The 72,089-nt window shown below is 48.4% G+C and overlaps 2 protein-coding genes across 3 annotated transcripts in view; both read left to right on the top strand.

Annotated features, from left to right (window-relative positions):
• Positions 1–22,831: 22,831 nt before the first annotated feature.
• Positions 22,832–61,001, top strand: d2hgdh (D-2-hydroxyglutarate dehydrogenase). 2 transcript variants are annotated; one of them, XM_070883229.1, is made up of 10 exons: positions 22,832–22,890; positions 25,634–26,033; positions 31,778–31,835; positions 33,308–33,447; positions 34,099–34,292; positions 37,278–37,446; positions 38,685–38,828; positions 48,557–48,699; positions 53,785–53,950; positions 56,446–61,001. In XM_070883229.1, the coding sequence occupies exons 2-10, from the start codon at positions 25,640–25,642 to the stop codon at positions 56,706–56,708; spliced, it is 1,671 nt and encodes a 556-aa protein (XP_070739330.1). In that variant the 5' UTR covers positions 22,832–22,890; positions 25,634–25,639; the 3' UTR covers positions 56,709–61,001. The 2 variants fall into 2 exon arrangements, with proteins under 2 accessions (XP_070739330.1, XP_070739329.1); XM_070883228.1 differs by lacking the exon at positions 22,832–22,890 and adding an exon at positions 24,728–24,928.
• An 8,384-nt stretch (positions 61,002–69,385) lies between these two features.
• Positions 69,386–72,089, top strand: part of fbxo45 (F-box protein 45) — a 9,588-nt gene continuing 6,884 nt past the window's right edge. Inside the window, exon 1 of the mRNA XM_070883227.1 lies at positions 69,386–69,971. Within this exon, the coding sequence (XP_070739328.1) occupies positions 69,396–69,971 (576 nt within the window). The 5' untranslated portion in view covers positions 69,386–69,395. The remainder of the gene's footprint in view (positions 69,972–72,089) is intronic.

Genomic DNA, 72,089 nt, shown 5'->3' with positions numbered 1-72,089 from the left:
GGAACTGAGGTGTGAGAGGTTTGTGAGTGATTGGTAGGTGGGGGAGAGAGAGACTGTGGTGGGAGGGGGGAGAGAGACTGTGATGGGAGGGGGGGGAGAGATGTTGTGGGAAGGGGGAGATAAACTGTGGTGGGAGGGATGTAATCGGGGGTGGGGGAGAGACACTGTGGTGGGAGGGGGGGTAGAGACTGTAGTGGGATGGAGGGAGACGGGGGAGGTGAGAGACTGTGTTGGAAGGGGGTGGGAGAGATTGTGGTGGGACGGGGTGGAAGAGACTGTGGTGGGAAGGAGGAGGAGACAGACTGTGGCAAGAGGGGGGGAGAGAGACTGTGATGGGAAGGGAGGATAGAGACTTTGGTGGGGGTGGTGAGAAGACTGTTGTGGGTTGGAAGGAGACTGTGGTGAAAGGTGTGTAATATATATAGCTCCACCCAGCGGACTACTGTGGCACTGCAACCATTCTCCCATCTTTGTATAGTCCGCAAACTTGGCTATGTTCCACTCGGTCCCTTCATCCAAGTTGTTAATATAGCTTGCAAATAGTTGGGTTCCCAGCACTGATCCCTACTAGTTACTGATTGCCAACTCGAGAATGAACCATTTATCCCGACTCTCTGTTTTTTGTTAGTTAGCCAATCCTCTATCTATGCTAATATATTACCCCCGGGAGCCCAGGAGAGGCATGAGTTCGGGCCCAGGGGCAGCATGGACCAGCCCACACTGCGATATGTGTGCGCACTAGGCCCGTGCAGCAGAGCAGGTCTCCAATCGTCTTGGTTAATCCTTGCCACTGGACCAAGACCTAGCTCTGTCAAGCCCGTGTGGTGGCTGGTGTGCACACGTTAAAAAAATCCATGCACAGACATCTTTCACCCTTCAGGATGTAGTTCGAGATCTGGAATATTAGGTCCTTCATTGAAACACCTGTGAACTCATCCCTTTTTGGCGTGGAAGCAAGTCATCCTCATTTTGAGGGACTACCTTTGATGATGATGATGATTGCTATTTACAACAATAAACATTTCAGGTCACCTGACAGGGCTTCCTGAAGTTATCAGCCAGCTTACAGCCTGTGTGTTTGTGATATCATACTGAAAACATAACAATGGCGATGAGAATGGGATAATCGAATAACAAAGCTGAAATTTTTGTTAGTGGAGGATTCAGCCATCTGGCAGAGAGACTTTGAGGGCTTCTCTGTTTTGATTAACAGCTAGTAATCTAAGGTAAATTACAAGCACACTTGTCTGAATTGCCAGAGTCCAGCTGGCCGCGCCTATGGGAATAATAGGGCGTTTGAGGGAGTTTCAACGTGACTGTGAAAGTTTCGGAACGAATGTGGAGTGGCGAGAAATGTTTTTCACGCAAATAATATCATCGAAGTCTCCAATGATGAAAACCATAACCGGGTGGTGTTGGAAAGACAATGGGCTATTTTCTTAACTGAAGTAGGGCCCGAGGTGTATGGAACCCTGAAAAATTTGCTTGTGCCCATCAAGCCAAAGGACACATCACTTAAGCAGATTAGAACAGCACTACAGTCCTGAGCCCCTGGAAATTACTGAAAGTTAACGTTTCGGAATACGAGATCAGTTAACCAACGAAAGTATCAGTGAGTACATCGTAGCATTAAAGAAGCTATCCATTCACGGTCATTTCGGAAACTTTCAGGACCGAGTATTGCGTGACCGCTTTGTTTGTGGGATGAAAAATGATGCGATCAGAAGAAAGTTATTGACAACTTTTGATTTAGCTTGTCAGGCAGCTATGTCAATGAGCATAGCCGACCAGTATTCCCGAGAATTTTGTACCATTTCCAGTCATCAGACAACCGAGGTAAATTGCCTGCAGGTTAAAAGTAAAAGGCAGTTGAGCCTCAAGGTCTCAGCAACTGGCCATGGTAACAGAGCATTGAAGTCATGCTATTGGTGCCTGGACAACACATTGCTCAAAGGTGTCCATATGTGAAGACAGAATATTTCTTCTGGAGGAAAACTGGGCATCCTGCGAAGGCATGCCGACTGAAGAGTAAACAACTTTCAAAGCTATAAGTAGAAATCCCAAGAGACTACATAGCATGGAAGAAAAACAACAGGACGAGGAGGTTTTAGAGTGACACATCATTAGGAGCATGAGGGAATCTAATGGCGATTCGAAAAGTATCATCATCTACGTAGATGCTGCAGGAACCAAGATACCCATGGAACTCGACACTGGTGCATCCATGAGTGTAGTACCGGAATCGCTATACCTCGACAAATTGCATGATTTCCCATTGGAGAAATCCAAGATAGAGCTGCGAGGCTACTCGGGAGAGAACATTCCTGTGGTAGGTCTTATCACCGTACCAGTGAAATACAAGGATCAATTTCAGAGCTTGCCTCTAATAGTAGTGGCAGTAGACACGCCTGCCTTACTAGGAAGAAATTGGTTGGGATCACTGAAGCTGGATTGAAGTGAGATTTTTCGTGTTGAAACGAGATTTGCATCAAAGGATGATGTCATCAAGAATTATCTGAAGGTCATCTGCGAAACAGGCAGTCCGATCTAAGGCTTCAAGGCGAGTGTCAGGGTACAGAAGGACACTAGATCGGAAGCCAGGTCCCGTATCATATGCACCCAAGGAGAAAGTTGAGCAAGAACTCAAAAGACTAGAGACTGAGATCATTATCTCTAAGATAGATCTATTTAATTGGGCTACACCCATTGTTGTACCTAAGTCCGATGGTAAAGTAAGGTTGTGTGGTGATTATAAAGTAACCGTAAATCAGGTTCTAGTGGATAATCTCCCCAATACATTGCCAAATGTAGGAGATTTGTTCACAACACTGACAGGTGATCAGATCTTCTCAAAGTTGGATCTTACGAAAGCCTACTTACAACTTGAACTATATGAGGAGTCCAAGTCATGCTTGACTATAAATACTCATCTAGGCCTAAATCAATTTAATAGGCTACCGTTTGGAGTGTCTTCCGCCCCTACCATATTCCAAGGGGTGATGAACCAGATTTTGCAAGGTATTGAAGGGGTAGTATGTTATTTAGATGGCATACTAATTTCAGCACCAATCAGACAAATTCATAATAACATATTGAGCCAGACTTTCCACTTTTGTGCAGATTGCCCAAAAATGGGTGTTATTTCCAGCGTTGGCGGTTAATATGGGTTTTGAGATCGCCGGATTATCGCCCATTTTCAAAACCCCAACTTTCCATTTTATAAAATTGGCATTACCGCGAGCGATCTGAAATGGGCGTTAGTGTTACATTTTTTGACCTTCTGCCGTAAACTGTCGGCATCCATAGTAACACCATGGCAATGGTCGTTTCCCACGTTTCAGGAGGTCAGGGGTCATCAATACATGTGCAGAAGAAGAGAGCAAGAGAGAGGGAGCAGAGAGGAACTGAAAGCGTGTGCGGGTGTGTTGTGTGCTTGTTTGGCTGTTGTGGGAGGTAGGAGGGAGATTTACCAGTAGCAAAAAGACTTGTGAGCACAAATAACGTTGTTCCCATGGAGTTTTTAGGGAAAAAAATATAGTTAAAATGGAAGGGATGGAGGAGGCGACACAGCACGCTGTGGAGACTGAGGACGCTGGCGAAAGCAGTGAGGTGGGAGAGGAACTGTTGGGAGGACGAAAATGAGCTTGGAGATTCTCCGATGAAGCAAATGCCTCCCTCCTGCAGGAGGTGGAGTCACGCTGGGGTCAATTGACCCGGGGTGTGCATGGGAAGCCCACCCCAAAGGTTTACCAGAAGATATAGGCCGACATAGCTGAGGTGGTCTTGTCGGCAACAAACGAGGTGCGTGAAGGCAACGAGTGCTGCAAGCGCTGGAACGACCTTGTCGGATCCGCCAGAGTAAGTATTACATTTATTTACATTTGCTTATATATTTAGATCATTTCAATTGTAAGTGTAATGAGTGCTTAAAATCAGATGGGATGTCTTGCACTTATACTGGGAATGTTTTACTCAAAGCCTGCATTGACGGTTACGTCTTTTGGTAAATAATGATAATTTTCATCATAATCATGATTAAATCTGTCGGTTATGTGTTGTATCAGTTTCTGTGACAGTACCTAGCAATGATCTCACACAATGATCTCATACATGTCGTGCTGGTGTTACCTTTTACAGAAGAAGCTTTCGAAGAATGGCCGAGCAGAGACGAACGGGTGGCGGGCCATCAGTCATCATCGAGCTCACCAACATCGAGAGGCGGGTGCTGGCATGAATGGGGAGCCACCCCCAGTCGGCCACGCAAGCAGCAGCAGGACCTGATGTGATGCCACATGAGTAAAGTATACACCATTGCGTGATGTTAAGTCAATTAATGCCACACCCACTCATAGCCGACCAATAATATATGATCGATGATTTATAAAAGTGTTATATAAATAATGATGGCCTCATGAGAATCATTGCAATTCAGAATGTATTGATGGTCATGAAATATGATGTCTGTGATGATCTTGATAGCGGTGGTGTTTTTGTCATGAATATGCTGTGTGTAGCGCTGGAATCAGCTTGTCACCCTAGCACCTTCTTCTCCTCGAATAACCTCATTTATATTTTGTAGCTCAGCCAGCAGTGCGGCCCCATGCAAGACCACCAAGCCCAGAAGCTGGTGGTCTGGGGCCGGAGTCGCCCGATGATCGTGCATCTGGTGATGAGGAGTCCCAATTATCGCCCGTAGAGAAGCAGGGTGCCTTCTCCATGGATGACAGTGCCGACTTCAAGGAGCGTGCATCGCCAAGCTCCATAATGCATTTGACACCGATGACATCTAGTGCTCCTGCGGCCATTTCCACCTCCACCTTGCCGCAGGGCTCCCCAGGTGTCTCCATGACAGCGCCGACCACGCAGAGGTTGGTTTGACGCAGCAGGTCTGCTCCACGAGCAGCAGATCTGAGCGGGGACATGGTACACTTATCACTCATCCAGGAGGAGTGTTGACATAGGTCAGCAGATCCTACAAACAATGGGGGGCATATCCCAACAGATGGCCAGCATGTCCGCCACCATGACCAAGTACGTGCTGCGGATGGCGGAAGCGATAGCCAGGAACACTGGTGGCAGAGGGCTCCCAGTGGTCCTCGAGTGCGGCACTGCACCCCAAGGTGCCGCACCCCCATAGCCAACGACACATGAGAGCCAGGAGGAAGATCTTGCTTCTGGCTCGGAGGACGTTCCCACCTCAGGTCCGTCTTCTCCCATATCCGGCCAACCAGCGGTTCTGCCGTCATCCCCCCCAATGGAGCAACGCCTGAGGAGCTCCTCGGCAAGGCGGCTTGGAGTCAGGAGGGGAAGGGGTAGAGGTGGGGAGGAGAAGCAGGGGTGGAAAGGAAAGTGAGGTGCATGGCCGCAGGTGTTGTCTTGGTCACAGTATTTTTATGTTGTTGGTGCTATTTTGTTGGGAGGTTTGGGGGAAGGACGGGGGGGGGGGTACCTTGTTTTTTGCATTTGTGCTCTTTGATTATGAAGTTTTGTTTTAAATGTGAAGACTTTTATGAATTATATAAATGTCATCAATTTTTTTCTGGGGTGGAGTGGGGTGTTTTAATTATAATGATGATTTATACAAATGTTCTCATTAAATGTGTTTTATTTCACATAACCTTGTTGCGCATTGTCTCAAATAAGACCGCTTCTCCCTGTAAGTGCGTGGGGTGTAAGTTCTTGTCCTCCTCCTCTGTCTGCCACCTCTTTGATTGGGTACATAATGCTCCTCAATATACCTTCTGCCATCTCTAGTCTTCAGCATGTGCGTAGTCATCAAGACAGGCTGAGAAATTACAGGCCCCATTACAATCACAATCAGTATTATACCTATTGTTCACAAACAATAAATTTACCTACTAAAACACCTCAAATAAATTCATATCATCCACAGTATGATAAGATGTTTGTTTAGAGATTCAAATGATGCACAGTACATCAAAACTCCCCAGAACTTGAAGCAGCCTTTTATATGAACTGACCTCCGATGTACAACATGCCGCTCATACTGCTGGGTTTAGTTCAGGTGAGAGCAACTTTTTCTCAGCGGATTTTTCGGTGAGCGATATTTTCGGTGATATGTGGCCGAGGTGCCGAAAGTAACGCTCGGCGATATTATGTGCGTTAGTTTCGTCCATTCTGATCTTTACGGCAAAAAAAGGTGGGTGAACGGTATTATTAATTCTCAGCATTAGCTACATGCCAAAAATAACGCTGGGCGATAAGTGAGCGATACATGGGCGTTAGTTTCCATTTTGTTGCTAAATGGGCGATATCTGGGCGTTATACCTCGTCTCAGTGTTGAAATGGACATTAAGTGGGCGGTATCGATGCAAAAAAAGTGGAAAGTCTAGGCCATTGAATTAAGTGCTCAAACGGCTAGAGAAGCACAGAATACAAGTGACTGCTCGCAAGTGTGAGTTATTTCAAAAGTCAGTGGAGTACTTAGGGTACAAAGTAGACAAAGATGGTTTACATCCAACCAAGGGAAAGCTTGATGCAATCAGAAATGCACCCACTTCCAAGAATGTCACTGAACGTTGATCATTTTTGTCTTTTGAACTATTATGGGAAGTTCCTACCAAATTTAGCTACAGTGTAACATCCACTGAATGAACGAACTATTGAAAAAGCAGGTTCATTGGAAGTGATCAGAAGAATGCGACACAGCATTCAAAGGGTGTAAAAGCAAATTGGTAGAGAGCACCATGTTAGTTCACATCCATGAGACAAAGGTCCTCCACCAACCTGTCCCTGCCACACAGCACTACCCCCCAGTCATCAAGATCCACGGCGCAGCTCCGGACAACATGGACCACTTTCCATACCTCGGGAGCCTGTTATCAACAAGGGCCGACATCGACGACGAGATTCAACACCGCCTCCAGTGCACTAGTGCAGCCTTCGAAAAAGAGTGTTCGAAGATCAGGCCCTCAAATCCACCACCAAGCTCATGGTTTACAGGGCTGTTGTGATACACTCCCTCATGTATGGCTCAGAGATGTGGACCATATACCGTAGACACCTCAAATCGCTGGAGAAATACCACCAATGATGTCTCCGCAAAATCCTGCAAATCCTGTGGGAGGACAGATGCACCAACGTTAGTGTCCTCGATCAGGCCAACATCCCCAGCATCGAAGCACTGACCACACTCGACCAGCTCCGCTGGACGAGCCAAATTGTTTGCATGCCTGACACAAGACTCCCAAAGCAAGCGCTCTACTCGAAACTCCTACACGGCAGGCAAGCCCAAGGTGGGCAAAGGTAACATAAAAACATAAGAAATAGGAACAGGAGTAGGCCATACGGCCCCTCGAGCCTGCTCCACCATTCAATAAGATCATGGCTGATCTGATCATGGACTCAGCTCCACTTCCCCGCCCACTCCCCATAACCCCTTATCCCCTTATCATTTAAGAAACTGTCTATTTCTGTCAAATTTATTCAATGTACCTGCTTCCACAGCTCTCTAAGGCAGCGAATTCCACAGATTTACAACCCTCTGAGAGAAGAAATTTCTCCTTATCTTTGTTTTAAATGGGCGGCCCCTTATTCTAAGATCATGCCCTCTAGTTCTAGTCTCCCCCATCAGTGGAAATATCCTCTCTGCATCCACCTTGTCAAGCCCCCTCATAATCTTATACGTTTTGATTAGATCACCTCTTATTCTTTTGAATTCCAATGAGTAGAGGCCCAACCTACTTAATCTTTCCTCATAAGTCAACCCCCTCATCTCCAGAATCAACCTAGTAAACCTTCTCTGAACTGCCTCCAGAGCAAGTATATCCTTTCGTAAATATGGAAGCCAAAACTGCACACAGTATTCCAGGTGTGGCCTCACCAATACCTTATATAACTGTAGCAAGACTTCCCTGCTTTTGTACTCCATCCCCTTTGCAATAAAGGCCAACATACCATTGGCCTTCCTGATCACCTGCTGTACCTGCATACTATCCTTTTGTGTTTCATGCACAAGTACCCCTAGGTCCCGCTGTACTGCAGCACTTTGCAATCTTTCTCCATTTAAATAATAACTTGCTCTTTAATTTTTTTCTGCCAAAGTGCATGACCTCACACTTTCCAACATTATACTCCATCTGCCAAATTTTTGCCCGCTCACTTAGCCTGTCTATGTCCTTTTGCAGGTTTTTTTTGTCCTCAAGGTTTCATCAACGTTTCAAGGACACCCTCAAAGCCTCCTTGATAAAGTGCAACATCCCCACCAACATCTGGGAGTCCCTTGCCAAAGACCGCCCTAGGTGGATGTCATGTATGTATATTTGGATTTACTAGCTACCAGGTGGCGCCACTGTTGAAGGTCATTGGGCTGTGTGCACGTGTGTACGGCCCAGGTATAAAAGGCCAGCCATCTTGTAATGTAATCACTTTGGGCCCTAATAAAGTAGAGGCAGGTTTGTACCTGTTCTGAGTTTACAGTATTCACTCTATTGAGTTATTACATACACAACATTTGGCGACGAGGTAACAAGAATCTTCGCATGCAAAAATGAGCACAATTGGAATTCTGGAGCGATTCGTGGAGGGAGAAGATTGAGCAGACTTTGTAGCCCGCTTGAACCAGTACTTCGTGGCCAACAAAATGGAGGAAGAGGCAGACGCAGTTTGCCGTCGGGTGGTCCTCCTCACGGTTTGCGGTCCGAAAATCTATGGACTCATAAAGAATCTCCTCTCGCCCTTAAGTCCAACGGACAAGGACTATGAAACATTGTGTGCTCTGATACTTGACCATCTCAAACCAGATGAAAGCATCATCATCTCAAGATATCGATTATATACGTTCGTTCTGAGGGCCAGGATGTATTGGAATTTGTTGCTGACCTAAGACACCTAGCTAGACCATGTAAGTTCAAAACTGCGTTAGCAGACATGCTGCGGGACTTCTTTGTAACCGGCATCAACCTCGAAGTGATCCTGCGTAAGCTACTGACGGCGGAGTCGCTGTATTTGAGCAAAGCCATCACGATTGCCCAATCATGCATGACGATGGGCAAAAGCTTAAAGCAGATATCATTGAAAAATCGGAACTTGGAAAGTACTGTAAACGAGATAGTATTGTCGTTTGGCAGAGCTGCATATGGCAGGGCCTACCCGACTGCTTACGTGAAACCTGTGGCTGTTCAAAGTCCGCCAACGGGAATGAATCCGATATCACCATATTGGCGTTGTGGGGGAAATCATTGGCATTATCAGTGTCAGTTTAAACAGTATATTTGTAAAGGTTGTTCGAGAGTGGGGCATCTCCGGCGCACGTGTCCGCAACTGCGCAAGCGTGCTGTGACACATCACATGGAGGATGATGACCAGTCTAGCGCAGATCCGGACATGCAATCCAAGATACCAGAGGAGGAAGTGTATGGACTGTATTTGTTCCTAACAAAGAGCCAACCGATAATGATTAATGTAAAACTTAATGGTGTGCCCGTATCGATGGAATTGGATACGGGTGTGAATCAATCAATAATGAGCCAGAGGACATTCGACAGGCTGTGGGATACTAAGGCTATGAGGCCTAAGCTGAGTCCAGTCAATGCCAAGTTGCGTATGTACACTAAAGAACTCATTACGGTGATTGGCAGTGCAGTAATCAAGGTGTCGTATGATGATGCAGTTCACGATTTATCATTATGGATTGTTCCAGGTAATGGTCCAATGCTGTTCGGCAGGAACTGGTTAGAAAAAAATCAAATGGAACTGGAACGAGATCAAAGCATTGTTGTTGGAGGAGGATACTCCATGTGCTCAAATGCTGAGCAAGTTCCCTTCGCTGTTTGAACCAGGCATCGGCAATTTCAAAGAAGCCAAGGTGCAGATCCACGTGGACTCGGATGCAAGACCTGTCCATCATAAAGCTCGGGCAGTTCCGTACATGATAAGGGAGAAGGTCGAAATTCAACTGGATACACTTCAGCGTGAAGGGATCATATCCCCGGTCGAATTTAACGAATGGGCCAGCCCCATTGTTTCCATGTTGAAAAGTGATGGCACTGTCAGGATTTGTGGAGACTACAAGGTTACGATCAACCGAGTTTCGAAACAGGATCAATATCCGTTACCGAAGACTGATGACCTGTTTGCAACGCTAGCCGGGGGAAGTCGTTCACAAAACTGGATCTGACATCAGCCTACACGACACAGGAGCTGGTCGACATGTCGAAGAAACTTCCGTGCATCAGCACTCATAAAGGACTGTTTATCTACAACAGGTGCCCCTTTGGAATTCGCTCGGCTGCAGCCATATTTCAGAGGAACATGGAGAGTCTACTGAAGTCCATCCGCAGAACCGTTGTGTTCCAAGATGACATCCTGGTCACAGGTCGGACTCCGCCGAACATCTCAACAACCTGGAAGAGATTCTACATCGTCTGGACAAAGTGCGACTCAGACTGAAACACTCAAAGTGGGTCTTCATGGCACCGGAAGTCGAATTCCTGGGGAGGAAAATTGCTGCTGATGGTATCAGGCCTACGGACTCAAAAGCAAGGCCATCAAAAATGCACCCAAGCCTCAGAATGTGACGGAGCTGCGTTCATTCCTTGGTCTACTCAACTACTTTGGTAATTTCTTATCTAGATTGAGCACCTTATTACAGCTGTTATATATCTATACTATAGCTATACTCTCTGTGTAGTCACTGTATAGTTGCATAAGCTGGAGACTTGTTTACTGGAGGTACCATCAACAAGGTTTGCACTGTATACACTATGCTGGCACCACCAGAGGGTGCAATTGGTGGAGACCCGGGGTTACCTGTACACCACAGGTACCCAGGTATAAAAGGCAGTCCACCATGTGGTATCCTCACTCTGGAGTTATATTAAATGGACTAAGGTCACTATAGTTCAAGTGCAATACTTTGCCTCATGGAGTCATTATCAGAGCATCTAAAGACATAACAATTGGTGACAAGATTATGGACTTGGCTATGGCTAACCTTGGTACGTTGCAGCAGTTCGCCGATGGGGATGATTGGGACACCTTTGTGGAGAGGCTCGACTATTTCTTCACAGCAAATGACCTGGCAGGCGATGATCCAGTTGTGGGCCCACCGTCTATAGCCTCGTCAGGGACTTCCTGGCACCAGCGAAGACAACGACCAAGACGTACGAGGAGCCTGTAACGCTGATCCAAGAACAACTCAAGGCCAAAGAGAGCATCCTCGCAGCCATTCACCGGTTTTACACTCACCAACGGCCTGAAGGCCAGGAAATCGCAAAATATGCTGCAGACCTCAGGAGGCTGGCGGCACTGTGTGATTTTGGCGAGCACCTCACGAAAGCACTGCGGGATATCTTTGTCATCGGAATCAGCCACGAGGGCCTTCTTCACAGGCAACTATCTGTGGATACCACAGTCACACTGCAGAAGGCCTTCACCATGAGCCAGGCATTCATGACTTCGACCTACAGCTCTAGCCGGATGACATCCTCAGGACTCAAACCCGGCAAGTACTGTACACAGACTGGCGCCTTTTAGAGGCAGGACTTTAGAATGTGAATCTCCTCAGGGGAGAGAGAACAGGCCCTTGAGTCCCTTAACTCTGAGTCCGCTGAGGGGGGCTAATCAGTTAGCACCATGCTGGTGTCACGGGGGAAATCACCGGGCTCACCAGTGCTGTTTTAAGGACTATGTGTGTAAAGGGTGCAGCACAAAGGGCCACCTCCAGCCATTGTGTAAAAGAAATATGACTCACCATGTTGATGAAGAGTCTGCAGATGGCCATGAATCCAGCGCGAATTATGAAGAGATGGTCAGAGAGACAGCTCAGTCCCACGATGAGGTGCACCACAGTATGTCCCCCGTTGAGGATGGAAGTCGAGATAAACGGCGTTCCAGTCTTCATGGAAGTGGACACGGTGGCGAGCCAGTCAGTAATGAATCAAGAATCCTTTGAGAGGCTATGGGACAATAAAACTGAACAACCCAAGTTGGTCCCGGTTCAAGCAAAGCTGCTCACCTACACCAATGAACTTATCCCAGTCATTGGTAGTGCGGATGTAAAGGTACTCCATGATGGCACAGTGCACAAGTTACCTCTGTGGATTGTTGCAGGTGATGAACCAACGCTACTTGGAAGAAGGTGGATGGAGAAGATCCATTGGAGCTGGGAAGATTTCATCCCTCCAGCGATCGACGTCCCCCGCGCTCAGAGGCAAAGCAAGCCCCCACCTGAGGTTGGATCCTGCACCAGAGAGCAGACAGCACAGCACCCGAGGCACAGGCCGCTCAGCACGACTGCGTGGAGATGATCCAGCTGAGACGACCCGAACGTACCTTCCAGGCTCCAATGGCAGGACTTTGGAGGAAGAAAATTGGATCCAAAGGCGACTTCCCAGCTTCGATGGCAAAACCTGGGGAGAAGAGGATCATAGCAGTCGACATCGTGGATGGAAGAAAGATGGCGCCCAAACCACGAGGTGAAGCACTGAAGGAAAAGATGGCGGCGGCCAGACCACGAGGTGCAGTGCTGATGGAGCAACACGTGGCACCAAGCAAAGAAGAGGATTGGAGTAAAGATAGAAAGGCTCTGTTAAAGGAGGCCACACTTAAAGGGACAGTCCCACATTCTCACTCAATGAAATAAAACTGTGAGCTAAATATAAAGCTTGTAATTGATGATCAGAGTTTTATACATGTAATAAGCAAAGAAAAAGTCGGACAATTGCGATCGAAGCTACAGTTTATCTACAATAAGCAATGAAACATTGTGCGATGCAGGATTTCAACTGTATTCTGATAATGTAGCGAGCAAATACCCATCGCAAGCACACAGGTCCAGCGGGCTTCCCGATGCTGTAGCCTGCGCCCCTGGGACCAGAGTGATGCACCACGGAGTGTGGCCACAAGCAGCTAAAATAGACAAGCTGCAGAGCAAGTGATCTCAGGAGGGCAACGGCACCGGTATCGATACCTGACCCCTGATTGGCTCCACATCTCAGGCACCCGATGGCACCAACCTCCACGAGCCTGAAAGAGCAAACTGTGTAAGGCGCAGCCCCCAGACCCCATCGCCACGAAGGCTACACCTGGGAACAAAGAGTCACCCGCAACAGTTCTCCCAATTGGGACTGGGACCAGTCAGGATCCCAAACCAAATAATGCCCAGGTAAGCGAGTTAGCAGTTCCCTGTGCACTGCTAGACTGCTCCGCTGGGAGCAGCAGTGACCCGGGGCGCAAGGAGAGGACAGGGAGGTCACAGGCATCTGTGAACCTGCCCGACGCTAGGAGCAATGGCAAAGGCTCCAAGAGCAGGCAACTCGAGCCAACAGGGTTCCCACTGCCAACACTGTGCAATGCGCCGCCACCAGGCTGCCTGGACATCATCCAGCAGCTCTGGACCTAGCTTGTCCTCACGCACTGGTGCTGACCTCAGCACTGATCCTAAAGATGTATCTCACCAGTCAAATGTACTTGCCTCACAACTGTACCACAAATGCAATGATGTAAATGCAAATTTCCTTTCCTGGACTTGAATGTATATGAATGTATATGAATGTGATGAGCCACCGACATGATGTACATGTGGGGGGGGGGAAATGGATGTATGTAGCCATGGACACGCACATGGATCACACCCAGAACCCACTGAAGCTCCACCGCATCATCAAACCATCCCAACTGGTAACCACTACCCAAAGTTGTGGCAATAAGGACTTGGGGGTTAACAGGGAGCGAGCCAAGCCAAAGCACAGCCAAGGTGCAAGGGCTATTGGCACTTAAGTCTTGGGAGAGCTAAGCTAGAGCACAAGGTGCAAAGGTATTGGCACAAAAGACTTGGGGAGAGTGATGTTATATATGTATACTATAGCTATACTCTCTGTGTAGTCACTGTATAGTTGCATAAGATGGAGACTTGTTTACCGGAGGTACCATCAACAAGGTTCACACTGTATACACTATGCTGGCACCACAAGAGGGTGCAACTGGTGGAGGCCCAGGGGTCACCTGTACACCACAAGTACCCAGGTATAAAAGGGAGTCCACCATGTGGTATCCTCACTCTGGAGTTATATTAAATGGACTAAGGTCACTAGAGTTCAAGTACAATACTTTGCCTCATGGAGTCATTATCAGAGCATCTAAAGACATAACAAAAGCCACTGCACATGCTGCTAAGAAAAGGTGACAACTGTGTTTGGGGTGTGTCTCAAGATAGAACTTTTGAGAAAGCTTTGCTCTAACAAGCTGCTGGTACATTATGATCCGTGTAAGCGTCTGGTATGTTTGCTTCATCATGCTTCATCATATGGAGTTGGTTGCATGCTCCAACAAGCTATTGAGTCGGGCAAATTATAACCTATTGCATATGCTTCAAAAAGTTTGTCAAAGGCAGAAAGAGCCTACAATATGGCAGAGAAAGAAGCACTAGCCTGTGTGTATGGGGTTAAAAAGATCCATCAGTACCTGTTTGGTCTTCGGTTTAAACTGGAAACAGATCACAAGCCACTTATTTCATTGTTTTCGGAAAATAAAGGTATCAATATCAATGCATCGTCCCGCATCCAAACGTGGGCACTGACATTATCTGCTTATGATGATTATATCATTCGCCATAGACCTGGCACTGAGAATTGTGCCGATGCATTGAGCCATTTGCCGTTGCACACACCGGAGGTGGAAATGCCACAACTGACAGACCTACTGTTAGTTATGGATGCTTTTGAAAGTGAAGGAACCCAACAAGTTAAGACCTGGATCAGCGAGGACCTGATATTTATCAGTTGTGAAACATTGTATCCTTAGTGGTGATTGATCTGCCATACCCAAGCAAATGTGTGAGGAGACCAAACCTTACATCCATCGCAAAGACCAACTATCCATTCAATCAGATTGTATACTGTGAGGTAATCATGTTGTTATGCCCAAGAAAAATAGAGAGAAATTTGTACATGATCCACATAGCACTCATCCGGCTATTGTCATGATGAAAGCCATTACCAGGTCTCATGTATGGTGGCCTGGAATTGACTGATCTGGAATCATGTGTGCATCAGTGCAACACTTGCATGCAGCTTAGTAAAGCACCAGTGAAATCACCGCTGAGTCTGTGGTCGTGGCCATCTAAACCATGGTCCAGGATCCACATCGACTTTACAGGTCCCTTCATGGGAAAGATGTTCTTAGTTGTGGTAATTGCTTATTCCAAGCGGATAGAGTGGATAATCATGTCATCCAGTATATCCACAGCTACCACTGAGAGCCTTTATGTCATGTTTGCTACGCATGGTCTGCCTGACATCGTTATAAGCGACAACGGATCTTGCTTCACCAGTATGGAGTTTCAAGGGTTCATGAAACTCAATGGTATCAAACATGCGAGGTCAGCACCATTCAAACCCGCATCTAATGGACAAACAGAGCGTGCGGTGCAAACCATCAAGCAAAGTATGAAACGTGTATCTCAAGGTTTACTGCAAACTCGCTTGTCACGCATATTGCTTAGTTACAGGACAAGATCCCATAAGCTTACCGGGGTCTCCCCTGCTGAACTATTGATGAAGAGAGGTCTCAAGGCAGGTTCTCTCTTGTCCATCCTGACTTGAATAATCGAATACAGACGTCAAAGTCAGCAGTGGTATCATGATCGCGCTACTGTGTCACACGGCATTTCTATCAATGATCCTGTGTATGTACTGAATTATGGTCAAGGTCCCAAATGGATCACTGGTACAGCCAAGGAGGGTAACAGAGTGTTTATCGTTAAGCTCAAGAATGGGCAGACATGCAGGAAACATGTCGATCAGATAAAGCTGTGGCACACGGATGAAACGGAACAGTCTGAAGAAGACACAATCAGTGACCAACCAACCTACCCTCAGTCATCAGAGGACTCCGCTGTCATCAATGCATCTGGACTTTCAATCCCTGACATGGTCATTGCCACTCCCATCAGATCGGCTACCCAGCCCTCAGTCATAACAGACTCAGAACACTTTCCCAAGGCTGGAGTTGCACTGAGACTTTTAACTCGGGAGCGGAAAGCCCCAGATCGTCTCAATTTGTAAAAAGACTGTAACTAATATCTTAAAGGGGGATATTGTCTTGTATGTATGCTTGGGTTTACTAGCCACCAGGTGGCGCCACTGTCAGAGGTCATTGGGCTGTGTGCACGTGTGTGCGGCCCAGGTATAAAAGGCCAGCCATCATGTAATATAATCACTTAGGGCCCTAATAAAGTAGAGCCAGGTTTGTACCTGTTCGGAGTATTCAGTCTATTGACTTATTACGTACACAACAGTGGAGGAGGTGCATCCAGGAAGGTGCTGAGCACCTCAAGTCTCGTCGCCGAGAGCATGCAGAAACCAGGCGCAGGCAGCGGAAAGAGCATGTGGCAAACCTGTCCCACCCACTCTGTCTGTTGCACTTGTGATCGAGACTGTAATTCCCATATTGGACTGTTCAGTCCCGTAAGAACTCATTTTTAGAGTGGAAGCAAGCCTTCCTCGATTTCGAGGGACTGCCTATGATGATGGAGTTCACTATGATGCATCTAAGGAGACCAAGCTAGCATGTGATGCCTTTCCGTATGGAGTTGGGGCAGTGATCTCTCATGTACTACATAGTGGGGAGGAGGGTCCGATTGCTTTTGCCTCACGCACTCTCAGTGCCAGTGAGCGTAATTATGCTCAAATCGAAAAGGAAACTTTGGTAATAATTTTTGGGGTCAAGAAGTTCCTTGTATGGACCATAAGCCCCTGACAGCAATCCTCCATCCAAAGTCCCCAGTTCCAACATTAGCTGCAGCCCGAATGCAGAGATGGGCTTTGATTTTGTCAACATATACATATGATATTGAATACAGACGATCAGCTGACAGTAATGATGGTGCTATGTTTAGATTACCTTCCCTATCATAAGTTATACCCGATAGGGAAGAAGTGTTCTATTTTTCATACATTGATGAACTGCCAGTCACAGCTGAAGAGGTTAGTAGAGCAACCAAACGTGACCCAGTTATGTCAAAGGTATATGATTCATAGGCAGTCCCTCAGGATCGAGGATGACTTGCTTCTACTCTTAGCATGAGTTCTTAGGTGGCTGAACAGTCCAATACGAGAACTACAGTTTCTGTCACAGGTGGGACAGGTAATCGTTGAGGGAAAGGTGGTCAGGGAGCCTGGTTTTCCGCACGCTCCTTCCGCTGCATGTGCTTGATTTCTGCATGCTCTCGGCGCTGATACTCGAAGAGCTCAGCACCCTCCAGAATGCACTTCCTCCACTTAGGGCGGTCTTTGGCCAGGGACTCCCAGGTGTCAGTGGGGATGTCACACTTTATCAGGGAGGCTTTGAGGGTGTCCTTGTAACGTTTCCTCTGCTAGCCTTTGGCTCGTTTGCCGTGGATGAGTTCCGAGTAGAGCGCTTGCTTTGGGATTCTCGTGTCTGGCATGCGAACTATGCGGCCTGCCAGCGGAGCTGATCAAATGTGGTCAGTGCTTCAATGCTGGGGATGTTGGCCTGGGGAGAACGCTAATGTTTGTGCGTCTGTCCTCCCAGGGGATTTGCAGGATCTTGTGGAGACATCGCTGGTGGTATTTCTCCAGTGACTTAGGGTGTCTACTGTACATGGTCCATGTCTCTGAGCCATACAGGAGGGCGGGTATTACTACAGCCCTGTAGACCATGAGCTTGGTGACAGTTTTGAGGGACTGATCTTCAAACACTCTTTTCCTCAGGTGGCCGAAGGCTCCACTGGCGCACTGGAGGCGGTGTTGGATCTCGTTGTCAATGTCTGCTCTTGTTGATAGGAGGCTCCAGAGATATGGGAAGTGGTCCATGTTGTCCAGGGCCACGTCGTGGATCTTGATGTTTGGGGGGCAGTGCTGTGCGGCGAGGACAGGCTGGTGTAGGATCTTTGTCTTACTAATGTTTAGCGTAAGGCATATGCTTTCATACGCCTCGGTAAATACGTCGACTATGTCCTGGCGTTCAGCCTGTGTGTGTGCACAAACGCAGGCATCGTCCGCGTACTGTAGCTCGACGACAGAGGTTGGAGTGGGCTTGGACCTGGCCTGGAGACAGCGAAGGTTGAACAGCTTCCCACTGGTTCTGTAGTTTAGCTCCACTCCAGTGGGGAGCTTATCAACTGTGAGGTGGAGCATGACAGCGAGGAAGATTGAGAAGAGGGTTGGGGCGATGACGCAGCCCTGCTTAACCCCGGTCTGGACATGAATTGGGTCTGTGATGGATCCATTGGTAAAGATCACGGCTTGCATGTCCTCGTGGAGCAGGTGGAGTATGGTGACGTACTTTTGGGGGCATCCGAAACAGAGGAGGACGCTCCATAGACCCTCGCGGTTGACAGTGTCAAAAGGCCTTTGTAAGGTCGAAGAAGGCCATGTATAAGGGCTGGCGCTGTTCCCTGCATTTTTCCTGCAGCTGTCGCGCTGCAAAAATCATGTCCATTGTGCCCCGGAGGGGGACGAGATCTGCACTGCGACTCTGATTTCCATCGCAAATGGATGGCCAAACCAGGTAACAGACAAAGATATTCATCCATTCTTCATTCGTTGGAATGAACTATCAGTGGATAAAGATTGTATCATGTGGGGTGCAAGAGTGGTTATACCAAATAATTAGGAAATCTTCATGACCAGCACCTGGGAATGTGCTTGACCAAGAGTTTTGCACGCAGTTACTTATGGTGGCCAGGTCTAGATAAAGATATAGAGTACATCATGAGTCAGTGTACGACATGTCAATCGGTAAGCAAGTAACCACCATCAGTACCATTGCAGCCATGGAAATGGCCTCCCAGGGTGAGGGAAAGGCTACATATCGATTTTGCTGAGCTAGAAGGACAACAATTGTTCATTGTGATTGATAGCCATTCGAAGTGGGTCGAGGTGTTTCCAATGTGGAAAATAACAAGTTAAACATTCGACATTCTTCAAAAATTATTTTCTTCATTTGGCCTCCCAGAAGAAATTGTTTCTGATAATGGACCATAATTTTGTTCAGAAGAATTTGCACAGTTCACGAGCAAAAATGGTGTGAGACATACCAAGGTTCCATTGTACCACCCTGCTCCAAATGGTGCAGCAGAGCACATAGTACAAATTGTAAAATGTGCCCTCAACAAATAGATGTTGGATCCAAATCCAAAGAAACGACAGTTGTCATTGGACCATAAATTGGCTAATTTTCTAATTATGTATCGTAACACTCCTCATATAACTACTGGTAGAACACCAGCAGAGTTGTTTCTCAAACGACAGCCACGAACCAGATTCTCGTTGTTAAAACCAAACTTGGCACAATTCGTAGAAGAGAAACAATTAAGGCAGAAAGAGAATCATGATAGAGGTAGAGTAAAAGAGAGAAGATTGATATTAAATCAGAAGGTGAGAGTGAAGAACAATCATCATAAATGGTTAAAGTGGTTACCAGGAAGAGTGGTGAAGATATGTGGTCCTCGCACATATTTGGTCAAGATGATTGATCATGGAAAGGTTAGGTTTGTTCACATTGAACAAAGATGGGAGGAAAAGCAATGTGTGAGGAGGACACAAAAAATCTGCAAAAGGACATCGACAGGCTAAGTGAGTGGGCAAAAATTTGCCAGATGAAGTATAATGTTGGAAAGTGTGAGGTCATGAACTTTGGCAGAAAAAATCGAAGAGCAAGTTATTATTTAAATGGAAAAAGATTGCAAAGTGCTGCAGTACAGCAGGACCTGGGGGTACTTGTGCATGAAACACAAAAGGTTAGTATGCAGGTACAGCAAGTGATCAGGAAAGCCAATAGTATCTTGGACTTTATTACAAAGGGGATGGAGTATAAAAGCAGGGAAGTCTTGCTACAGCTAAACTGCGTGCAGTTTTGGTTTCCATATTTACAAAAGGATATACTTGCTTTGGAGCCAGTTCAGAGAAGGTTCACTAGGTTGATTCCGGGGATGAGGGGGTTGACTTATGAGGAAAGGTTGAGTATGTTGGGCCTCTACTCATTGGAATTCAGAAGAATGAGAGGTGATCTTATCGAAACATAAACGATTATGAGGGGGCTTGACAGGGTGGATGCAGAGAGGATGTTTCCACTGATGGGGGAGACTAGAACTAGAGGGCATGATCTTAGAGTAAGGGACCACCCATTTAAAACAGAGATGAGGAGAAATTTCTTCTCTGAGTGTTGTAAATCTGTGGAATTCGCTGCCTCAGAGAGCTGTGGAAGCTGGGTCATTGAATAAATTTAAGACAGAAATAGACAGTTTCTTAAATGATAAAGGGTTATGGGGAGTGGGCAGGGAAGTGGAGCTGAGTCCATGATCAGATCAGCCATGATCTTATTGAATGGCAGAGCAGGCTCGAGGGGCAGTATGGCCTACTCCTGTTCCTATTGCTTATGATCTTATGTTGTGATGATCATATTTTACCTACAGACGTGGAAGGAGTTGAAGGTTGGAGTGATTCGATTATTTCAGACTCATCAGATAGTTTTGATACAAATAAAATACCAGTCGCATATCCTACATCAAATGTACCAGAAACAAGTCCAAGAGAAAGTCAGAATTTAAGTCCAAGTCTGAGTCAGGCAGACAAACAGTCTGAAGTTATTGGGAGTTCAAATGTAAATCAAGGGCTTCCTTTGGAGGAAAACTTTCTTCAGGTTCACCCTCGAATGAGTCTAAGTTCAACACGATAAATCCCCAGGGCCTGATGGACTGCATCCCAGAGTACTTAAGGAGGTGGCCTTGGAAATAGCGGATGCATTGACAGTCATTTTCCAACATTCTATTGACTCTGGATCAGTTCCTATCGAGTGGAGGGTAGCCAATGTAACCCCACTTTTTAAAAAAGGAGGGAGAGAGAAAGCAAGGAATTATAGACCGGTCAGCCTGACCTCAGTAGTGGGTAAAATGATGGAATCAATTATTAAGGATGTCATAGCAGCGCATTTGGAAAATGGTGACATGATAGGTCCAAGTCAGCATGGATTTGTGAAAGGGAGATCATGCTTGACAAATCTTCTGGAATTTTTTGAGGATGTTTCCAATAAAGTGGACAAAGGAGTACCAGTTGATGTGGTATATTTGGACTTTCAGAAGGCTTTCGACAAGGTCCCACACAGGAGATTAATGTGCAAAGTTAAAGCACATGGGATTGGGGGTAGTGTGCTGACGTGGATTGAGAACTGGTTGTCAGACAGGAAGCAAAGAGTAGGAGTAAATGGGTACTTTTCGGAATGGCAGGCAGTGACTAGTGGGGTACCGCAGGGTTCTGTGCTGGGGCCCCAGCTGTTTACATTGTACATTAATGATTTAGACGAGGGGATTAAATGTAGTATCTCCAAATTTGCGGATGACACTAAGTTGGGTGGCAGTGTGAGCTGCGAGGAGGATGCAATGAGGCTACAGAGTGACTTGGATAGGTTAGGTGAGTGGGCAAATGCGTGGCAGATGAAGTATAATGTGGATAAATGTGAGGTTATCCACTTTGGTGGTAAAAACAGAGAGACAGACTATTATCTGAATGGTGACAGATTAGGAAAAGGGAAGGTGCAACGAGACCTGGGTGTCATGGTACATCAGTCATTGAAGGTTGGCATGCAGGTACAGCAGGCGGTTAAGAAAGCAAATGGCATGTTGGCCTTCATAGCGAGGGGATTTGAGTACAGGGGCAGGGAGGTGTTGCTACAGTTGTACAGGGCCTTGGTGAGGCCACACCTGGAGTATTGTGTACAGTTTTGGTCTCCTAACTTGAGGAAGGACATTCTTGCTATTGAGGGAGTGCAGCGAAGATTTACCAGACTGATTCCCGGGATGGTGGGACTGACCTATCAAGAAAGACTGGATCAACTGGGCTTGTATTCACTGGAGTTCAGAAGAGTGAGAGGGGACCTCATAGAAACGTTTAAAATTCTAACGGGTTTGGACAGGTTGGATGCAGGAAGAATGTTCCCAATGTTGGGGAAGTCCAGAACCAGGGGTCACAGTCTAAGGATAAGGGGTAAGCCATTTAGGACCGAGATAAGGAGAAACTTCTTCACCCAGAGAGTGGTGAACCTGTGGAATTCTCTACCACAGGAAGTAGTTGAGGCCAATTCACTAAATATATTCAAAAGGGAGTTAGATGAAGTCCTTACTACTCGGGGGATCAAGGGGTATGGCGTGAAAGCAGGAAGTGGGTACTGAAGTTGCATGTTCAGCCATGAACTCATTGAATGGCGGTGCAGGCTAGAAGGGCTCAATGGCCTGCTCCTGCACCAGTTTCTATGTTTCTATGTTACCATGTTTGGAAAGTTCTGTATGAGAGCAAAAGTATCCTCTCAAAACAGAAAACCAGTGGTTAAGCTTGATTTGTAAATATGGCAAAAAAAGTCCATATCTTTTGTTATGTATAACCATGCAAGTTGTAGTATATAGTACAACTATAATGCAAGTATAATTACAAGCAAGTATAACCAACAAGCTCCCCGCTGGAGTGGAACTAAACTACAGAACCAGTGGGAACCTCTTCAACCTTTGTCGCCTCCAGGCCAGATCCAAGACCGTCCCAATCTCTGTCATCGAGCTGCAGTACGTGGACGACGCATGCATCTGCGCACATACAGAGACTGTCTGTCACACCTGTGACAGAGACTGTAATTCCCGGAACGGACTGTTCAGTCACCTAAGAACTCATTTTAGAGTGGAAGCAAGTCTACCTCGATTTCAAGGGACTGCCTTTGATGTATGATGATTGTTTGCTATAATCACTTCTTAATTAAGGAGGAGAAGTGTAATACATATAGCTCCACCTAGTAACTACTCTGGCACTTCAGCTATTGCTGTTTACAACAATAAACAGTTCAGGTCACCTGACAGGGCATCTTAAAATTATCAGCCATCTTACAGCCTGTGTGTTTGTGATGTCGTGCTGAAAACATAACAAGGTGGGTGAGAGAGACTGTGGGGTGGGGAGAGAGACTGTGGTGGGGGGGGGGGGGGAAAGAGAGACTGTGGTGGTGGGGGCGGGGGGGGGAAGAGAGACTGTAGTTGGGGGGGTGGGGGAGAGAGACTGTAGTGGGGGGGGGGAAGAGAGACTGTGGGGGGGGGAAGAGAGACTGTGTGGGGGGGGGGAAGAGAGACTGTGTGGGGGGAGTGCGGGGAGGGAGACTGTGTTGGGGGGACGGGGAGAGAGACTTTGGGGGGGGTTCGGGGAGGGAGACTGTGTTGGGGGGGCGGGGAGAGAGTGGTGGTTGGGGGGGAAAGAGAGACTGTGGGGTGGGGGGAAAGAGAGACTGTGGGGGGCGGGGGAAGAGACTGTGGGGGGGGGGAAGAGACTGTGTGAGGGCGGGGGGAGAGACTGTGGGTGGGGGAAGAGACTGTGGGGGGGGAAGAGACTGTGGGGGAGGGGAGAGACTGTGGGGGGGGGGAGAGACTTTGCGGGGGGGGAGAGACTGGGGGGGGAAAGAGACTGTGGGGGGGGGGGAGAGATTGTGGGTGGGGGGGAGAGACTGTGGGGGGGGGGGAGAGACTGTGGGGGGGGGGGGGGAAGAGACTCTGTGGGTGGGGGGGAAGAGACTGTGTGGGGTGGGGAAGAGACTTTGCGGGGGGGGGAGGAAGAGACTGTGGGGGGGGGGAAGAGACTGGGGAGCGAAGAGAGATGTGTCGGGGGGGGGGAAGAGACTGTGTGGGGGGGGGAAGAGACTGTGTGGGGGGGGGAAGAGAGATGTGTCGGGGGGAAGAGACTGTGTGGGGGGGGGGGAAGAGACTGTGGGGGGGGGAAGAGACTGGGGGGGGGGAAGAGACTGTTGGGGGGGGGGAAAAGAGACTGTTGGGGGGGGAAAGAGACTGTGGGGGGGGGGAGAGAGACTCTGTGGGGGGGGGAAGAGACTGTGTGGGGGGGGGGAAGAGACTGTGTGGGGGGGGGAAGAGACTGTGTGGGGGGGGGGAAGAGACTTTGCGGGGGGGGAGGAAGAGACTGTGGGGGGGGGGAAGAGAGATGTGTCGGGGGAGTGGGGTGGGAAAGAGATTGTGTGAGGGGGGGGGAAGAGACTGTGTGGGGGGGGGGAAGAGACTGTGTGGGGGGGGGGGGAAGAGACTGTGTGGGGGGGGAAGAGAGATGTGTCGGGGGGGGGGAAGAGACTGTGTGGGGGGGGGGGGGAAGAGACTGTGTGGGGGGGGTTGAGAGACTGTGTGGGGGGGGGGGGAAGAGACTGTGTGGGGGGGGAAGAGACTGTGTGGGGGGGAGAGACTGTGTGGGGGGGGGAGAGCGATGTGTCGGGGGGGGGGGGGAAGAGACTGTGTGTGGGGGGGGGAAGAAACTGTGTGTGGGGGGGGGAAGAGACTGTGTGGGGGGGGGGGGAAGAGACTGTGTGGGGGGGGGGGAGAGACTGTGGGGGTGGGGGGGGAGAGACTTTGCGGGGGGGGGGAAGAGACTGTGTGGGGGGGGGGAAGAGACTGTGTGGGGGGGGGGAGAGACTGTGGGGGGGAAGAGACTGTGTGGGGGGGGAAGAGACTGTGTGGGGGGGGGAGAGAGATGTGTCGGGGGGGGGGGAAGAGACTGTATGTGGGGGGGGGGGAAGAGACTGTGTGGGGGGGGGTTGAGAGACTGTGTGGGGGGGGGGGAGAGACTGTGGGGGTGGGGGGGGGAGAGACTTTGCGGGGGGGGGGAGACTGTGTGGTGGGGGGGGAGAGACTGTGTGGGGGGGGGGGAAGAGACTGTGGGGGGGAGGGGGGAAGGGAAGACTGTGGGGGAGGAGAGACTGTGTGGGGGGAGGGGGGGAGACTATAGGGAAGGTGTGTAATAGAAAGGCTGAGCTGCGGCGGGCAGCGGTGTGAAGCTCTCCCGGGGACGAGAGGCCGCGCCCGGGAGCTCCGCCCTGGGGAATTGCCGGGCAGCTGGCGCCTTGCTCGGGGGCTGGGGACCGGGTAGCGGCAGCACGCCACTGGCGGCGCGGATCCAGCGGCCAGGCGGTGGGCCGGCGGGTGAGTCCACTCGAGCTGCAGGCGGCGGGCGGGCCTTCGGGCTGGGCCCGGCGGGGGAGCAGACGGCCGAAGCCCGGGGTTCCAAGCCCGAGTCCCCGGCTCCGGGCCCGCCATCAGTGGCGGTGGGAGGGCAATATCCGGCCGGGTGACCGCCTGCCTCTGGTTTATGTAAATACGGCAAAGTGCCAGGCTGTGATGTTGGATACGGTCCGTAAATCCAGGCTGATAACTCCCGGTGCAGTGCTGAGGGAGTGCTGCACTGTCGGAGTGCTGTCTTTCGGATGACACGTTAGACCGAGGTCTGCTCTCTCAGGTGGATGTAAAAGATCCCATGGCATTATTTTGAAGAAGAGCAGGGGAGTTATCCCTGGTGTCCTGGCCAATATTTATCCCTCAACCAACATAACAAAAAACAGATTATCTGGTCATTATCACATTGTTGTTTGTGGGAGCTTGCTGTGCGCAAATCGGCTGCCGCGTTCCCCACACTACAACAGTGACTACACTCCAAAAGTACTTCATTGGCTGTAAAGCGCTTTGGGACGTCCGGTGGTTGTGAAAAGTGCTATATAAATGCAAGTCTTTCTTCCCTGTCATCAGGATCCCATGGCCTGTCCCTCTGTCCTCCTGTCAGGACCCCATGACCTGCTCCTCTATCCTGTCATCAGGATCTAATGGCCTGTTTTTTTCTGTCCTGTGCAATAGGTTCTCATGGCTTCCCCACCTGTCCTGTGCTGTGCAATGCAGTGCCATAGAGCTCTGTTCAAACATTGGCTCCTTCGGTCTGACAGAGAAACTGTGGCATCTTTATGGACGCGCGGACGATCAGGGCAGGACTCACAAGGCCAGCTCCCCATGCCAGCCGTGCTCCGCAAACGCAGTGACCAGCCGCAGGCGAGGAGGAGGAGGCAGTTCCACTGGACCGCCAGTTGCAGGGGCCAAGAGGTGGAGTTCACAAGTGTACAGTACGATGTCCAGCGGCGAGCCTTTGCGGCTGTCACGAGGGAAGACTTGCTGTTCTTTGACAGTCTGATGCCTGGCCGGGTAGTGACTGACCCCAGTGTTCTGGAAGCGAGCAATGTAGACTGGCTGCGGACATTGCGAGGTAGGACTGCATTTGCTGTTGGGCCCAGGCAAGATATGGGCATCCCAGAGTGTGAGGGAATGGGATAATCTTATAATTTGCCCGTGGTGAAATTCTCTCAGTCTTATAGTCATGTAAAGCATGGATGAGTAAGGAGTGGTGGAAAGCAGGCACTTATCTATATAAAGAGGGGAGTTGGCCTTGGCTATTCATGTGCACTTAGTAAGTAAGTCTTCCACTTGACCTTTCAGACGATAATGGTGCGTTGCGTGGGAATTTAAGCAAGGGGTTGAGTTGTTTATATACATGATCATATAAATGATGCCCAAGACTGAATTACAGGCTGTTATCTGAGCAAAGCATCTACTGCATAATGGATATCTGGGTCTGAGTTCTAGCTGGAGTCTAATTGAGGGGGTGACATTGCTTATTACACTCACCAATCAATTGTTCTCGAGGCCTTGTGGACTGGGTCTTTAACATTGACTGAACCCGAATACAGCTCCTACTCGAAGCAATTCCAACCACTGCATATTGTGAGTGGGAATTCTCACCAGGATGGGAATTCCCCACTGAAACCAACGGCCAGAATCACTTCAAGTAGCAGCAAGACTGGAATGAGGGGGGAGGGAAGTGAAGGGGAAGGGAGTGGAAGAGGCATCGGGAACTGCAACCTGTATTTATATCGTGCCTTGAACATTAAAAAAGTTGCTTTGCAATGAAGGTGAGGGAATGGACACTGAGCCGGGAGATCAGAAATGGGAACTTGGCCATAAAAGGAGTGGCGAGCGGCGGTCATGGGCAGCGTGGAGGCCCCGACCTGCAAGAGACCATCAGCGGCAGGTTGGGGCCATAAAAGGAGCAGCAAGCGGCGGCCATGGGCAGCATGGAGGCCACTGCAAGGTACAGCGCGAGCTGGTGCAGGAGGACAATGGCAGTGAAGAGTGACGTCAGCAAGGTCCAGGTTGGTGATTGGAACGTGGGCAGGTACAGCAGGAGCGGCGAGGTCGGGGCGAAGGAGCTGTGAGAGATTGTAGAGGGATGTGAGTTTGGGGCCAGGGGCCCAGGGGAGGCTTGAGTTCTGGGCCAGGGGGCCAGGGGCCCAGGGGCAGCACGGGCCAGCCCACACTGCGATATGTGTGCGCACTAGGTCCGTGCAACAGAGCTGGTCTCCAGTCGTCTTGGGTACTCCTTGACACTGGACCAAGATCTAGCTCTGTCAAGCCCGTGTGCAACGACTACCACACGTTAAAAAAAATCCACGCACAGGCATCTTCCACCCTTCAACATGTAGTTCGAGTTCTTCATTCGAAACACCTGTGAACTCATTCTTTTTTTTGGCGCGACAGCAAGTCATCCTCGTTTCGAGGGACTGCCTATGATTAGTCTATTTTTATAGGGGGAGAGAGGAGAGGGAAAGGGGTTGGTAGCTGAACGCTCTGCCACCAATGGTGAGTGAAGGGGTGGGGAAAAGAGTGAACGAAAGGGATGCCGAGCCAGTAGTACACACTCAGGAATCACCCCAGAGGGCACTCCTACAGCCGCTGCAATCTAAGCTAGGGATTCAGGTGGTTTATATATAGAATAATAGATATATGGGAGTGTGGTACAGTCTGGGATCTTATGGATGATGTATAGTATAACATTACAACACAATTAGAGGCATTTATATAAGAACATAAGAAATAGGAGCAGAAGTAGGCCATCTGGCCCCTCGAGCCTGCTCCGCCATTTAATAAGACCATAGCTGATCTGATCTTGGCCTCAACTCCACTTCCCTGCCTCCTCCCCATAACCCCTCACTTCATTATCGCTCAAAAATCTGTCTATTTCCATCTTAAATTTATTCAATGACCCAACCTCCACAGCTCTCTGGGGCAGAGAATTCCACAGATTTACGACCCTCTGAGAGAAGGAATTCCTCCTCATCTCAGTTCTAAATGGGTGACTCCAAGTTACAGCTCGGAGCCGTCCTTTCGGCCGACGGTCCAAACTGCGGAGGTGAAAGCATCTGGAGGAGCAGCGGCGGAGCCACTGTCGGGAACGTGGCGCGGGTAATGGCGGCGGCCACTCTGACTTCTCCCACGACCCTTCGAGAAGCTAAAATGGAACAGTGCCCCAGCGTGTCTCATCCCCTCCCCTCAACACAACTCCGATCTCCCACCACATCTCCTGAAGGTGCTGCTCAGCGCCGAGCTTACGGCTCACACCCCACCGTAGGCAATTAGGCCCATACAGTAGTGCCTGGTCTCCAGTCGTCTTGGACCCCCTTACCATTGGACCAAGACCGTTCTCTGCTAAACCTGTGTTGTAGCCAGTGTGCAACGGCCACCCCACGTTAGAAGAACTCACGCACAGGCATCTACCACCCTTCAAACTGAAGTTTGGGACCTTGAACGTCAGGACCCTCATGGACAACCCCAACAGCGACAAACCGGAAGGCCACACCGCTATTATTGCCTGGGAACTTAGACGCTTCGATGTCGACATCGCCGCCCTAAGCGAGACCCAGCGGGAAGGGGAAGGCCAGCTCAAGGAACAAGTTGGTGGTTACACCTTCTTCTGGAAAGAAAACTAGAGGAAGAACGCCGCCTCCATGGAATTGGTTTCACCATCAAGAACGAGCTGGTCGACCGCCTCAGAAACTCCCCCTGCGGAATTCGCGAATGCCTCATGACTTTCCGGCTCACCCTATCCTGGAGCCAGTGCGCCACAGTTATCAGCGCGTATGCCCCAACACTCAACGCAACAGATGTGAAAGAGGCATTTTACTCCAGCTTGAAAAATCCCTGTCCCGTGTCCCTGCGGATGACAAACTGATCCTCCTTGGCGACTTCAACGCCAGAGTCGCTAAGGACACAGACCTCTAGGGAGATGTGATCGGCAGAGAGGGGGTAGGGAAAACCAACTCCAGTGGTACCCTGCTCCTGACAAAATGTCTAGAACACGACCTTGTTATCACCAACACCTTCTTCCGTCAGCGGGACAAGTACAAGGCATCGTGGCAACATCCTCGCTCCAAACACTGGCACCTGCTGGACTACGTCATCGTTCAAGCGAGGGATCGCAAGGTAGTGCGCATCACGCGCGCCATGACAGGAGCCGACGACTGCTGGAAGGACCACCGCCTAACCTGTTCCGTAATCAACATTAATAATAGCCCCAAAGCAGCGATGGCAACAGAAGCAATGCAGCAGGAAAATCAACGCTGGGGCAGTCAAAGACCCATTTAAGAAAACCAATGCCTCACTGCCAACCTGGCGACCCTCGATAACCCCGAGACACAGAGTGCCCACAGCGCCTGGTCTGCTCCCAAGACCTCCATAACCAGCGCCTGCGAAGAGATGCTCGGTCACTCAATCAGGAATCACGAAGACTGGTTTGATGAGAACGACCAGGAGATCCAGGAGCTAATAAGCCTCAAGCACAAGGCATTTCTGAACTGCAACCCAATTCGGGAGCAGCAAAGCAGTTCTACGGCTGAAGGTCGAGGTCCAACAAAAAACCCGCGACCTAAAGAATAGATGGTGGGTGGAAAAAGCACAGGAGATCCAGCAACTGGCCGACAGCCATGATGTGCGAGGATTCTTCAGCACAGTCAAGTCCACCTATAGCCCAAGCACCCAAGGTCCTACCCCACTGCTGGCCAAGAATGGGGAGACACTTATCAAGGTCACCGAGGCAGACAGGGCCCACTGGAAGGGACACTTCGAAGATCTCCTTAATCGAGATTCTGCCTTTGACACGAGTGTCCTCGACTCCATCTGCAGCATGCTACCCACCACCATCTCAGCAAAACCTGCACAAGGTAGAAAATCCATCCGTCAGCTCAAGAACAACAAGACATCAGGAGCAGGTGGAAACCCCGCTGAGGCACTACAGTATGGCGGAGAGGCACTATTGGCACGAATGCATGACCTCATCTCTCTCATCTGGAAGGAGAAGTGCATGCCTGGAGATCTCAGTCACGATTACGGCATCTCTATCTTTAAAAAAGGGGGCAAGTCCGACTGCGGAAACGACAGAGGAATCTCCCTGTTGTCGGCCACTGGGAAAGTCATCGCTAGAATCCTCCTCAACCGTCTTCTCCCTGTGGCTGAAGAGCTCCTCCCACAGTCGCAATGCAGATTCTGTCCACTACGAGGCACAACGGACATGATCTTCACGGCGCGACAACTGTAAGAGAAATGAAGGGAACAGCACCAACCCTTGTACATGGCCTTATTTGACCTTTCAAAGGCCTTTGACACTGTTAACCGGGAGGGACTATGGAGCGTCTTCCGTTTCGGCTGCCCCCAAAAGTTTGTCACCATACTCCACCTGTTCCACGACGACATGCAGGCCGTGATCCTGACCAATGGATCCACCACAGATCCAATCCACATCCGAACCGGGGTCAAGCAGGGCTGTGTCATTGCACCAACCCTCTTCTCAATCTTCCTCGCTGCAATGTTCCATCTCGCGCTCAACAAGCTCCCCGCTGGAGTGGAACTAAACTATAGAACCAGTGAGAACCTGTTCAACCTTCGTCACCTCCAGGCTAGGTCCAAAACCGTCCCAGCCTCTGTTGTCGAACTACAGTACGCGGACGACACTTGTGTCTGCGCACATTCAGAGGCTGAACTTCAAGCCATCGTCAATATCTTCACCGAGGCATACGAAAGCGCTAAACATCCGAAAGACAAAGGTCCTCCACCAACCTGACCCCGCCACACAGCACTGCCCCCCCCCCCAGTTATCAAAATCCACGGCACGGCCTTGGACAACATGGACCACTTTCCATACCTCAGGAGCCTACTATCAGCAAGGGCATACATCGATGACAAGGTCCAACATCGCCTCTACAGCGCCAGCGCAGCCTTTGGTCGCCTGAGGAAGAGAGTGTTCGAAGATCAGTCCCTCAAATCTGGCACCAGGTTTATGGTCTACAGGGCTGTCGAGAAATACCACAAACCATGTCGCCGCAAGATCCTGCAAATCCCCTGGGAGAATAGATGCACCAAGATCAGTGTTCTCGATCAGGCAAACATCCACAGCATCGAAGCACTGACCACACTCGACCAGCTCCGTATGCCCAACGCAAGACTCCCAAAGCAAGCGCTCTACTCTGAACTCCTACAAGGCAAGCGAGCCCCAGGTGGCCAGAGGAAACGTTTCAAGGACACCTTCAAAGCCTCCTTGATAAAATGCAACATCCCCACTAACACCTGGGAGTATCTGGCCAAAGAACGCCCAAAGTGGAGGAAGTGCATCCAGGAGGGTGCTGAGCACCTAGAGTTTCGTCGCTGAGAGCATGCAGAAATCAAGCGCATTCAGCGGAAGGAGCATGCGTCAAACCAGACTCCCCACCCACCCTTTCCTCCAACCACTGTCTGTCCCACCTGTGACAGAGACTGTAATTCCTGTATTGGACTGTTCAGTCACCTGAGAACTTGCTTTTAGAGTGGTAGCAAGTTTTCCTCGATGATGATGACAGGCTGGGATCATTAACTTTAGCTGAGATCATTATTTCCGTGTATTCGGTAACCCCATACCTGTAGATGATCTAGTTAGGGAGTTGGAAGATCATCCAATGACCGAGACTGTCTGCACCTTGAGCAGGAGCAGGCTGTGTGTTGCTAACTAGCATTAGATGCTAATATTTTATAATCTGAAGATCACTAATAATGTTGATTATGGTTATTGATTATTGTGATATGATTTACTCTGATTATTATTGATTAATGATTATTATTGATCATTACTGTTCATTTTTTTAACTGCAGGCCACAGCCAGGTGTTACTGAGACCTCAGACAACGGAAGAGGTTTCTCAAATTCTCAGGTACTGCACCTTCGGTCTTCCTTTCATGTAGTATTTCTGTTACAAACAGGCTGAATTCTACAGGCACACAGCGTCCAAGCTGATCATAGCATGGCCCGTGTGAATCACAAGCATGCCTGAAGTCCTGAATGGGTTTGCACAGTGCACAAAGCAGGGTTGGGCTGGATTACATACTCTGGTTGCTTGGTGTGTGATGGTGCTGAATATCACACTGATCGGTGTAATGTATACACCTGTGATTCTGTTCACAGAGTTGTAGAGCTGTTGAGCTGTTGGACTGGAGTGCATCATCACGCCCGGCAACCAAATTTTAATTTGATTTTATGTTTTAAAGTTTAATTTGTTTTAATTGCCGGTGATTTTAGTGTCCCCCTCCCCTTTTATAGGGGGCACTTGGAAAAAAAAATATGATTTTAGTGCCCAAAAAAAAAAAACCCTCAAAAAATACAAAACCCCCCCCCAAAAAAACACAAAAAAAGAGCCTTGAAAATGTTTGGTGTGTCCCCCAGATCGGGGGGCACGATTTAATGTTTATTTTGTCTCCCTCAAAAAGAGTTGTAGAGCTGTTGAGCTGTTGGACTGGAGTGCATTTTCACCCCCGGCAACCAAATTATAATTTGATTTTATATGTTTTAAAGTTTAATTTGTTTTTATTGCCGGTTTTAGTGTTCCCCGAGTCAGGGGGCACTTGTATAATTTGCCTCTCGGTGCCCTAAAAAAAAAAACACAACCCCCCCCCCCCAAAAAAAACATTAAAAAAAAAGGGCACTGAAAAGTGTTTGGAGTGTGTGTGTCCCCCCCGCCCCCCCCTTTAATAAGGGGGCACTTTGATTTAATTTGTTAATTTGTTTACAACAAAAGAGTTGTAGAGCTGTTGATCCACCGTTACACTCGCGGCCATCCGCGAGAGGTGGGCACTGGAGGGACTGGAGTGTATCAAATTTTAATTTGACCGCAGTTTTTCAAAAGTTTTATTTGTTCATTTGTCAGTTCTAGTGCCCCTTTAATAAAGTTCTACTTTAAAATAGTTGTAGAGCTGTTGAGTTGGGAGTGGCTTAGCCAGTCACGTGATGTTCACAAGACTCAATAAAACCCCAGCCAATTGGGTTCGGGGGATCCACGATGAGGCAGGTGGTTGTGAGCCTGGTTGATAAACTGGTAATGTGTAGTGTGATTATTAAACCTTTTTCTAATAAACGAACTAGTTCTTAATAACAATGTGTTGCTATGAATTCTTAAACAAAGAACCCATGAAGCATATATATTACAGTAGGCACTGACATTTGCAGTGTGAATAGTACCAACATTCACAGTGAGATTGGCACCAACACTTGCAGGGTGATTGGCACCAACACTCGCAATGTGATTGACTCTGTTTATGATTAGGAATAATGGCGTGTGATTGGCTCTGTTTATGATTAGGAATAACAGCGTGTGATTGGCTCTGACAGTTGGCTGTTTGCTTTCTTCAGGTACTGTAATGATCGGAACCTGGCCGTGAATCCTCAGGGCGGTAACACCGGATTGGTGGGAGGGAGTGTGCCAGTGTTTGACGAGATCATTGTCTCAACAGCTCAAATGAATAACATCATCAGCTTCAACACTAACTCTGGTGAGAACAACTTTCTTTACTCATGATTATACGCAGAAGCATTGACACCTCAACAGTGACCAACACCTCGACAGAGATTCCTCAGGATCAAGCCCAAGAGTAACTGCTATTATTCCTAGAATGTTGAATCTTGTGAGTGATCCCACCGAATTGTTCATACTGCGACTCTCCCTTAGCTAATTGCTTGGCAACAGTGACCCTGCCCTGGTAGGTTTCACTGTCCAGCTCCAGAGTTACTGTAACAACAGGCTGGTGCTGTGTTGGCTGCTCTCAACTGGGTAACAGTAGGGATTCAGTATCCTCACGCCAGGGAGGGGGAGAATCAGTCTGTTGATTGCTGCCCAATGATCCCTTGTGGAAAGTGCAGACAGGCGCCCACTGAGTGAGAAAGGATCAGGTGTAGCCGTGCTGACCTCCGACCCTTACCCACCGTGGTGGAATAGCCTGCTGGCCCTCGCAGTCCAGGGTCATGTGATAAATGGCCCCTTAGTCGAGTCTCAAGGGAATCTGAAGGGGCCTGTAAAACTGTATCCCAGTGACGAGAGAGCACTTTCAGAAGAATGGGAAATGTGGAATAAAACATTTTTAAACAAAACATAAGAACAGGAATCATTACCAAACTCCTGAGGCTCTGTGTAAATCTGCTTTCAGGAGCCCTTATCTGCCAGGCTGGCTGCATTTTGGAAAACTTGAACAATTACCTTAAGGAACAAGATTTTATCATGCCCCTTGACCTGGGGTCGAAAGGTAGCTGTCACATTGGTGGAAATGTAGCAACCAATGCTGGAGGACTGAGACTGCTGAGGTACGGCTCCCTGCGTGGGACAGTACTGGGACTGGAAGTGGTAAGAAACGGTTCGGATTCATTGATCGCAATGAGCTACAGACTGGTACAGTTCTTTATAAAATGTATTGTGAATCTCTTGCTGTAGGAAGGGTGCGTTTCCAAATCCTCCAGCCCTACTTCCCATTCTTCTGGGCTACTGTTTCTTGGCCCCTCCCCTCCCCTCATTCTGCTCCGCCATCAGTGGCAAAGCCATTAATGCCCTGTACTCTGTGATTCTCTCCCTGAACTCCTCTGCTTTATTATATCTCTTCCAATCTTCAGAAAAGTCCTCAAAACCTACCTCTTCTCCCTCACCCTCCCTTAACTCTCCCAATTCCTGCTCGACATCTGGTTTCCATCCACTCCTTGTAAAGGGCCTTGGAATATTTTGCTGAATTAAAAGTACCACACAAGTGTAAGTTATTTGCATATATTTTACAGAGGTAACCTTCCAACTTCATGCTTCCTGCAGGAGCCTTGTCTGCTGAGAAGAAGTGGGTGATATTACGGAGGTGGAAGTAGGTGGTTTTGGTGATGGTTAAGATATGGGGGATAAACTCAGCTTGAAGAGGACACCACAGTTTCCTTTGGTCTGTCTCAGTCTGATGCCCGGGATTGCGTCAATGATGAAGGGACAGAGTTTATGGTGGGTGCTGAAAATGGTGTTATCTTTGAGGAAATTTTGACTTATCCATGACCTGATGTCAGACAGACAGTCAGACAGCATGGAGGTGGCTGTGAGGTCAAGGGGAATGTAGACTTAGATGTCATCAGTACACTAATGGGTGCTGACCTCACGCCTGCAGTTAATGTAACCAAGGGGCAGGATGTGCACAAGGAAGTAGCCGGGGCCTTGGGGAACTCCAGAGATGATGGTGTGGGGGTAGGAAGGGAATTCCTTGCTGGAGATATTCTGGCATTGTACGGACAGTCGGTACAAGGGAAGTCCTTTGGAGCCGGACAGTGGAGTAAAGAGAATGGAGGAATGTAGTGTGTTTAACCTATGCAGAGGAAGAGGAAGACAAGAAGGGATAACACACTGTTACAGTCACAGAGAAGGTCATTCCTGATCTTGGCGAAAGTGATCTTGCTGCAGTGAGAAGGATGGAAACCGATCTGCTGGGATTCAGTGCGGAAGGTTGGGAGAGATAGACCTGGAGTAGGGAGGTAACATCACCACCTTCAAGGACCTTAGAGAGTAAAGGGAGGCTACAAAGAGTGGAAGGATTCAGCCTAGGCTTTTTGAAGAGAAGGGGTGATAATGCCAGTTTTGAAAGGGAGAAATTGCAGCAAAGGACACCAATGGACAATCTGGTCCATGAGGTTCATCTCATCCAGACAGGGTGCAGCCCACTGGCACAACAACTCCGCCAACGCTAATTGTCTCCCACCCCCCCTGCCCCGCTCACTGTCACCCCCACCCGCTCACTGTCATCCCTCCCCTCACCGTCTCCCCCTTCCCCCCCCCCCCCACCATGCCCCCCAGCTCACCGTTGCCCCCTCACCCCCTCACCATCGACACACACACCCCCTCCCCCCGCTCACCATCGACTCCCCCCCCCCACCCCCACCCCCAGCTCACCTGAAGCATTACGTCTCCCCTTTGTATTCCCGTCCTCCCCTTTGTATTCCAGCCCTTCTTGAGCTAAAGGCCAACATTCCAGCAGCCTTTTTGATTACTTTGTGGACCTGTGCACTAATGTGTAGTGATGTGTGTTCACGGAGACCCTAATCGCTTTGCTCCTCCACAGTTCCTAATCTTTTGCTGTTAAGAAAATCCTGCGTTTTGTCTTTCTTGGATCCAAAGTTGTGGGGGTTTGGCTGAGGAGGGTCTTAAAGTGGTTGAGATAGGTCCAGCAACAAATGAGCTGCCAGTCACGCCCCAGCTAGTTCAGGTAGTGCAGAGATAGAAACAGGCACCTTCCTGGTCAGTTTGGTGTGTGGGAGTTAGCAGCTTTAAAACTTGTATGTTCTGCCTTATTCTGGACTGTGGGGATAAGAGAGAGGGCACCACGGCTGACAGATCTGATTTGAGAGCAGGGGGCTGTTACTGTTGGTGTATGTATGTTAGGATTCAGGGATGTGATCCCTTGTCGTACTGCCAATAGTCTGATTCTAATCATAGAAATTTACGGCACAGAAGGAGGCCATTCGGCCCATCTGTCTGTGCTAGTCGAAAAGAGCTACCCAGTCTAATCCTACTTTCCAGCTCTTGGTCCGCAGCCCTGTAGGTTACTGCACTTCAAGCGCATATCCAAGTACTTTTTAGCTGCAGTGAAGGTTTCTGCCTCTGCCACACTTTCGGGCAGTGAGTTCCAGACTCCCACCCATCCTCTGGGTGAAATAAATTCTCCTAAGTTCTCCTCTAAACCTTCTACCAATTACTTTAAAATCTATGCCTCCTGATTATTGACCTCTCTGCTAAGGGAAATAGGTCCTTCCTATCCACTCTATGTAGGCCCCTCATAATTTTATACACCTCAATAATATCTCCCCTTAATGATTAACTTAACGCTCCTTGTTTTCAGAGTTTGATATTTAATCATTATTAATCAATAACTGATGTAACTGGTGAAATTACGAAAATCACGCATCAGCTTAAAAGAGAAAGAAAGATTAACACTTCAGATAGGAATGCGAAGGAGTTTAAGGAGCTCTTGGAGTGTTGGGCTCACAGCAGTCCCACTCTGCTCCCAGCAGTCAAGTTGAGTGCAGTGCCTACCTCGTGTGTTATTAGCAGCGCTGGTCAGGATCGGAGGCAGTGTTGCTTTTCTCCAGAGGACACCACACTGTGAGGCCCCCAATGATATCAGTGACCCAGTGAGCACCCCACCTGTTTCTCAGTGACCCCACAGCAGTAACAAGGCTGCGTTCTTTATCGTTACTGATTATCTTGAGATGCATCTGAGCAATGCGCTGGCCCCTCCGTGCTGTCATTGCCTCGTGAATGTTATTTTAAACACTTGGCGTGCACTATTCCTTCACACCCTGTTCCTGCTCGCAGGCCCTCGCGGATGGAACTGTCTTGAACTGCCTAACGTCGCTTCGCAAAGACAACACGGGCTACGACCTCAAGCAGCTTTTTATCGGAGCCGAAGGAACGCTTGGCATCATCACGGCTGTGTCCATTCTTTGTCCAAGGAAACCACGTGCTGTCAATGTAGCACTTCTAGGTAAAGGCAGAGAATGGCATAGTATTTATTCACAATATTGGGGGACAGTGTTACAACTGTTGTCCAACCCATGCCTGCAGCGTGCACCCCTCACATCCAGCTGATTTCCCGGAGTTAGGAAGGCACCCACTACATCCCTGTAAGATATATACACAGTACTGTACTAAAAAAAATTAAAGACGTGGGGGCCCAAATTTCCCAGTTCTGCGCCCCCGTTAGTTACCGGCTCCCGTGAAATTCCCGGAAGTTGGTGGAGGCGTGAAAACTAGCGCCGTGACCCCGTACGTAGCTCCTCCGTCGATTATGTCATCGTTGTGCGCAGCAAGCCCTTTCCACCCCGCGGCGGAAATTGGCCAACGCCCCGTGGAGCCGCCGCAGGCGATGCTTGCGCCAGCGATGTCCGTGCCAACCTCGCGGGTCGCAAACCGGGCCGGTCACCCATTGTGGGGTGAACCTTAAAGGGGAGGTGCGGGCCATCTTTATTTCCCCCCCCCCTGATTGCCGCTCCTTTCTCGGGATCTGGGCTGCGATCGTGCAGCCCGGCACTCCGTCTCGGTTCCGGGCTGTGGCTACGGCACCCCTTAGCCCTGGTGGCCCAGTACAGGTCTTCAAATGGCCTGCAGAGTTTGCAGCGTTCCCCCCCCCCCCCCCTCTTTTAACGGAAGGGTAGGGGTGTTGAAACGTGTCAGCGCTGCACGGTGAAGCCACCTGCCCCAAATGGAAATGGAAATGGAGTGCGCGACATTGCCACTTCCTGTGAGGCGGTAACCGGAATTTCGCTTCCGGGGCTGGACTTCCGCGCAGGAACCCACCTCACTTCGATTACCGCCCCCAAACGGGTGTAACTGAATTTCGACCCCTTGAGCATAGAGAGTGTTGTTGATCACCCTGCAATCGATAAAACTCCCTCTGAAGCCATCAACATTTAAGTCCTCCTCCCCACACCATAGAAACTCCAGGTGCTGGGTACACACCACCAGCATCCCCACTGTCCACTGTTGGCTTTGCACAAGAGAGGGGATAAATGGTGTATGACCCACTCCGGTCGCTTGACCCACTCCCGCCATTTTTATCATAATATGCTCGTCCATATGTGGTATGGTATCCCTGTAAAGTATATACATATCACTCTGTCTCTATAAATGATACATTCTATACTGCATTTCCTTTACATTATAAGCAGAGTCATTTATCCGTGTACAATATACACACAATATTGATCTGTTCTGTGTCTCCAGGTTGTGACAGCTTTGACAAGCTCTTGGATATATTCAAGGAATCCAAAGGCATGCTGGATGAAATTCTCTCTGCGTTCGAGTTCATGGATTACAGTTGCAGGGAGATTGTCAGTGAGCACCTCAAACTGAGAAACCCATTGCAAGGTAAGAGGAACAAGAAACTAAGATCACTGTCAGTTCTACCACAGGGTTCATGGGTTCACAGCTTTAGGCACTCCTGTGAGTGGTGTGGGCCTCTTACTGTTATGCGAGCTGACTCACATAGGAACAGGAGCAGGCCATTCGGCCCCTCGAGCCTGTTCTGCCATTCAATTAGATCATGGCTGATCACACTTCCTTGTACCGATTTGAAAGGCAGTGTGACTTGGCGATGTGACAATTAGCAACCCATGACCTGAATTAGATATTTATTTATTTCACTCGGGGGTGGGGGGGTACTTTGATCTCTGAAACAGACACTTGGTGAGACAGGGGACTGATACAAATTGCTAACTGGCTTTATCTCACAGTAAGGTGGGTGTGCAGAGTGGCATTTAGGATCACACTCACTTAATTCGGTTGACTATAAGATCTATGCTCATAGCTCTGAGGTAACGGGAAAGTTTTGTTAGATGCTTCGCCATATTGTCTGGACTTTGAAATTGCCCTCCACTATTAGGCCCCGGTCCCCTTTGAGTCTCCCTTAGCTCATTCAGTTCTCTTTCTGTATCCCACATTTTTTCAACCTATATGAAATTTATTAGTGTTACATTTCGTTTGTCGGCCAGTTATACAGCAGATCTAAATCTCCTCGCAAATCTTCCATTTCATCCGCTGCTCCCCTCCAGTGTGAGTGATATCAGTGTTGTGACCAGGGGTAGATGGTAGGTTGTGAGAGAAACCGCCGTTTTGTCTGGAGAGAGAATGCTGAGCACTGACCAGAGCATTACCCAAGAAGTGTGCTGGCTCTAGTATCATCCTTCCTGCAGCGTATCGGTGCCAGTAAGAGGGCTAAATCAGCAAAACAAAAGCAGTGGATATCACCAGTACTCAGCTGAGCGAGAGTTCAGTTGAGCGGAAATATTCCAACAATAAGGTTACTGAAACAGATGATTAAATCAGGTCATTACATGCAACGAATCAAATGTAGTGCTACTGGTGTTGCAATGTTACCTTTCCCCAGTAACATCATCATCATCATCATAGGCAGTCCCTTAGAATCGAGGAGGATTTGATTCCACTCCCAAAGTGAGTTCTTTGATGGCTGAATAGTTCGATACGAGAGCCACAGACCCTGTTACAGGTGAGACAGACATTCATCGAGGGAAGGGATCGGTGGGGCTGGTTTGCCGCGCGCTTCTTCCGCTACCTGCGCTTGGCCTCTTCATGCTCTTTGTGTTGAGACTCGAAGAGCTCATCGCCCTCCTGGATGGACTTTCTCCACCTCGGGCGGTCTGCGGCCAGGGTCTCCCAGGTGTCAGTGGTGATGTCGCACTTTACCAGGGAGGCTTTGAGGGTGTCCTTATAACGTTTCCGCTGTCCTCCTTTGGCTCGTTTACCATGAAGGAGCTCCGCATAAAGCATTTGCTTAGTGAGTCTCATATCTGGCATACGTACTATTTGGCCTACCCAACGAAGCTGATTGAGTGTGGTCAGTGCTTCAATACTGGGGATGTTAGCCTGTTTGAGGACACTGATGTTGGTGTGCCTGTCCTCCCAGGGGATTTGCAGGATCTTGCGGAGACATCGTTGGTGATATATCTCCAGCGACTTGAGGTGCCTTCTATACATCGTCCATGCCTCAGATCCATACAGGAGGGCTGGTATTACTACAGCCCTGTAGACCATGAGTTTGGTGGTAGATTTGAGGGCCTGGTCTTCAAACACTCTTTTCCTCAGATGGCCGAAGGCTGTGCTGGTGCACTGGAGGCGATGCTGAATCTCCGCATCAATGTCTGCCTTTGTTGATAAGAGGCTCCCGAGATATGGGAAATGGTCCACGTTGCCCAGGGCCGCGTCGTGGATCTTGATGATTGGAGGGCAGTGCTGTGCGCTGGTGACAGGCTGGTGGAGGACCTTTGTCCTACGGATGTTAAGCGTAAGACCCATACTTTCATATGCCTCAGTGAATACATTGACTATATCCTGGAGTTCAGCCTCTGAATGTGCACAGACGCAGGCGTCGTCTGCATGCTGCAGCTCAACGCATACTGCTTGACTATGTCATCGTCTGAGCCAGGGATCGCAAGGATGTGCGCATCACCCGCGCTATGACAGGAGCTGACGACTGTTGGATGGACCACCGCCTAATCTGATCCATCATCAACATTAACATAGCCCCAAAGCAGAGGGGACAGCAGAAGCAGTTCCGCAAAAATGTTAATGCCGGGGCACTTAGAGACCCAGCTAAGAGAGCCCTATACAGCCAGCACCTCACAGCCAATCTGGCGTGCCTTGATGACCCTGAGATGCTGAATCCCCATAGCTCAGTAACAGAGAACAGCTTGTCAGTGATGGGTGCATTTCAGGCAGCCATCACTATTAGTGTGTGTATAATGTATAAAATATCTGTCCATATATATCTATCTATCAACGTGTGTATGTGTGATCATGTGCGTGTGTATAGATGTGTGTTAAGCTTTAAAATAATGATTGAGAAATATATAAATAAGACTAACACCAAACTAATACATTGGGAACAAGCTAATTTTGAGGTGATGATAATGGAACTAGGGAAAGTAAAGTGGAAAAAAATTGACAGAGATAGAATAGCAGTGGGAAATATTTAAAAGGGTGATCAAGAGTTCTGGAGAAATATATTCCGCTTTAAAAAAACACAGAACAAACTAGCCAATAATGAAGCACCATGGATGAATAAAGAGATGAGGGTAAAATTGAAAGTAAAGAAAAAAGCATACATTAAATACGTAGACAATGATGACAAAAGGGAATACGAAGAGGTTAGGAAAGATGTCAAAAAACAATTAAGAAAGCAAAGAGGAATTACAAAATTAAATTATTGAGGAATATAAAAATAAATAGTAAAGCATTCTACAGACACATAAATAACAAAAGTAAATCAGCTTAGGGATCGGGCCACTAATGGATACACGCGATATCGTGCCTTTGTTATCTCTAGACTTGACTACTCCAACTCACTCCTGGCTGGCCTCCCACATTCTACACTACGTAAACTTGAGGTCATCCAAAACTCAGCAGCACGTGTCCTAATTCGCACCAAGTCCCAATCATCCATCACCCCTGTGCTTTCTGACCTACATTGGCTCCCGGTTAAACAGCGCCTCGACTTCAAAATTCTCATCCTTGTTTACAAATCCCTCCATGGCCTTACCCCTCCCTATCTCTGCAATCCTTTTCAGCCTCACAGCCCCACAAGATGTCTGCACTCCTCAAATTCTGCCCTCTTGAACATTCCTCATTATAACTGCTCAACCATCGGTGGCCGTGCCTTCAGCTGTTTGGGACCCAAGCTCTGGAACTCCCTCCATAAACCTCTCCGCCTCTACCTCTCTTTCCTCCTTTAAGCCACTCCTTAAAATCTACCTCTTTAAACAAGCTTTTGGTCATTGCCTTAATTTCTTCTTTTGTGGCTCGGTGTCAAATTAATCTGTTTTGTCTTGTAACACTGCTGTGAAGCACCTTGGGACGTTTTACTACGTTAAAGGCGCTATATAAATAAAAGTTTTTGTTGATAAACGCACAGGTAATGACTGTGAAATGGCAGAAATATTGAAAAGTTACTTTACCCCCGTATTTACCAGGGAAATTACCATGGTGGGCATCACATTAGAAAAAGAGATTAAAAAGTTATAAAGACATTTATGATAGAAAGGGGGAAGATAATTGATAAACTATTCAAACTTAAAGAGGATAAAAGATGTTATGGACGAGATAGCAGAGGCACTATAACATATATATAAAAATTCATTAGAAAAGGGAATAGTGCCAGAGGATTAGCGGACAGCTAATGTGATTCCTATATTTAAAAAGGGAGATGGAACTATAGAATAATTAGATTAACGTAAATGGTAGAAAGATAATGGAATCCTTACTCAAAGATGTTATAGAAAAACATCTAGAAACTGAAAATATAGAAAAGAATAATCATCAGGATTCCAAAAGGGAAGGTCATGCTTGATCAACCTTATTGACTTCTTTGAAGAAGCAACAGAAAGGTTAGATAAGGGTAGTACAGTAAATGCAATATATTTGGATTTCCAAAAAGCGTACGATAAGGTACCTCATAGACTCATGACTAAGGTCAGAACATAGAAACATAGAAACATAGAAAATAGGTGCAGGAGTAGGCCATTCGGCCCTTCTAGCCTGCACCGCCATTCAATGAGTTCATGGCTGAACATTCAACTTCAGTACCCCATTCCTGCTTTCTCGCCATACCCCTTGATCCCCCTAGCAGTAAGGACCTCATCTAACTCCTTTTTGAATATATTTAGTGAATTGGCCTCAACAACTTTCTGTGGTAGAGAATTCCACAGGTTCACCACTCTCTGGGTGAAGAAGTTCCTCCGCATCTCGGTCCTAAATGGCTTACCCCTTATCCTTAGACTGTGACCCCTGGTTCTGGACTTCCCCAACATTGGGAACATTCTTCCTGCATCTAACCTGTCTAACCCCGTCAGAATTTTATATGTTTCTATGAGGTCCCCTCTCATTCTTCTGAACTCCAGTGAATACAAGCCCAGTTGATCCAGTCTTTCTTGATAGGTCAGTCCCGCCATCCCGGGAATCAGTCTGGTGAACCTTCGCTGCACTCCCTCAATAGCAAGAATGTCCTTCCTCAGGTTAGGAGACCAAAACTGTACACAATACTCCAGGTGTGGCCTCACCAATGCCCTGTACAACTGTAGCAACACCTCCCTGCCCCTGTACTCAAATCCCCTTGCTATGAAGGCCAACATGCCATTTGCTTTCTTAACCGCCTGCTGCACCTGCATGCCAACCTTCAATGACTGATGTACCATGACACCCAGGTCTCTTTGCACCTCCCCTTTTCCTAATCTGTCACCATTCAGATAATAGTCTGTCTCTCTGTTTTTACCACCAAAGTGGATAACCTCACATTTATCCACATTATACTTCATCTGCCATGCATTTGCCCACTCACCTAACCTATCCAAGTCGCTCTGCAGCCTCACAGCATCCTCCTCGCAGCTCACACTGCCACCCAACTTAGTGTCATCCGCAAATTTGGAGATACTACATTTAATCCCCTCATCTAAATCATTAATGTACAGTGTAAACAGCTGGGGCCCCAGCACAGAACCTTGCGGTACCCCACTAGTCACTGCCTGCCATTCTGAAAAGTAACCATTTACTCCTACTCTTTGCTTCCTGTCTGACAACCAGTTCTCAATCCATGTCAGTACACTACCCCCAATCCCATGTGCTCTAACTTTGCACATCAATCTCTTGTGTGGGACCTTGTCGAACGCCTTCTGAAAGTCCAAATATACCACATCAACTGGTTCTCCCTTATCCACTCTACTGGAAACATCCTCAAAAAATTCCAGAAGATTTGTCAAGCATGATTTCCCTTTCACAAATCCATGCTGACTTGGACCTATCATGTCACCTCTTTCCAAATGCACTGCTATGACATCCTTAATAATTGATTCCATCATTTTACCCACTACCGATGTCAGGCTGACCGGTCTATAATTCCCTGTTTTCTCTCTCCCTCCTTTTTTAAAAAGTGGGGTTACATTGGCTACCCTCCACTCCATAGGAACTGATCCAGAGTCAATGGAATGTTGGAAAATGACTGTTAACGCATCCACTATTTCCAAGGCCACCTCCTTAAGTACTCTGGGATGCAGTCCATCAGGCCCTGGGAATTTATCGGCCTTCAATCCCATCAATTTCCCCAACACAATTTCCCGGCTAATAAGGATTTCCCTCAGTTCCTCCTCCTTACTAGACCCCCCGACCCCTTTTATAACCGGAAGGTTGTTCGTGTCCTCCTTCGTGAATACCGAACCAAAGTACTTGTTCAATTGGTCCGCCATTTCTTTGTTCCCCGTTATGACTTCCCCTGATTCTGACTGCAGGGGACCTACATTTGTCTTTACTAACCTTTTTCTCTTTACATATCTATAGAAACTTTTGCAATCCGTCTTAATGTTCCCTGCAAGCTTCTTCTCATACTCCATTTTCCCTGCCCTAATCAAACCCTTTGTCCTCCTCTGCTGAGTTCTAAATTTCTCCCAGTCCCCAGGTTCGCTGCTATTTCTGGCCAATTTGTATGCCACTTCCTTGGCTTTAATACTATCCCTGATTTCCCTTGATAGCCACGGTTGAGCCACCTTCCCTTTTTTATTTCTATGCCAGACAGGAATGTACAATTGTTGTAGTTCATCCATGCGGTCTCTAAATGTCTGCCATTGCCCATCCACAGTCAACCCCTTAAGTATCATTCGCCAATCCATCTCAGCCAATTCACGCCTCATACCTTCAAAGTTAGCCTTCTTTAAGTTCTGGACCATGGTCTCTGAATTAACTGTTTCATTCTCCATCCTAATGCAGAATTCCACCATATTATGGTCACTCTTCCCCAAGGGGCCTCGCACAACGAGATTGCTAATTAATCCTTTCTCATTACATAACACCCAGTCTAAGATGGCCTCCCCCCTAGTTGGTTCCTCGACATATTGGTCTAAAAAACCATCCCTTATGCACTCCAGAAAATCCTCCTCCACCGTATTGCTTCCAGTTTGGTTAGCCCAATCTATGTGCATATTAAAGTCACCCATTATAACTGCTGCACCTTTATTGCACGCACCCCTAATTTCCTGTTTGATGCCCTCCCCAACATCACTACTACTGTTTGGAGGTCTGTACACAACTCCCACTAACGTTTTTTGCCCTTTGGTGTTCTGCAGCTCTACCCATATAGATTCCACATCATCCAAGCTAATGTCCTTCCTAACTATTGCCTTAATCTCCTCCTTAACCAGCAATGCTACCCCACCTCCTTTTCCTTTTATTCTATCCTTCCTGAATGTTGAATACCCCTGGATGTTGAGATCCCAGCCCTGCTCATCCTGGAGCCACGTCTCCGTAATCCCAATCACATCATATTTGTTAACATCTATTTGCACAGTTAATTCATCCACCTTATTGCGGATACTCCTTGCATTAAGACACAAAGCCTTTAGGCTTGTTTTTTTAACACCCTCTGTCCTTTTAGAATTTTGCTGTACAATGGCCCTTTTTGTTCTTTGCCTTGGGTTTCTCTGCCCTCCACTTTTCCTCATCTCCTTTCTGTCTTTTGTTTTTGCCTCCTTTTTGTTTCCCTCTATCTCCCTGCATTGGTTCCCATCCCCCTGCCATATTAGTTTAACTCCTCCCCAACAGCACTAGCAAACACTCCCCCGAGGACATTGGTTCCGATTCTGCCCAGGTGCAGACCGTCCGGATTGTACTGGTCCCACCTCCCCCAGAACCGGTTCCAATGCCCCAGGAATTTGAATCCCTCCCTGCTGCACCATTGCTCAAGCCACGTATTCATCTGAGCTATCCTGCGATTCCTACTCTGACTAGCACGTGGCACTGGTAGCAATCCCGAGATTACTACTTTTGAGGTCCTACTTTTTAATTTAGCTCCTAGCTCCTTAAATTCATTTCGTAGGAACTCATCCCTTTTTTTACCTATGTCATTGGTACCAACGTGCACCACGACAACTGGCTGTTCTCCCTCCCTTTTTAGAATGTCCTCCACCCGCTCCAGACATCCTTGACCCTTGCACCAGGGAGGCAACATACCATCCTGGAGTCTCGGTTGCGGCCGCAGAAACGCCTATCTATTCCCCTTACAATTGAATCCCAATTGAACATGTGGAGTCAGTGGACTAGCAGAATGGAGAGCAAGCTGGCTACAAAACAAGAGAGGAGGGGTTGAAGGTCGTTACTCAGATTGGCAAATGATGGGAAGCGGTGTTCCACAGGGATCGGTGCTGGGACCGTTGTTGTTCACCATTTCCATAAAAGATTTGGACTCGGGAATCGGAAGTAACATTTCAAAATTTGCGGATGACACCAAATTGCAGGGGGGGGGGCGGTTCTAGTTAATACTGAGGAAGACTGTGATAAGAAGATATTAATAAATTTGCGAATGGGCATATAATTGGCAAATGAATTTCAACATAGTGTGAGGTGGTAAATTTTGGTAGGTAGAATAAGGAGACCAGATGATCCTTGGAAAATAAGAGTCTAAATGGGGCAAAGGGATCTCAGCATACAGATTTACAAAACATTAAACGTAGCAATGTAGATTAATCAGGCCATTTTAAAAAAGCAAATGAAGCACTGGGGTTTATTTCTAGGGGGATAGAATTGAAAAGCAGAGAAGTTTTGTTAAACTTGTATGGAACCTTGATTAGACCACACGTAGAGTATTGCATACAGTTCTGCTCTCCATATTATAAAAAGGATATAGCGGTACTGGAGAATGTGCAAAATGATTGACATGTATGATGCCAGAACTGAGAGGTTAAACCTATCTTAGGTCTAAACAGGCCAGGGCTCTTTTCTCAAGAAAAGAGAAGGCTGAGGGGTGACCTGATAAAGAGCTTTAAAATTATGAAAGAGTTTGATAGAGTAGATTTAGAGAAGATGTTTCCACTTGTGGGGGAGACTAAAATTAGGGACCGTAAATATAAAATAGTCACTAATAAATCCAAGAGGGAATTCTGGAGAAACTTCTTTACCCAGAGAGTGGTGAGAATGTGGAACTTGCTCCCACAGGGAGTGGTTGAGGTGACTAGCATTGATGTATTTAATGGGGAGTTAGATAAACACATGGAGAAAGGAATAGAGGGATATGCTGATTGGGTTGAATGAAGGAGGCTCGTGTGGAGTAAAACTGTTGGGGTAGGTCAGTTGTGCTGTACATTATATGTAGGGCTATGTAGATGTCTGTATACTTGTCTGTATGCATGTATGTGGAGAGTACTCTCTGTCATGATCTTGAAAAATGTACTGACTCATGTGGAACTGCTCCTTTCTAATGGGCCGGTGAATGGGAGGGGGATTGTTCCTGTGCGTCAAATGCAAAAATACATGTTGGATATAAAAATGTAATTGTGTTTGTAGGGGCACTTGGTTATCATACCCCAGGCTGAAATTCTGCATCCACCCACACTGGCTTTTACTGTGTGTGTGTGTGTGTGTGTGTACACGGGATAGAACTCTCTTCTCTGATCAGATCTGTCTGGTCTTTTATAAGAACATAAGAAATAGGAGCAGGAGTAGGCCATACAGCCCTTCGAGCCTGCTCCGCCATTCAATAAGATCATGGCTGATCTGATCATGGACTCAGCTCCACTTCCCCGCCCGCTCCCCATAACCCCTTATCCCCTTATCATTTAAGAAACTGTCTATTTCTGTCTTAAATTTATTCAATGTCTCAGCTTCCACAGTTCTCTGAGGCAGAGAATTCCACAGATTTACAACCCTCTGAGAGAAGAAATTTCTCTTCATCTCAGTTTTAAATGTGCGGCCCCTTATTCTAAGATCATGCCCTCTAGTTCTAGTCTCCCCCATCAATGGAAACATCCTCTCTGCATCCACTTTGTCAAGCCCCCCTATAATCTTATACGTTTCGATAAGATCACCTCTTTCTACTCTCTCTCATCAGAATACCTCCCAATCTCGGCATTCTCCATTTCTTTCTCCACTCTTTTTTCTTTCTTTCCACTTTCCTTGTCCATTTTCTCTCTTCCTCCATATCATCTTCCCTTCCATGTTTTCATTTTCTTTATACACGTGGTGTATTAATCTTTACTTCCCTCCTTCTCGCTCTCCGATAATGCCACTGCTGCTGACTACAGATTATTTCATTTACCTTCTTCCAGAGGCACCATTTTACATCTTGATAGAGACATCGGGATCCAACAGTGATCATGATCAGGAGAAACTCAATCATTTCCTGGAGAAGGTCATGACCTCTGGTCTGGTGACAGATGGGACTGTGGCTACTGGGGAAAATAAGATTAAGGTAGAGTGAACTTACTCCCGATCTCAGCTCTGATGGTTAGTAACGTTGGAGAAGGTAATGGAGCAGAATTGAAAGGGTTACTCAGATTAGCAGCACAAATCTGGCTGACTTGATTGATAATTAGACTCCTGCCAGTTTAGCATTGCTATGCTTTGTTTTATATAAGTGCAAATTTTAAATGTTATTTATCAAACATGATATGATCTATTAACCCACAATGTAACTACTCAATGCCTAATTACTGTTCTGCAATTCTGAGTAAGGAAATGTCTAAAGAGACCGTCTTTGAGTGAGTTAATGGATAAGGAAGTGAAATTTATGGCTTGTGGATGTGAGAGCGTTGAGGTTGGGTAAACAAGTAGGGTATGTCTTTGCAATGAAATATTGTACCACCGGAGGATGCAGGCAGTCTTGAAAGTTGACAGGTTCCTAAGAACGAATAGTAACCAGATTCATGGTTACTAGATTCAGATGATTGAACAACCGCTAACTGTAGGAAGAGTGTATGGTGTGATAGGGGAACTGGTGCATTCTGATACAAATTGCAAGGATATCCAGTGTTAATTCAGCAAAAGGGAGCCATTTCCTCAAACATGGCGCCCTTGTAATAACCTGGGTGACAAAGGGAAAGTGCTATGGGAGCAGGATGTCGATTCTTGGGTAACAGTGATAACAGGTATCAAGGGAGAGTGTCTGCACCAAAGCTGGGAGCTGAGGTGAATCCTTCACGGAGAAAAGACATTGGCTGGCCCTGCTCCCAGGATAGAGATAACTGCCGTACCCTTTACCCGCCCTGGCTGCTATGGTCAATGTAGCGGTTTTGTAGGAATACTTCAAGCTTATCACAGATAACAGTTAAATTGATTTTTATATACACATGTATAAGTAATTGTGTCTGATTTGACAGGCCCGAACATGGTACATGATTGACTAATAGCTCTTACTCAATGTTCCCTTTAAGCTGTGCAGCCATACAGCTCTCTGGACCTCCCGCCCAGCCAGCTCGCCAGCTTTTCAATGCAAAAAAAACACGCTGCACGGTACTTTAAAGGGGCAGCGCACCCCCAACAAAATCAACAAGATCATTGCTCTTACAGGATACCTGCCTATGTATCTGTGGTGTCTATATATTGGTGTCAGACGTGGCTCAATTGGTAGCATTCTTGCCTCTGAAACCGAATGTCGTGGGCTGAAGTCTCACTCCAGACACTTGAGCACACAGTCCAGGATGACACTCCGGTGCAGTAGTGAGGGAACGATGCACTGTCGGAGGTCCCGACTTTCAGATGAATCGTTAAACCGAGGCCCTGTCTGCCTTTTCCAGAGGTAAAGGATCTCATGGCTCTATTGGAAGAATAGCAAGATGTCGTGCCCCACATTCATCTGTCAACCAACACCATTAACCCCTTACTGTGCACCTGTCTCTGACTCTGACCCTTACTGTGCACTTGTCTCTATAACTGACCCTTACTGTGCACCTATCTCTAACCCCTGTAAATGGGGGGATAATGGGGAAAAGACTCTGGATCTGATGTGGAAAACGTGGACTGAATATTTTCTTGCTGTAGAATATTTACCTTCAGTGTCTTGTATGCAGCAATGTGTCCGGTCTGTTAGCTTGTGGTGTCTTGTGTAGAATTTCAGCTGGTCCAAATGAATTGGATGAAATGTTTGGGGTTCCAGCCCTTGTTTTGGGCCATTGTACGTTAAATGTCTGCATTACCCCTGCTCCTAACCGGTGGGACTCTGTAACAAATCCTATGACATTCCACTGTTTCTCTTTCTGTGTCGCTCAGGAAAAATGAGCCATGACCAAGATAAGCAGAATACAAGGAATGGCAGCAGTTTGTAACCGAGCCTCAGTATCTAAAAATGAGAGGGTTCTTTTCCCTGAGATTGTGCAGATTACAAACAGATGGAGGAGAACACCTTATCACAAATGCAGGACAGCCAAAGCAGTTCTTACTGAGGTTTGAGCTCCTTTGACTCTAGCACACTCCAGCGAGGACCTCTGAAGGAGCTCCTCATAATGAAAAGTTTGCAATAATCGCACGTTATTATAATAAGGTTCCAGGGTCATTTGCAGAAAACATAGGGCTGGAGAGCAATGCGGCTGATTATAATACGCTTTGTTGCTCATATCCCTGGGACCTGATTTTAGTTGCTGCACCATAACGTGTGGCAGAAGGTCGTGTCTGACTAACTTGATTGAATTTTTCGAGGAGGTAACCAGGAGGGTCAATGAGGGCAGTGCGTATGATGTAGTGTATGTGGATTTTAGCAAAGCTTTTGATAAGGTCCCACAAGGCAGACTGGTCATGAACTTAAAAGCCCATGGGATCCAGGGCAAAGTGGCCAGTTGGATCCAAAATTGGCTCAGAGGCAGGAAGCAGAGGGTAATGGTTGATGGGTGTTTTTGTGACTGGAAGGATGTTTCCAGTGGGGTTCCACAGGGCTCAGTACTCTGTCCCTTGCTTTTTGTGATACATCAATGAATTAGACTTGAATATAGGGGATATGATTAAGAAGTTTTCAGATGATACTAAAATCGGCTGTGTGGTTGATAATGAAAAAGAAAGCTGTGGACTGCAGGAAGATATCAGTCAACTGGTCAGGTGGGCAGAACAGTGGCAAATGGAATTTAATCCAGAGAAGTGTGAGGAAATGCATTTGGGGAGGTCTAACAAGGAAAGGGAATGCACATTAAATGGTAGGACACTGAGAAGTTTAGCGGAACAAAGAGACCTTGGAGTGCATGTCCACAGATCCCTGAAAGTAGTAGGCCAGGTAGATAAGGTAGTTAAGAAGGCAAACGGAATACTTGCCTTTATTAGCCGAGGCATAGAATACAAGAGCAGGGGGGGTTATGCTTGAACTGTCTAAAACACTGGTTAGGTCACAGCTGGAGTACTGCGTGCACCGCGTTACAAGAAGGACGTGATTGCACTGGAGAGGGTACAGAGGAGATTTACGAGGATGTTGTCGGGAGTGGAGAATCTTAGCTATGAGGACAGATTGGATAGGGTTTGTTTTCCTTGGTGCAGAGGAGGCTGAGGTGAGACCTCATTGAGGTGTACAAAATTATGAGTGGCCTGGATAAAGTGGATAGCAAGGGCCTATTTCCCTTAGCAGAGGGGTCAACAACCAGGGAGCATAAATTTAAAGTAATTGGTCGATGGTTTATAGGTGATTTGAGGGGAAATTTCTTTACCAGAGGGTGGTGGGGGTCTGGAACTCACTGCCTGAAAGGGTGGTAGAGGCAGAAACTTGAAGTGCCGTAACCTGCAGGGCTAGAGCGGGAAAGTGGGATTAGGCTGGATAGCTCTCCGTCGGCCGTCGCAGACACAATGGGCCGAAATGGCCTCCTTCCGTGCTGTAAATTTCTATGGACTAGAAATTGATCAGAGGCCGCCACCGCCCATTTACTGCCCAAAAACTGCTAAGATTCTGCAATTAATGCCGGCGGAAAATTGCTCAAAAAATAGGGGAAAGAAACATCCGTTGGGGAAAATGGGCGTTCCACGGGGATTCTTGGCGGTCCTGGGGGGGGGGAAAACATGCAAAATATTTTTTCAAAAAATACCCTTTTCCACTGAATCACTGCAAAATAATTTTTTAAGAAACATTCATTGACCTTTATTTGCAGGGTTTCATACCTACCATCCAGCGAAAGGCTGGTCCGACTGGGCGTTTTATTTTGAAGAACTAAGGTTCACCTCTCCCACCAAACTCTGGTGGGAGCAGTTTTCCAGCATTGCATGCCTGCGGTTCGCTCCTCAGTGGTATTTCAGAGGATTGCAATGAATTTCCCACCCATCCGTTTTCAGCCCAAAACGACGAAAAACCGCATACGGTGGTCTGATCAATTTCCGGCCCTATGATTCTATGATAACCAAGCAAAGAAAGGTACATCATTGATCTGGGGCTGTGTGAGGATCCACGTTATGAGGCAGCTGCTAACATTGCAATGTGTTGGACTTCAGGCTTGAATCAAAACTGATAGATGTACATGTATATTGGTTGACCCTGGACCATATAGAAAGGTAACTACTGAAAGATGGGGCAATTTTAAACAAACCACCGGGCGGGGAACTGGTGGTTGAGGTCGGTCTCCCGATTTACACCCCATCCAATCTTACTCTCCTTTGACTTCAATGGAGTAAAATCAGGTGGGCCGTAAAACCACCGATCCTGTTAGTTTCCTGACGGACAGACAGGCTAGGTTACAATTTCCCCCACAGTGTCCATCTGTCTGTACTGTCCACTATGGCTTGGCGTTTGAACACACAGTCAGCATTTCCAGCACACAAATCAACAGCACCTTTGAATGAGTGTGAGCTCTGAGGCTGGTGTGAAGGCTTCCTCAGGCGACCTCGCTCCGAATGGTTACTCACATCCTGAAATATCGGGAGTAAAAGGGCAGATGAGTGCAAATAAGCTTCTCCTCATGCAAGTTCCACTCTGTAGAGAACTTTCCCATTCTCTACAAGGAGCCCTTTCCCGCAAGTCTGCCTGCGAACCTAACCCATTAATGTAGGTCTGACTCCTCGCTGTAGTCTGTGTCTATATCGAAGCTCTTCTCTTTGTCTGGTCTGTAAATTGCTCGAGCAACTAAACCTGCCCACGGGGCATACAAGTCAGTAAGTAACTCGAGGCTCAGGTTGGTGCCCGTTCCACAGACGTTTACAGCACAGAAGGCCCATCGTGTCTGCCATTGCAAAGCACATCGTGGAGAAAGCATTCATCACACAGCTAAATCCGAACAGGAGACGTGACGTCTGGATCAGTCAGTCGTGATATGTTTTGGGGGATCGAGGACATGTTGCTATGCCAGGGATTCTGTCATGTATGTACATGTTGTTTGTAGCCACCAGATAGTGTCATTGCTGTAGGCCACTGAGCAGCATGCACATGGTGCTGCTCTGGTATAAAAAGCCAGCCATTTTGTGATGCAGACACTTTGGGCCAAAATAAAGCAGAAGCAAGGTTATACCTTGCTTAGTTAAACAGTACTCAGTTTGAACCTTTATTGCATACTTAACAGATTCTGAGTATTCTAATGGGTTTGATGTTCTTTTCCTGAAGGCACTCTGGGCTCTGCGGGAACGCATCGCCGAAGCACTGGTCCATGACGGCTTTGTGTACAAATATGACATCTCGCTACCACTGGAAAGTATCTACGAGATTGTCATCGACATGAAGAGCAGACTGGGGGTGAGGGCGAAGCGTGTCGTTGGCTACGGGCATCTTGGTGAGATCGCTGGTGTGCTGCTTATTGGGGACGGGCAAGGGAGGGTCCTGAAGGGTCAGTGCTTCAGTGCATTATTTCTCCCAGATTCGTTTCCATCCTCTTCTGAAGATGCTGGTGGGGCAGTTCCCCTGGGAAGTGGCAGCTCATCCGAGTGTGTATTTACAGGCGATAGTATCACTATTTAAAGGCGAGGGGCGATGGTATCACTATTAAAGGCGAGGGGCGATGATATCACTATTAAAGGCGAGAGGCGATGGTATCACTATTAAAGGCGAGAGGCGATGGTATCACTATTAAAGGCGAGGGGCGATGGTATCACTATTAAAGGCGAGGGGCGATGGTATCACTATTAAAGGCGAGGGGCGATGATATCACTATTAAAGGCGAGAGGCGATGGTATCACTATTAAAGGCGAGAGGCGATGGTATCACTATTAAAGGCGAGGGGCGATGGTATCACTATTAAAGGCGAGGGGCGATGGTATCACTATTTAAAGGCGAGGGGCGATGGTATCACTATTAAAGGCGAGAGGCGATGGTATCACTATTAAAGGCGAGGGGCGATGGTATCACTATTAAAGGCGAGGGGCGATGGTATCACTATTAAAGGCGAGGGGCGATGGTATCACTATTAAAGGCGAGGGGCGATGGTATCACTATTAAAGGCGAGGGGCGATGGTATCACTATTAAAGGCGAGAGGCGATGGTATCACTATTAAAGGCGAGAGGCGATGGTATCACTATTAAAGGCGAGGGGCGATGGTATCACTATTAAAGGCGAGGGGCGATGGTATCACTATTAAAGGCGAGGGGCGATGGTATCACTATTAAAGGCGAGGGGCGATGGTATCACTATTAAAGGCGAGAGGCGATGGTATCACTATTTAAAGGCGAGGGGCGATGGTATCACTATTAAAGGCGAGAGGCGATGGTATCACTATTAAAGGCGAGGGGCGATGGTATCACTATTAAAGGCGAGGGGCGATGGTATCACTATTAAAGGCGAGGGGCGATGGTATCACTATTAAAGGCGAGAGGCGATGGTATCACTATTTAAAGGCGAGGGGCGATGGTATCACTATTAAAGGCGAGGGGCGATGGTATCACTATTAAAGGCGAGAGGCGATGGTATCACTATTTAAAGGCGAGGGGCGATGGTATCACTATTTAAAGGCGAGGGGCGATGGTATCACTATTAAAGGCGAGGGGCGATGGTATCACTATTAAAGGCGAGGGGCGATGGTATCACTATTAAAGGCGAGAGGCGATAGTATCACTATTTAAAGGCGAGGGGCGATGGTATCACTATTAAAGGCGAGGGGCGATGATATCACTATTAAAGGCGAGAGGCGATGGTATCACTATTAAAGGCGAGAGGCGATGGTATCACTATTAAAGGCGAGGGGCGATGGTATCACTATTAAAGGCGAGGGGCGATGGTATCACTATTAAAGGCGAGGGGCGATGGTATCACTATTAAAGGCGAGGGGCGATGGTATCACTATTAAAGGCGAGAGGCGATGGTATCACTATTAAAGGCGAGAGGCGATGGTATCACTATTAAAGGCGAGGGGCGATGGTATCACTATTAAAGGCGAGGGGCGATGGTATCACTATTAAAGGCGAGGGGCGATGGTATCACTATTAAAGGCGAGGGGCGATGGTATCACTATTAAAGGCGAGAGGCGATGGTATCACTATTTAAAGGCGAGGGGCGATGGTATCACTATTAAAGGCGAGAGGCGATGGTATCACTATTAAAGGCGAGGGGCGATGGTATCACTATTAAAGGCGAGGGGCGATGGTATCACTATTAAAGGCGAGGGGCGATGGTATCACTATTAAAGGCGAGAGGCGATGGTATCACTATTTAAAGGCGAGGGGCGATGGTATCACTATTAAAGGCGAGGGGCGATGGTATCACTATTAAAGGCGAGAGGCGATGGTATCACTATTTAAAGGCGAGGGGCGATGGTATCACTATTTAAAGGCGAGGGGCGATGGTATCACTATTAAAGGCGAGGGGCGATGGTATCACTATTAAAGGCGAGGGGCGATGGTATCACTATTAAAGGCGAGGGGCGATGGTATCACTATTAAAGGCGAGAGGCGATGGTATCACTATTAAAGGCGAGGGGCCATGGTATCACTATTAAAGGCGAGAGGCGATGGTATCTCTATTAAAGGCGAGAGGCGATGGTATCACTATTAAAGGCGAGGGGCGATGGTATTACTATTTAAAGTCGAGAGGCGATGGTATCACTATTAAAGGCGAGGGACGATGGTATCACTATTAAAGGCGAGGGGCGATGGTATCACTATTAAAGGCGAGGGGCGATGGTATCACTATTAAAGGCGAGAGGCGATGGTATCACTATTAAAGGCGAGGGGCGATGGTATCACTATTAAAGGCGAGAGGCGATAGTATCACTATTAAAGGTGAGGGACAAAGTTGACACCATTTAAATATCTTCATTATTTCTTTATTCTTCTTAGGTGATGGAAACTTGCATTTGAACATTGTATCTCCAGCATACGACCGCAAGCTGCTAGACTCCATCGAGCCCTATTTGTACGAATGGACTGCGCAGCATTGCGGAAGTATCAGTGCTGAGCACGGCCTGGGCTTTAAGAAGAAGGACTTCATTCATTTCAGTAAGCCCAGAGCGGCGGTGCAGATCATGCAGCAGATGAAGGCAATTCTGGATCCAAAGGGAATTTTAAATCCATATAAAACCCTGCCATCGGTCAGTCAGTGAAATCACCAGAGACCTGCCTGCAGTTTTAAAAATTTTAATTTTTGCTAATTTTACGCTCATCAAGGTGGAGAATATTGATGCTGGTGAGCAAAACTTCTTACCTTTTCAGACACTCAGGGGGTGAAATTGTCCCTTTTTTAGCGGCCCATTAGCGCCTCCTTGGGGCGTTAACGGGGGGAAGAGACTTTTCGCCAGGGGTTGGTGGGGGCACTATCAGTTCCCGGGAAATTGCCAGGAAGTTTGAGGAGGCGCTGCCATGGGCCGTGCCCCGGGCCGCCGTGCAACCACTGATGACATCATCGCCCGTGCGCAGCGACCCTTACTGCCCCGCAGGGGAAACGGCGAGGCTGGCAGATGTCAACGGCAGCTGGACGACATGCGCTCTCGGGGAGAGCGGCAGAGCCCCGTGCCACCATCTTTACTGGTCTGCCGACTCTCAGGCCCGATCCCACGTTGCCCCGGTGGCCTAGTGGAGGTGATCAGAGACAGTGCAGAGTGTGCAGCGGCCCTCCCCTTTAAGCGAAGGAGAGGGGTGTTGAAGCGTGCCAAGGCTACGCGGAGCATAGCGTGACGTCGCGCTTCACTCCCCGCCCCAGTAGCGTCCCGGGAACTGCCTGTAAAGGAAGTGGAGCGTGCGACATTGCGCTCCACTTCCTTTGAGGGGTGGTAAGCCCAATTCAGTGGCTAGGGCAGGACTTCTGCGCCAGGCGCAGAAAGTACCTCCCCCAGCTGGTTACTGCCCCCAATCGGGGTGCAGGGCGATTTTGTCTCCCCAGTATCAGCGCCAAATGCTTCCAGATCAAGTGCAGCACAGACAGATGCAGAGCAAAGCTCCCTCCACTGCAGCAGTTTGCCTCAATGAGCTCACAAGAGCACCCTCTTTGTGGCATTTCCAATTAAAGAAAAAAGGAACTTGCATTTATATAGCGCCTTTCTCGACCTCAGGAAGCATTTCACAGCCAATGAAGTACTGTCGAACTGTTGTAATGCAGGAAACACGGCAGCCAATGTGCGCGCAGCAAGATCCCACAAACAGCAATGTGATAATGACCAGAAGGGAGAAATATTGGCCAGGACACCGGGGAGAACTCCCCTGCTCTACTTCGAAATAGTGCCAAGGGATTGTTTACGGTTTAATGTCTCATCCGAAAGATGACTCCTCTGACAGAGCAGTGCTCCCTCAGCACTGCACTGGCATGTCGGCCTGGATTATGGCCTCAGGTCTCTGGAGTGGGACTTTAAATCCGCTTTAAATTCTGTGGCCTCTCTGAGTCAGATGGCCAAGAACAGCTAAACCGGAATCGTTTTCTGCAGTGGGCCCATGTCCATTATGGACTGGATTGAGACTCTGCAGGTTCATACAGAATTCTCACAGCCTGACAGGAGAAATTCATCCCATCAATCTGAGTAGGATTCGAAGCAGAAGTCCCAGAGCTTTAACCCACTGTGCAGACAATTGGGAAATAGCAGCATAACTGAGTGGGACTGTACCTTCGAAATAATGTGCTCACATTTCGACACATTTCCTCCCCGGATCTGTGAGAAATTGTGGTGCAATGATTAAAGTTGAGAACATCATTATCAAACAAAAGAGGAGGCTGGGGATTGGACTGAAATAAAGTCCGTTCTATGAGTTACGTGTGAATCAGCAGAGATAAAACGAAAAACTGGAGGCTGCAAATCTGACACTGAAGTTCAAAGAGAATCCCACCTGGAATATGCACCTGTTTGTCACACTCCGGTATTTACTAACTTGGCCTCCACAGCCTTCTGTGGTAGAGAATTCCACAGGTTCACCACCCTCTGAGTGAAAACATTTCTCCTCATCGTGATCCTAAATTTCCTATCCCATATGCTGAGACTGTAACCCCTTGTTCTAGACCTCCCAGCCAAGGGGAAATATCCTCCCGGCATCCAGTCTATCCAATCCAGTCAGAATTTTATACGTTTCAATAAGATCCCCTCTCATTCTTCTAAACTCAAGTAAATACAGGCACAGTCGACCCAATCTCTCATACGACAGTCCTGCCATCCCAGGAATCAGTCTGGTGAACCTTCGCTGCACTCCCTCTATGTCAAGTATATCCTTTCCTAGGTAAGGAGACCAAAACTGCACACAATACTCCAGGTGCGGTCTCACCAAGGCCCTGTATAACTGTAGTAAGACATCCTTGCTCCTGTACTGAAATCCTCTTGCAATGAAGGCCAACATATAATTTGCCTTCCTAACTGCTTGCTGCACCTGCATGTTTGCTTTCAATGACTGGTGTACAAGAACACCCAGGTCCCTCTGTACATCGACACTTTCCAAGCCATCACCATTTAAATAATACTTTGTCCTTATGTTTTTCCTACCCAAGTAGATAACTTCACATTTATCCAAGTTATACTGCATCTGCCACCAATTTGCCCACTCACTCAACCTATCTAAATCACCTTGCAGCGTCTTTGCATCCTCCTCAACTCACAATCCCACCTAGATTTGTGTTGTCAGCAAACTTGGAAATATTACATTTGGTTCCCTCATCCAAATCATTTATATATAGATATATTGTGAATAGCTGGGGCCCAAGCACTGATCCCTGTGGTACCTCACTAGTCATTGCCCACCACCCCGAAAAAGACCCGTTTATTCCTACTCTGTTTCCTGTCAGTTAACCAATTTTCAATCCATGCCAATACATTACCCCCAATCCCATGTGATTTAATTTTGCACACTGATCTCTTATGTGGGACTTTATCAAAGGCCTTCTGAAAATCCAAATACACTACATCCACTGGTTCTCCCTTATCTATTCTATCAGTTACATCCTCAAACAAACTCCAGTAGGTTTGTCAAACCTGATCTTCCCTTCATAAATCCATGTTGACTTTGTTTAATCCCATTGATATTATCTAAGTATGCCGTTATCACATCCTTTATAATAGACACCAGCATTTTCCCTACTACTGATGACAGGCTAACCGGTCAGTTCCCCGTTTTCTCTCTCCCTTTTTTTAAATAATGGGGTTACATTTACCACCCTCCAATCTGCAGGAACTGTTCCATAATCTATAGAATTTTGGAAAATGACAACCAATGCATCCACTATTTCCATGGCTACCTCTTTTAGTACTCTGGAATGCAAATCATCAGGCCCTGGGGGTTTATCTGCCATCAGTCCCATTAGTTTCTCCAGCACTATTTTCTTACTAATAATCATTTTCTTTAATTCCTCTTGCTCACTAGACCCTAGCATTTCTATGGCGTTATTTGTGTCCTCCTCTGTGAAGACAGAACCAAAGTATTTATTTAATTGTTCTGCCATTTCCTGTTCCCCATTACAAATTCTCCCATTTCTGTCTGTAAAGGACTTACATTTGGCTTCACTAATCTTTTTCTTTTTACGTACTTGGAGAAACTTTTGCAGTTGGTTTTTATGTTCCTTGCAAGTTTACTCTCATACTCTATTTTTCCCCTCTTAATCAATGTCTTGGTCCTTTTTTGCTGAAGTCAGCAGGTTGGACCTTCCAATTGTTCCCCATTTAATCCCCCACCCACACCCACTCACCATGTTAACATTCTCCCATTATGTGTCAGTAAAGGACTGATGAAAGCAAATCTAATTATTGGGCACCCACTTTGCAGCCTGCCAGGATTGTGGAGCTGTGATGATGACTGGTCATCTTAGGACCTGCAGGAACAACCAGTGCCTGAGCATTAATGCACTTGTCCTTCTCTTAGACCCACAGCACTGTAAAATTCTTAACTTCTGCCGCGGGCCCCTCGCCCCGGACCTCTGTTCCTCCCCCCACCAGCCCTCTGCACCCCGCCCCCCAGCTCCAGCCCTCTCCTTCCCCAACCCCCCCCCAGCCCTCTCCTTGCCCCCCTCCCAGCCTCCTGCTCCCACCCCCCGCCCGCTGCTGCTTTTGACTGCAAACGAACCAGCGGCAATCATAACAGGCCAGGAGTTAAAATGTGTCGAGGCTCCGATTTCCACGCGGTGTTATCCTCGGCCCCCGCTTAACTCTAAATCAGCGGAACGGCTGCAAACGTGGGTGAGGCAGCAGAGAGGCTCTGGGGGAGAATTAATCTCTGCACTGTCGATTGGTCAGATTGTGGAATGAATCCACCTTCCTACATTAATTGTGGAGTGAATCCACCTTCCTACATTAAGTACGAATCCCGCAAGTGTGCTGATGTAAGCCTGGTCTCTATTTTTGTAACAATACACAAACTGAAGTTGAATTGATTGTACTCCGTGTTCTATTTGTTTTACTGACTGGAATAAAGCATCTTACCAATCGAACCAAGCAACGCCTCACTTAGTGTTAACTCGGTCCACCTTCAACAACAACAATTTGTATTTATAATATATTTGTATTTATATAGTGCCTATACAGTTATAAAATGTCCCAAGGCGGTTCACAGGAGTGTTATCAAACAGAATTTGACACCCAGCCACATAAGGAGATATTAAGACAGGTTGGTCAAAGAAGAGTCTTAAAGAAAGACTTGGATTTATATAGCGCCTTTCACGACCACCGGACGTCTCAAAGTGGTTTACAGCCAATGAAATACGTTTGGAGTGTAGTTACGATTGTAATTTGGGAAACGCTGCAGCCAATTTGCGCACAGCAAACTCCCACAAACATCAATGTGATAATGACCAGATAATTTGTTTTTGTTATGTTGATTGAGGGATAAATATTGGCCAGGACACCAGGGATAACTCCCATGCTCTTCTTCGAAATAGTGCCATGGGATCTTTTATATCCACTTGAGAGAGCAGACGGGGCCTCAGTTTAACGTCTCATCCGAAAGACAGCACCTCCGACAGTGCAGCACTCCTTCAGTATTACATTGGAGTATCAGCCTAGATTTTTGTGCTCAAGTCTCTGGAGTGGGACTATGAACCCACAACTTTCTGACTCAGAGGCGAGAGTGCTACCCACTGAGCCACAGCTGACGCCGTGAGGTGGAGAGATTTAGGGAGGGAATTCCAGAGCTTGGGGCCTAGCAGCTGAAAGCATGGCCGCCAATGGTGGAGCAAAATAAGTTAGGGATGCAGAAAACGGCAGAATTGGAGGAGCGCAGACATGTGTTTAAGACATGGTAAACCAGATTCAGATAAGTATCGTTGCTCCATTCTGGGGTCCAACTATCACTCTAGCAGATACAGGATGGTGGGAGTGAACCACTGTAAAAAGCAGACAACTAGACTACTTAAAGCAGCAACTGACACCACTGAATCCTAGACAGTAACTGCAGCAGACCAAAAATCAGAACAGGTAGCGTCTATTTTAAGCACCTCACCCTCTTCTGTTCCTCGCAACTTTCATTTAAAGTCCTCATTTACTACCCTCCCAAGCCCAATCGCCAAGATGTCCCCCTTTCTTTCTGAACATCTACACTGAGCAACTCCCCATCCTCAGTGAGTTCAATTTTCACCTCAAATTCACCAAGCCCCCTCTCTTAATTCACCACTATCCTGTCCTCTCTTAATCTTACCCTGGCTGACTCTTAACTGCCCTCTGAAATGGCCCAGCAAGCCATTCAGTTGTACCAAACCGCTGCGACAAAGTCAGCACTGTGGGAATACCTTCACCACACGGACTGCAGCGGTTCAAAAAGGCAGCTCCACCACCTTCTCAAGGGCAATTAGGGATGGGCAATAAATGCTGGCCTTGCCAGTGACACCCACATCCCATGAACAAATTTTTAAAACCTTCCCTAACCATATCCTCCGACACCTCTCGTGGCCACTCTGCACTCATGGTCCCAATCTCTGAAAATGTTATCTCTGACTACTTCCTTGTCTCCCGAACCCTCTTCAACCCCTACCCTGCTACAACCCCACTACTGTCACCGTCTGCCCAGGATAAAAGGTCTCCCGCCCTCCCCGCCCCCCACACCCAGGACCCTTAGAACTGTGTTCTTAAATTCCTGAATCCCATACCTCTAGCCCTCTAATCTCAATAATGCCTCCACCTTTGTCACCTTGATTAACTGTGCTCTCGCCTTTCTGATATCCTTGTTTCCACTCGCCATTGCCCTAATACAGCTCCTATCCTCGCTTCCTCAATTCTGAGGGGTGTAAATCTGTGGCTCAGTCGGTAGACTCTCGCCTGTCAGAAGGTTGTGGGTTCACTCCAGTGCAGTGACACTGAGAGAGTGCTGCACTGTCGAAGGTGCCGTCTTTCGGATGCGACATTAAACCGGGCCCCCCGTGTGCCCTCTCAGGTGGACATAAAAGATTCCATGGCAATATTTTGAGTACTCCTTGGCCAATATTTATCCCTCAATCAACATCGCTAAAAACAGATTATCTGGTCATTATCACATTGCTGTTTGTGGGATCTTGATGTGTACAAATTGGCTGCCACGTCTCCTACATTACAACAATGACTACACTTCAGGGTGTGGGTTCAAGTCCCACTCCAGAGACTTGAGCACAAAAATCTAGGCTGACACTCCCAGTGCAATGCTGAGGGAGCGCTGCACTGTCGGAGGTGCCGTCTTTCAAATGAGACGATAAACCGAGGCCCTGTCTACCCTCTCAGGTGGACATAAAAGATCCCATGGCACTATTTCGAAGAAGGGTTATCTCCGGTGTACTGGCCAATATTTATCCATCAATCAACGTCACTAAAACAAATGATCTATTCATTATCACATTGTCATTCATGGGAGCTTGCTGCATGCAAAGTGGCTGCTGTGTTTCCTACATTACAACAGTGGCTACACTCCAAAAAGTACTTCATTGGCTGTAAAGTGCCTTGGGACATCCTGACCGTGAAAGACGCTATAAAAATGCAAGTCTTTTTTTCTTTTTGTGTGTCTGGCACATAGCTGGCCTATCTACCCACTGTCAGGTTGAGCCCTTTATTCTCTGTAGCTAAAACCTTTCATTATTCCACAATTATCCAGGTGGACAAGGAGAACACCAGGCTCCTTAATTTCTCTGACCAACCATTCTTCCTTTCCCTCTCTACCTTCACGTCAAACACCAAGTGAAAAGAGCTTGAGAATATCTTTGTCCCCAGGATTGAGATTCCCTGTGTAGCTGCTTCAGTTAGGTCCTTACCCTTCCCTTTCCCCCAGGCCCTAGATTCACACCAACTCTAGCCCTGAATTCCGATCCCTCCACCCTGCCCTCTCCAAACTCACCTTGTCGATGACACCCACATCCTGTACTTCAGTCCCCTCAATTCCTCAGCACCCAACTCCCCATCCTGATATTAGTTGACATTGTCAATACTTTGCTCTCCTCAGGCACTGTCTATCTTCCCTTCAAAACTGACAGTATCAGCCACTGTTCAAAAAAATCATCCACAACCCTTCCAACCTCCAATAATGCTCTAAGGTCCTTGAAAGCATCATCGCCTCTCAACTCCCATGCCCATCTCTCCCGTTACTCCCCTTACCACCTTTGACCCAAGACCCTTGATACCCAAACTTAATAAAAATCCATCAATCACATTCTTGAAAATTTCAATTGACCCAATATCCACAGCCTTTTGCAGGAGTGAGTTCCAGATTTCCACTTTCCTTTCTGTGAAAAGGTGTTTCCTGATTGCACTCCTGACCGGCTGAGCTCCAATTTTAAGACTTTGCCCCTTGTTCGATGTTCCCCTACCAAAAGAAAAGCTTCTCTGGAGGGACGGGCAGGTTTGGGTCGGGTGGGAGGTTAGAAATCTGAATCCTGACCCCAACCCACCTCCAACTCATCCACCTTTGGTGTTAACAGAGGCGGAGCAGTGGGCGGCCGGCCAACCCGCTCCCAGGAGGCATTCCTCATTTGAAGCACCATTTTAAATTTAACTCTGGGCGGCCGGGTTTTCCGGGCCTTAGAGAAACCAGCAGTTAAAGGGAAATGAGGACGCTGTCTTCCCACTTACCTGCTGGATCCAGTGCACCTCCCTCGCCCACCCCGGGGACAACATCTCTGGTTCTTTCAAACTCCCCAACCTCCTCCACCAGGCCTCCGATCTCCCCCCACACTGCCCCGAGGCTTCCGATCTCACCCCTCCCCTCCCCAAACCATGACACCTCCAATCCCCGGCCCCCTCACCACCCCACCCAACCCCGGCCTCCGATCTCAGGCCTTCCGATCTCTGACCCCCCCCTCACCCCCTCACCCCTCGGATCTTTGGCCTTCCGACCCCCTTTGATCCCAGCCTTCCGACTACCTCCCAATGCCCGATCCCTGGCCCCCGACCAAACCCCCACAGGCCTCCAATCCCTGCCTCCCTCTTCTCCGCTCCTGGCTGCGGCCTGGTGCTGCAGGCCTACAGCCGGCCAGCCTTTTTGTCTGACTGCAGGCGGGTATACAGAAAAAAGATTGGGCAGACATGACCTGCCCTTCACAAATCCATGCTGGCTCTCATTGGTCAGCTCATACTTGTTCAAATGCTCAGTCACTCTGTCCTGATGATGAATTCAGTAACTTCCCCACAACTGATGTTAAACTGACGGGCCTGTGCTTTCATAGTTTCTCCCTCCCGACTTTTAAATAATGGAGTGACGTTTGCAATTTTTGAATCCAGAGGCACAATTCCCGAATCTAGAAAAGTATGACTAAATCTGCAATTTCAACAACAATTTTCATTTATATAGCGCCTTTAACCCCGTAGCAAGACATCCACCAGGCTCACAACCACCTGATCCCAACTGGCTGGGGTTTTATTGAGTCTTGTGAACATCACGTGACTGGCGAAGCCACTCCCAACTCAACCCTTTTGAGTTTACCTGAAAAAAAACATAAACATTAAACCGTGCCACCCGCCTGGGTGACACAGCAGACATTTTCAAGGCCCCTTTTTTTCCCTTTTTTTTGTGTTTTTTTTTTGTTTTTCTTTTTTTTGGTTTTTTTTGGGGCGCTAAAATCACATTTTTCCAAGTGCCCCCTATAAAAGGGGAGGGGGACACTAAAAGCACCGGCATTTAAAACAAATTAAACTTTAAAACGTAAAATCAAATTAAAATTTGGTTGCCGGGCGTGATGATGCACTCCAGTCCCTCCGGTGCCCACCTCTCGCGGAAGGCCGCGAGCGTACCGGTGGACACCGCGTGCTCCATCTCCAAGGACACCCTGGACCGGATGTAAGAGCGGAAGAGAGGCAGGCAGTCAGGTTGAACGACCCCCTCGACCGCCCGCTGTCTGGACCGGCTGATGGCACCCTTGGCCGTGCCCAGGAGCAGTCCTACGAGGAGGCCTTCGGACCTACCCGCTCCCCTCCGCACAGGGTGCCCAAAGATCAGGAGTGTGGGACTGAAGTGCAGCCAGAATTTCAGGAGCAGCCCCTTCAAATAATAAAACAGGGGCTGCAACCTTGTACATTCCATAAAAACATGGAACACGGACTCTTCCAGACCGCAGAAATTGCAGGCGGCCTGGGAGTCCGTGAACCGGCTTAAAAATTTGTTGCACGGCACTGCACCACCCTCCAGGCCAAGTCCCCGATGAATAGTGGGAGGACCCCTGCGTAGAGTGCCCTCCATCGGGGACCCCCGCCTCCTCCGGACGGCAAGATGGTACGCCATGGCGTGTCCGGACGGCCGGCGAGGATGGCAAAGTTGAGAGTGTGCAGGAGCAGCCCGTACAGGAAACCCCTCCGCGCGGAACTGAAAGGCACGGAGGGGATTTCCCCGAGGCGGCTCAAGTTGTGAGGCGCCGGCCCCCGAGGGAGGTTCCGGGGTTTGGCGCCGATGAGGAATTCCGTTCCCAACTCAACCAACCTGTGAGCATACTCACAGGTGCATATATTACAAAAGCCAATGAAGTATTTTTGGAGCGTGGTCACTGTTGTAATGTAGTCAAAGGTGGCAGCCATTTGGTGCACAATAAGATCCCACAAACAGCATATAATCTGTTTCATGATGTTGGTTGAGGGAGGAATGTTGACAGGGATGGGGTGGAAAGTGTTAAGTCATGATTTTAAGAAAATAAGAATTAGGAGCAGGAGGAGTAGGCCATTTGGCCCTTCGAGCAAAGTCCACCATTGAATAAGATTATGGCTGATCTTAATTCTCAACTTCACTTTCTTGCCCGATCCCCATAGCCCTAGATTCCCTTAGAATTCCATCCATCACAGTGTGGGACAGGCTTGATCAAGCAGCTGGTCTTTCCTTCCTGCCCGTCAATTTTGTATGTTCGTATTACTTCCTATGCATTCCACACCTTGTACACTTTACCTGCAGTGCGTAATACATGGAGATTTGGAGATTATGTAACCCCCATTGATGATAACTACTCAAGCGGCTTGAGATATTTTCTTATGTTAAAGGTGCTATATAAATCCAAGTTGCTGTTGTTAAATGGCTTTGGAGAAGCTCTGAGACCAGTTTTGCAGTCCAAAATCTGGAGATCAGTAGATTGCTGCCACCTTCGTGAGGCCATTTGTCATGTTTGAGGTCAGAATGTGAAGACTGTCGGGCTATTTTATAAGGAACCCTGTTTGGTATTTGCCACGATCCCTAACCTGGGGGGGCACTGGGGCGAAAGAGCAAGGTTAACTCCCAGATGGAAATTAGTGGTAAAGATTCCTTTCCCAGTTCATTAAAGTTAATAAATGGAAGATCACAGGCTGAGAGTGTGTAGATTTCCTGTACGAGCTCCCAATGTCCACAAAGAGCGAGTTATTTTAACACATTGGACCCTTCTGGTCTGTAAGACTCGTTACTAATTCTTGGTGCTTTCTTTACCTGTGCTTAGTCAGTTTTTCTTAGATTAAATGAAATGCATGAGAAATGTGCTCAGTTGCTCACTGTCCCTCCCTCACCTGATTAGCAAACGATCCAGATTTGCTGAGTGCGTGCTACTTCAGCCATGTGCTCAGCAGGGAAGTGGTGGGGCCACGTGCACGCTCATGGGGGAAGTGGGGGGGCACATGCACGCTCATGGGGGAAGTGGGGGGGCCATGTGTACGCTCACGGGGGAAGTGGGGGGGCACGTGCACGCTCACTGGGGAAGTGGCAGATCAATTTTCGGGTTGCCAACTTGAGTTGGACATTTTCCTCGCAATTTCATCACCTGAACTCTGGCCTCCAACTGCCCCGCCCCCACACTCCTGCCATTGGTCATCCGACATGCCCATCCTCAAAGAGCACAGCCTTCCCAGCCAATTGGAAAATGAACAGACTCTTTGTTACCCGATTGGAGGATTCTATCGTGTCAGTCAAACAGCCCTTTTTCCCATGTCAGGTATTTTTTTATAACTTAATAAACAAAAGTGTTGAACGATTAAAAAAACCCACAATTCTCTTTAATGCTTGCATGATTTCCTCCCTGGGCTGACACTCCGGTGCATTGCTGAGGGAGCTCTGCACTGTCGGAGGTGCTGTCTTTCAGATGAGACGTTAAACTGAAGTCCCGTCTACTCTATCAGATGGACGTAAAAGATCCCATGGCACGAGAAGAGCAAGGGATTTATCCCTGGTGTCCTGGAAAATAATTATTCCTCAATTAACATCATTAAAACAGATTATCTGGTCATTATCACATTGCTGTTTGTGGGAGCTTGCTGTGCGCAAATTGGCTGCCGGGTTTCCCACGTTACAACAGTGACCACACTCCAAAAGTACTTAATTGGTTGTAAAGCGCTTTGAGACATCCGGTGGTCGTGAAAGGCACTATATAAATGCAAGTCTTTCTTCTTTCAAGACGCTCCTAAAACCTACCTCTTTGACCAAGCTTTTGATCACCTGCGCTAATTTCTACTTATATGGCTCGGTGTCAAATTTTTATCGCATAATATTCCTGTGAAGCACCTTGGGACGTTTCACTATGTTAAAGGCGCTATATAAATACAAGTTGTTGTTGTTGTCCTCTATACCGTACCACCCTCCGCGCCCCACCCCAAACACATCTTCACAGTTGTATTTTGCTTCTAAACTCGAATTGATTCTTTCTGTACTGCTATAGATCTGAAGTTAAACTTCCACCAAGTTCATGATTGATTTATGAATACAAGTTATATAAATTCAGAAGAATGAGAGGTGATCTTATCAAAATGTGTAAGATTATGAGGGGGCTTGACAAGGTGGATGCAGAGAGGATGTTTCCACTGATGGGGGGGACTAGAATTAGGGGGCATGATCTTAGAATAAGGGGCTGCCCATTTAAAACTGAGATGAGGAGAAATTTCTTCTCTCAGAGGGTTGTAAATCAGTGGAATTCACTGCCTCAGAGAGCTGTGGAAGCTGAGACATTGAATAAAGTTAAGACAGAGATAGACAGTTTCTTAACCGATAAGGGGTTATGGGAAGCGGGCAGGGAAGTGGAGCTGAGTCCATGATCAGAACAGCCATGATCTTATTAAATGGCGGAGCATAGAAACATAGAAAATAGGTGCAGGAGTAGGCCATTCGGCCCTTCGAGCCTGCACCACCATTCAATAAGATCATGGCTGATCATTCACCTCAGTACCCCTTTCCTGCTTTCTCTCCATACCCCTTGATCCCCTTAGCCATAAGGGCTAAATGGCCGACTCCTGCTACTATTTCTTATGTAAATACAAGTTGTTGTTGTAATTCCGGGAGACTCCCGGGCGATCCTGGAGGAGTTGGCAGTGCGCGCAGTGACGTACAGACAGCCGCGCGCGCGCTCGGCCTGACAGTGGCCCGCAGGGGGGGAGAGGTGGTGCGCACGGCACGACGAAGGCCGCGCGGGGCCGCGCACGCCCCCCCCCCCCCCCCCAGTCAAGATGGCGGCGGGGAAGCTGCCAGCCCGGGTGCTGGAGCTGATCTTCTGCTACCTGGAGCTGCCCGACCTGCGGAGCTGCGGCCTGGTGTGCCGCCACTGGCACCGCTGCCTGGAGGCGGACGAGAGCAGCGAGGTGTGGCGGAGCGTGTGCGGCCGGCTGCTGAACGACGAGGCGCTGGGCTCGGACATCTTGTGCAGCCTGGCCAGCTACAAGGCCAAGGCCCGGGCCCTGCGGCACGCCTGGAGCGCGGCCGACTGCTCCCGCAACGTCTACATCAAGCGCAACGGCTTCACGCTGCACCGCAACCCCATCGCGCAGAGCACGGACGGCGCCCGCGCCCACATAGGCTTCAGCGAGGGCCGCCACGCCTGGGAGATCTGGTGGGAGGGCCCGCTTGGCACCGTGGCCGTCATCGGCGTGGCCACCCGGCACGCCCCGCTCCAGTGCCAGGGTTACGTGGCCCTGCTAGGCGGCGACGACCAGAGCTGGGGCTGGAACCTGGTGGACAACAACCTGCTGCACAGCGGCGAGGCGGCCGGCAGCTTCCCGCAGTGTAACAACGCGCCCAAGTACCAGGTACCGAGTGGGGGAGCGAGCGAGAGAGTGGGGGAATGGGGGGTAGTGAGCGAGAGAGTGGGGGAACGGGGGGAGCGAGTAAGAGAGAGAGAGAACGGGGAGGATGAGGGGGGAGGGTGAGTGAGCGGGGGGAATGAGGGGGGGAGGGGGTAGGGTGAGTGAGCGGGGGGAATGAGGGGGGGAGGGGGTAGGGTGAGTGAGCGGGGGGAATGAGGGGGTAGGGTGAGTGAGCGGGGGGAATGAGGGGGTAGGGTGAGTGAGCGGGGGGAATGAGGGGGTAGGGTGAGTGAGCGGGGGGAATGAGGGGGGAGGGTGAGTGAGCGGGGGGAATGAGGGGGTAGGGTGAGTGAGCGGGGGGAATGAGGGGGTAGGGTGAGTGAGCGGGGGGAATGAGGGGGGAGGGTGAGTGAACGGGGAGGGGGGGTGGAGGGCGAGAACGCGCGCGTGAATGGGGGTGGAGGGGGAGAGCGAGAGCGCGCGCGTTAATGGGGGTGGAGGGGGAGAGCGAGTGCGCATTGGGGAATGGGGTGGAGGTCGAGAGCGCGCGTGTGAATGGGGAATGGGGTGGAGGTCGAGAGCGCGCGTGTGAATGGGGAATGGGGTGGAGGTCGAGAGCGCGCGTGTGAATGGGGAATGGGGTGGAGGTCGAGAGCGCGCGTGGGAATGGGGTGGAGGTCGAGAGCGCGCGTGGGAATGGGATGGAGGTCGAGAGCGCGCGTGGGAATGGGGTGGAGGTCGAGAGCGCGCGTGGGAATGGGGTGGAGGTCGAGAGCGCGCGTGGGAATGGGGAATGGGGTGGAGGTCGAGACCGCGCATGTGACTGGGGGTGGAGGGCGAGAGCCCGCGTGTGAATGGGGATGGAGGGCGAGAGCGCGCGTGTGAATGGGGATGGAGGGCGAGAGCGCGCGTGTGAATGGGGGTGGAGGGCGAGTGCGCGCGTGTGAATGGGAGTGGAGGGCGAGAGCCTGTGTGTGAATGGGGGTGGAGGGCGAGAGAGAGAGAGAACGGGAGGATGGCGGGGAGTGAGAGCGGGGTGGGAGAGAGAACGGGAGGAGGGCGGGGAGTGAGAGCGGGCTGGGAGGGACGGAGAGAGAGAGAGAGAACAGGAAGAGGGCGCGGAGGGGGGGGGGGGAAGGGAAGAGAGCGAGCAGGGGGCGCAGTGGGGTGGAAATCGTGAGAGGAGATGAAGAGGTGGGGTGGGTGAGGGAGGTGGCGGAGTTGCTCCGCTCTGGAACATAATCCTGGTCACGGGGAGATCCCTGGTCCTGAGTTGCTGCCTTGGCTTCAGTCACTGCTTACCTCTCCGTTCTGCTTCACATTTCAACTCTTTGCCTTTTAATTGCCGAATGCAGCAAATCCAAGTTAGAACGATACAGCACAGAAGGAGCCCGTTCAGCCCATCGTCCCTGTGCCGGCTCATTTGAGCTATCCTATTACACCCACTCCCCTGCCCTTTCCCCATAGCTCTGCAAATCTCCCTGTTTCAAGTCTCCGATAACATTTTACAGTTGTTCTTGCAAAAGGAAGTTCCAGCAGGGCTAGGCCATTACATAACAATCCTAAATTTAGAATCTTTTAGGTGCAGGCATATTTGGTAAATAAAGAAAATTTGAATTAGCTCAGTTTTTAAGCGTGGAATCTGTTATGGGTTCTCACTATAAAAACCTGCCTCTAAATAGCTGGGATTGAGTGCCCATTTGGTTACTGTACTCGTTAAAGAGCTGCTACCTGTTATATAAATCTCTGCATGTCTGTAATTATAGCATGTGAAAAGAACAAATTAGATTTGCCTGCAGTGGATTTAAAAAAAAACACCATTTGCCAGGAGCAAGTATAAAACAGGGAGGTCTTACTGCAGTTGGACAGGGCCTTGGTGAGGCCTCGCCTGGAATATTGTGTTCAGTTTTGGTCGTCTAATCTGAGGAAGGACGTTCTTGCTATTGAAGCAGTGCAGCGAAGGTTCACCAGACTGATTCCCGGGATGGCAGCACTGACATATGAGGAGGGACTGGATCGACTGGGCTTGTATTCACTGGAGTTGAGAAGGATGAGAGGGGATCTCACTGAAACATAAAATTCTGACGGGAGTAGACAGGTTAGATGCAGGAAGAATGTTCC

Source organism: Pristiophorus japonicus, chromosome 6 (genome assembly GCF_044704955.1).
Source record: "Pristiophorus japonicus isolate sPriJap1 chromosome 6, sPriJap1.hap1, whole genome shotgun sequence".
In the NCBI taxonomy this organism is placed as follows: Eukaryota; Metazoa; Chordata; class Chondrichthyes; family Pristiophoridae; genus Pristiophorus; species Pristiophorus japonicus.
This window is presented reverse-complemented; position numbering and strand designations above follow the sequence as displayed.

Bases quoted from the DNA above. Each gene is read 5' to 3' on its own strand.
- d2hgdh (XM_070883229.1), top strand. From the start codon at position 25,640: ATGGCTTCCCCACCTGTCCTGTGCTGTGCAATGCAGTGCCATAGAGCT. The intron at 26,034-31,777 runs GTAGGACTGCAT...TTTTAACTGCAG, and splicing joins CTGGCTGCGGACATTGCGAG to GCCACAGCCAGGTGTTACTG. The intron at 34,293-37,277 runs GTAAGAAACGGT...TCCTGCTCGCAG, and splicing joins CAGTACTGGGACTGGAAGTG to GCCCTCGCGGATGGAACTGT.